At 36.7% G+C, this 72089-nt stretch overlaps 3 protein-coding genes and 3 long non-coding RNA genes across 23 annotated transcripts in view; 1 reads left to right on the forward strand and 5 right to left on the reverse strand.

Annotated features, from left to right (window-relative positions):
- Positions 1 to 3907: 3907 nt before the first annotated feature.
- Positions 3908 to 14193, reverse strand: LOC127874008 (uncharacterized). Its single transcript, XR_008046494.1, has 4 exons — positions 14037 to 14193; positions 8370 to 8538; positions 4481 to 4550; positions 3908 to 4132 (listed from the first exon to the last, which is right to left on the reverse strand). It is a non-coding gene; the product is annotated as an uncharacterized LOC127874008 (long non-coding RNA).
- Positions 14194 to 19197: 5004 nt separating this feature from the next.
- On the reverse strand, positions 19198 to 23433 carry LOC127874533 (uncharacterized). 5 transcript variants are annotated; one of them, XM_052418906.1, is made up of 2 exons: positions 22455 to 23433; positions 19198 to 22058 (listed from the first exon to the last, which is right to left on the reverse strand). In XM_052418906.1, the coding sequence occupies exons 1-2, from the start codon at positions 23416 to 23418 to the stop codon at positions 21190 to 21192; spliced, it is 1833 nt and encodes a 610-aa protein (XP_052274866.1). In that variant the 5' UTR covers positions 23419 to 23433; the 3' UTR covers positions 19198 to 21189. The 5 variants fall into 5 exon arrangements, with proteins under 5 accessions (XP_052274866.1, XP_052274865.1, XP_052274863.1 ...); XM_052418905.1 differs by having other exon boundaries at positions 19198 to 22346; XM_052418903.1 differs by having other exon boundaries at positions 22167 to 23433.
- A 9714-nt stretch (positions 23434 to 33147) lies between these two features.
- Positions 33148 to 42101, forward strand: LOC127873951 (uncharacterized). 2 transcript variants are annotated; one of them, XR_008046454.1, is made up of 6 exons: positions 33148 to 33493; positions 35362 to 35595; positions 35943 to 36048; positions 36831 to 37063; positions 37794 to 37907; positions 39552 to 42101. It is a non-coding gene; the product is annotated as an uncharacterized LOC127873951 (long non-coding RNA). The 2 variants fall into 2 exon arrangements; XR_008046453.1 differs by having other exon boundaries at positions 35500 to 35595.
- Positions 42102 to 45601: 3500 nt separating this feature from the next.
- On the reverse strand, positions 45602 to 65115 carry LOC127873554 (uncharacterized). 2 transcript variants are annotated; one of them, XR_008046238.1, is made up of 5 exons: positions 65047 to 65115; positions 50498 to 50645; positions 48835 to 49023; positions 47711 to 47786; positions 45602 to 45697 (listed from the first exon to the last, which is right to left on the reverse strand). It is a non-coding gene; the product is annotated as an uncharacterized LOC127873554 (long non-coding RNA). The 2 variants fall into 2 exon arrangements; XR_008046239.1 differs by lacking the exon at positions 65047 to 65115 and adding an exon at positions 64444 to 65012.
- Positions 55436 to 64437, reverse strand: LOC127873552 (uncharacterized). Its single transcript, XM_052417430.1, has 2 exons — positions 61825 to 64437; positions 55436 to 61707 (listed from the first exon to the last, which is right to left on the reverse strand). Exons 1-2 carry the CDS (start codon positions 63355 to 63357, stop codon positions 60709 to 60711), a joined length of 2532 nt encoding a protein of 843 aa, XP_052273390.1. The 5' UTR covers positions 63358 to 64437; the 3' UTR covers positions 55436 to 60708.
- Positions 65116 to 69384: 4269 nt separating the features above from the next.
- Positions 69385 to 72089, reverse strand: part of LOC127873555 (E3 ubiquitin-protein ligase MIB1-like) — a 123131-nt gene continuing 120426 nt past the window's right edge. For all 12 annotated transcript variants that reach the window (XR_008046250.1, XR_008046245.1, XR_008046249.1 and 9 more), the window contains one exon: positions 69385 to 72089. This exon is cut by the window's right edge. The gene's annotated coding sequence lies outside the window, so the exon portion shown is untranslated.

Raw genomic sequence — 72089 nt, forward strand, 5'->3', positions numbered from 1 at the left:
AAAATTAGCATTCTCTTCAATTTTTTTCAAAGAATACTATCAGAATAGCAAACAGTTTGGATCCTGATGAGACGCCACATTCTGTGGCTTCTCATCTGGATCGAAACTGTTTGCAAAGGCCTTCAAAATTCGGTTCCATCGCTGAAAGAGTAAAGGTCTGGAAAAAAATCAACAGACAACTGTGAAACATTCATATGCATAAAATGTTGATTTTCTTTTCATTGTGACCAAACATGAGTATGAAGAATTACCCTCTCCTCAATAATATTATTGTAATATGAATGATTTATTTGTTTTGGTGGATAAATGTCAGATGGCATTTAAGTATTAAAACTACTTTACATTTTGAAATTCTACTTACATTTTATTTAAAAGCATTAAAGGTTTGTAAACAGCACATGCCAAATTTAAAACAAGACTATTGCAGGCAATATATGTCCCCTACCGGCTCCACCATTGTCAGAAATATTATTTTATTTTGTTTATATTTTTGGCGTAGGAACAAAATGAAATGACGTGCATAACGTACTTATTGCCATCTCTCCAGGTTTCAAGTTTCATGAAAAAATATTAAGAACTTTAAAAGTTATCGCAGGATCCAGAAAAGTGTGACAGACTCGCAGACTCACGGACTCACGGACACACAGAGCGCAAACCCTCCTGTGAAACCGGTAGGGGACAATAATACAGACAGGGGTCTCCAATTGAATAAAGTTATATGAAATATTAGTTATTTTGCAATAGACTTCCAGTAACAATTATGCATTTAAGGTTTGTACACATCAAAAGCAAAATTGTATACAGAATACAGAAAGGGATCTTCCATGGAATACAGTAATGTGAACTAGTAGTAGTAGTAGTAGTAGTAGTAGCAGTAGTAGAAGAGTAGTAGTAGTAGTAGTAGTAAGTTAGTGTATTAAGTGTAGTAGTAGGTAGTAGTAGTAGTAGTAGTAGTATAGTAGTAGTAGTAGTAGTAGTAGTAGTAGTAGTAGTCGTAGTAGTAGTATTAGATAGATAGTATGTAGTAGGTGGTGGTGGTGGTGGTGCAGCAGCATGTCGTCGCCGTGTCGTCGTCGTCGTAGACGTCGTCGTAGTCGTGTCGTAGTCGTCGTCGTCGTCGTCTCGTCGTAGTCGTCGTCGCGGCGTCGTCCCGTCGTCGTCGTCGTCGTCGTCGTCGTCGTCGTCGTCGTCGTGTCGTCGTCGTCGTCGTCGTCGTCGTAGTCGTCGTTAGTCGTCGTCGTCGTCGTCGTCGTCGTCGTCGTCGTCGTCCGTCGCCGTCGTCGTCGCCGCCTCGTCGTCGTCGTCGTCGTCGTCTCCGTCGTTCTTCGCGTCTAGTGAGTAGTAGTCGTAGTAGTAGTAGCAGCAGCAGCAGCAGCAACAGCAGCAGCAGTAGCAGTAGTAGTAGTAGTAGTAGTAGTAGTAGTAGTAGTAGTATGCATTACAAAAATGCAGTTAGCCTTACATTTGGTAAAATTTAAATATATTACAAGGGAGGCAAATCTGTAACAATAAATTTAAACTTATTGCATTTGTTTCCCCTGTAGTGTATTACCTCCCCTGTCCTGCTTATATTTATATTAATCAACAATATTAAACATTAACACAATATTTAATATACGAAATATACAAAAAATCTCATATTCTGATAATATTTTTACTGATCCACTGTTTTTTACTAAAAGGATGATGTTTCATTGGACTGATAATTATAGATTTAGGATTACAGACCAGTTGCTTCAGTAATATTGTTCAGAGTGTGCCCTGTTGGCCGCGTATGCATTCTTGAATTATCATTCAAAAAACCACTTTACTATTTTGAGTCACCGTGACCTTGACCTTTGACCTAGTGACCTCAAAATCAATAGGGGTCATCTGCGAGTCATGATCAATGTACCTATGAAGTTTCATGATCCTAGGCCCAAGCGTTCTTGAGTTATCGTATGACAACCACCTGGTGGACGGACAGACCGACCGACCGACCGACAGACCGACATGAGCAAAGCAATATACCCCCTCTTCTTCGAAGGGGGGCATAAAAAGTGGAAATTGTCGTGCCTGATTAACAATATTGTTATGCACTAACCACTGTAGTACCGTATAAGGAATTTATAACTAACGCTTGTGCATGCATATTAATGACCATGAAATCCAATAATTACTAAATCAGCTTATTGGAAGGCTCCACCTTCCCCCTAGCCCGTGGTAACATATTCGTATGAGATTGTTTTAAAACGGAAAATAAACATGTACACTATTAGGCACAGGTAATAAGTGCAATGGAGAATTTTCTATCACTGTAATATTTTTGTAGTTTCTAAACTAGAAAAGATATTTCAATTACAAAAAACGGAAAGCATAACATTAACAAGAGCAACGCATAACGGGTGCCACGCTCGGCTGTGAAAGCTTGTCAGAATTTTTTTTATTTTTTTTTAGAGGTCACAGTGACCTTGACATTTGACCTAGTGACCAAAAAACGGGTGTGGCGTGTAAAAATCATCAAGGTGCATCTACATATGAAGTTTCAAAGTTGTAGGTGGAAGCACTTTGATGTTAGAGGAAAATGTCAAGGTTTTAGCACGGCGGACGCCGAGCTGGCTATGACAATACCTCGGGTTTTCTCCGAAAACTGCTGAGCTAAAAATGATCATTGAATATAGAGAATAATAGGTTAGCGTTGAATACAGAGAAGTTTATGTTGCGAGGCTTAGAACGCCGGGAGCGCGAGCCTTGGCGAGTGCTTTCGGTGTTCAAGCCGAGCAACATAAACGTCTCTGTATTCAACGCTAATCCTAGTATTCTATTTATCGCATTTGATTTTTTTCAACGTGACATTTAACATAACTAGATCTAATAACCTTAGCCTAACACTTATTTTAATGAATTCTTAAAAATCGCTTAAAATCTAACGAATGTAACCATGCGTAGTGATATCAATGTATTTGTTCTGGTACGCAAAATAGTCTTTAAAAAATTCACACACAAACTGTAAAACTAGTAAAAATATCACCATATGCCTCGATTCAATTTTACGCAGCATGCGAATTGTAACACATTACGACCGTGAAAAGAAGATTTTACTTGAATATAATTCATTATATTTTAGAAAGAAAATGATCAAAATCCAATATGGCGGCGATTGCTCCTGACAAAATGATGTCGATGTCAACATAGATTCTACATGTACACTTTCGACGAGTATATATGTCTTTAAAAGTCCATAGTTAAAATTGTAGACATATAAATATAGTAAAATAAAAAGGATTGTTTCAATACGGTGCATGAAATATTAAAGGTGTTTGATATATTGACACATACGTTCAAACACAATAATATATTTGACTATTCAAATGCTTTATATTAACCGCGCAGTTAAGTAAATGTATGTGTTATAAACCAATTGATAACCGGACTCGTACGTATTTTGTATAGATAAAAAAGGCAAGATTGAAAGTCCATATTGTACACTCAAAGATTATTGTCCATATTCACTCGCTTGAAATAAAAATAATTTAATGACTTCATAAATGTACGTAACAATAACATCCTGGCAGGCATCCATGTTCGTTTAGATCTACATAATGCAATTTTCATATTTCATATTTTATATCATATATAATTTGTTTCGTTGGTGTCTTGCTGTTTTCTTTTTTATAGTATGAATTTATTGAATAAATGGCATCCAACGCTCTACATGGGTGTTGCGACCTGGTTGGTTGTATCGCAAATTCGCAATCGTAGATTATGCGAACTAGAATTCCACACGACCCGCGACTCAAAGAAAAGTAAAGCGTGACACAATCAACTCATGCTATACAAATCGGAACATCACAGTTATGTTGTATTCCTTATTTATTCAATACGTTAAAATGTTATAATAATAAAATATTCATATTGGTATGAAAAGTGTTTCTTAATGCAAATCAATTAATTGTGACTGCAATGCTTTTTTATAATATTACTAACAAAATTTAAACAACGTGATTAAGTATTACAGTTAAGAAGATAACAATATCGTTAACAACATAAATCAAACCTTTGGCATGGTAACAAGCAAGTGTCCTGTGATAAGGGATCTTTGACAAGAGCTTGGATCAGCGTTCACCTCCTGTTCTAAACACAACTGGAAGGTCTGTAATAAAAATGCATTTATTAACTCATTTTCCAATATTTTATTTAAAATAAGTTTTTGAAATATAAAACTACATCAATTGTATATGAATGTATATACCCATCAAGTACATATACAAGAAATAATCTGTATGTAACATGCTTGTATGCGTGTTTGTTGTATTAAACTTTTGAAAAAAAAATTCAAATCCAAACTTAATATACAGAAACAAAAAAAATAAAAATGACTATTATTTACAAATATTTACAGTAAATCCGTTTTTCTTTCAATTGGAAACGATTTGGTCGGCTTGCTATACATTTCTGACAATTATAATAGATATGTCCTTATTTTCAGTGTATCAATCACCTTTCCCTTTGTTGTTATCCGTATATAATTCGACTGTACATCAACATCTATCATACTAGTATCTAAATACCTAGAACAGAAAAATAAACATATAAGTAAACAGTGACGGCTCAAGAACTTCATATCACCTGAAGTGAACTCCGTCTTTTTTTAGGACAGATACTATAAGTGATGATTTATAAACTCTTCCAAATTTAACAAAAGAAGCGACAGAGTGGAGGTTTTGTCGCTGCTTTTCTGATGATGGCAGGAATCTGTTTGACAAAAACCGTCATTTGGTCAGAGAACACAAGGATGTTTATTGTGAAGGAATCTTTATCCTTGAAGGCTTTACTAGCTTATTTGTTCAATATACTTAATGAATAATTCATTCATCATGTGGACAAAAGAAGGTCGAATGGGGAATTGGGAGTTTATAGCTGAGAACCAAAGACCTCCAAACCTCCCGAATCGGTTTGCACAATTTAAGGAACATAAATGCTAGTAGTTTTCACCTTTCTGTACTTAAGTAATACATTAGCTGGAGACATTGTCTCATAAAATAATGTGGCTTTCTTATTTTGAAACAAAATTAAAATTGAAATAGTGCATGAAATAGAATACTTAAAACTCGGATAATGCGTTTTTGTGTGACTGCGTTATGCTTATATTATTATTGGTTTTGTGGACACTAGTTAAACAATGTTATAGCTACTTATAAGTTCATATTAATTTATATATATAACGCAATTATTATACCCACGTTGGATATCCACGCTAAACCATTCAAAGTATTTGTCTATAAAAAGTATATGTAAGGCATAAAATGTTTGGATGATGCTCAAAAATGCATTTACTCAACGAGATATTAAAGGCTGGGCACAGGACTTATTGCTATTACATTAAAACGAAATGAAAATAATATTCATTTAGACGAAACGCGAAATATAAAAGGCATATGTATTCAATCATCACGTGTTGGGAAGTATTAGGAACATGCACTATAGGCGATCCCGTGTTTCGTCATGTTATAAGTAATAATAAGGCAAAAACGGTTTGTTTATTTATATGTATAAGACGTTTTTGATAATATTTAAGTGCTAATAAATATGCTTAATTCGGTGCAGCTATAGTGATAACAGGCTAATTATAGCCTTCAACACTCAGAGTTTGGAATCCCATGCAAAATACAGAACACATTTTGACACTGGTACCCAAATAATACATTTCAAAAACAAATATATGAGAACTTTTTAGAATATATGTGCTTTCAGATTGTATTTACAAAATACATGTGATAAATGAATATAGTTTGCGCGCGTTTATGGGAAATACAAATGTAGAATACAGTTTAATTCCTGAAGAAATAGTCGCATGTTAAATGTCGCTTATCTTAAGTAAAGAATGATTCATTTTGGTTTAATATACACTTATACGATTGAAATAGCAAACCATTTAACGTTGTTGAAATATAACTAAATACGTTATACTACAGATTCTATAAATATAAAGTACGAAACATCGTGTTAGTGTACATAAAATGGGAATAACATCATTTATATATTTATGAATTATACTATTTTTTGATGTTCAATACATTAACAAAGCCGTACAGAAAACAAGTGCAGTCGCAGAACCATTAAAGAAACGATACTTTTTTATGAATACAATACTGAATATTTATAATGAAGCGTGGAAATATATGTGTCTCTCTGTGTGCATTTGTGAGCTTGTATGAAATTCAACCTCTTTTTTCATTGGCTAAAAGAAAAGTCGCATGCGACATAGATAAGAAGTGAACTCACGTACGTGCTGCATATTTATCAAGTCCCATTTTAGGATGTTGCAATACAAACCAATTTAATTAGATGAAAGAAAGTAATATCCCAACCGAAATTCAGTTTGGTGTACCACATATAATACGGAAAACGTGTCACGTTTATAAAGTCAATACCACTGCACATGGCTTAAGTTTTAAAAAACAGGTTACAGTATTATGTTAAGTTCTGTAATTTAACATCCTGAGACACACACATTTATTTAAAACAAAAACAGTTAAAGGCCATAATCTATCTTGTAATACTTATAATTGAAATTACTGTGAGAATCGATGCGTTAATATATGTGTTCCTAAATAAACAAGGGTTGAAGGGAGAGCTATGAAATGCATTAGCTCCCTTTTTAAATCAAACAATAGAGAAGTCAAATGCGGCACTGGGGAAATAGCTTTGATAATAAGACCTCCGGACCTGCGCAAAGGAACCCTGCAGATCTTCAAAAAAATAGTAGTAGTAGTAGTAGTAGTAGGAGTAGGAGTAGTAGTATTAGAAGAAGTAGTATTAGTAGTAGTAGTAGTAGTAGTAGTAGTAGTAGTAGCAGTAGTAGTAGTAGCAGTAACAATAGAAGTAGGAGTAGAAGTAGTACTACTTTAGCCAAAGTCAAGTATCGCAAGTGGAAACATTTGTTGTGGCGGTTTCTAAGTATCTCGGGTTCCGTCTGGCGGATTTTAGTGGGACCGCATCCGTTCTGAAGGAAATTGAAGTAGGAACTTGAGGAGTTGAAGTACGCATCCGTTCTTGGGGGTCTAACATCCGTTCTGAAGGAAATAAAAGTAAATATACTTAAAAAATATGGAAAACAACTACGGGATAGATTTACTTTGAATAGAAGCACATGTATAAACTATATAGGCAAAGAAGGCCTAATATTTAAAAAAAGGTCCTACGCGAGATTTTTTTCGAGTGAGTTGTTTTTATGCGCAATAAAACGAAGGTTTAAACGGTTCCTTCTTTACGTATAGAGAGTGTGCATGTAAAAGTAAGTACAGGATTTAGCTCCCTTGCGGTCTTATAAGTGGTGCGGGTAATTTAAAACTATTAGGACTAGAGTATAACAGATGCATTATTAAACCAAATTATTTACCTAATGGTAGTTTGACACTGCGCAGTTAACGTTGTCCCATCTCAGCCATTAGACGTTCGTAATCGTAGCAAGGATCAACAACGTACAGTTGGTACCGGTCACGGGATACCTTGTAGTAGTTGGGTTCAGAGTTCATGATAACCTTAGGTGCCGTAAAGAACTTGAACTGGGGTACATATTTGTAAGAGCAGAACATACCATTCTTAATGGATTCAATCACTTTGTAATTGATATGATCGGTTTTGGATCGGCAGATATCGAACCAAATCTTCTCTGTTGTTCACAAACTTCACGTCCTGGGATTTTCCGTTCTCAAAACGGACAGCATTACGGGTGGTGGTCAGGTACCCGGACAAAGAAGAACCAACACTGGGTATCTATGAAAGAGATCATGAGAACACTCCCCCAAAAATGATCGAACCCGCAAACTCCCGATTGCTAGGCGGATACCACATTCATTACATTATTTTGGATCAATTCATAATAACTAAACTTAAAAACTGCGTTCGTTGTTATTTGATGTTCCATCCCACCTGCCCCATGTCTCCAATGACACGTTGACATCTCCTCATCGATGACTTCATACAAAATCATTAGTGCTTCGCGAGGGTTTATAAAACAGTTTATTCATAACATTTTAGTGGTAGTAGTGGTAGTAGTAGTGGTAGTAGTAGTAGTAGTTATAGTAGTAGTAGTAGTAGTAGTAGTAGTAGTAGTAGTAGTAGTAGTAGTAGTAGTAGTAGTAGTAATAGTAGTAGTAGTAGTAGTAGTAGTAGTAGTGGTGGTATTAGTGGTCAAATCAAATCAAATCAAATCAAATCAAAGTAGTAAGAGTAGTAGTAGTAGTAAGAGTAGTAGTAAGAGTAGTAGGTAGTATTACTGGTAGAAGTAGTGGTAGTAGTAGTAGCAGAAGTAGCAGTAGTGGTAGTGGTAGGGCAGAATTTATATTTTCCTGACAGAAATACATATGCCTTTCCATTAAAATCACCGTGGGGGTTCCAGCGGATTTCATTCGCCGTCCACTCTGCACAATAGCCTGCTCGGTCCTTGAAGGTCGTAACCGGGGTTGCAAGCAAACATTGCATAGGATCCGATATGGTAGTTATCATCTTAACGTTTACCATTAGACGGAGGATTCAATGCGTCGCATCTTAGCTCTTCAATACAAATAGAAACATTGCCCGAGTCGTTTATTGAACTGAAACCACTAGGGGCCCTGTATGTGAATTCGAAATACATATTGTACCAGTGTAAAAACAAGAGCACCGCCTTGCGGGTGCAGACCGCTCATCTATTTTCTTTTTAAAGATGAAGGGACTCTCATTTTCAATCACAAAGGAGGGAGGGGTGGAGTGAAGAGGGGTGTATAGTGTGGGGGTGTGGAATTTATTACATTATCTTCCAAAAATGCGAAAAAAAAACGAAAAAAAAAATTCGGGGGGGGGGGGTGGGGGGGGAGTGGGGGGGGGATTCTTGGGTGCGATGGTTGAACGTTATTTCAAACATAAAATAATAAAAATAAATATTTGTGTTTTTTAACCGTTTCAAAAAAAATAAAAAATTGGGAGGGGGTGGGATGGGGGGGGGGGGGTATAGTGTGCGGGTGTGGTGGTAATTTGTGAGATGATCTTAAAAAAAAAAAATTAGCGGGGGGGATTCGGGTGGGGGGAGGGGGGGTGGATTCTTTGGTGCGATGGTTGGACGGTATTTCAAACATAAAATAATAAAAATAAATATTTGTGTTTGTTCACCTTTTCAAAAAAAAATTTGGGGGTGTGGTGGGGGGGGGGTATAGTGTGAGGGTGTGGTGGTCATTTGTGAGATGATCTTTAAAAAAAAAAAATTGGGGGGGGAGGGAGGGGGGGGGAGGGCACACGGGATGGTTTGGGTGGAGTCTATTGTGGTATGTCAGGTAAGAGTAGTTTTGTCAAAGTATCAATCAAATCTAATCATAAATAAAGAAGTTATGGCAATTTTAGCAAAATTTAATAATTTGACCTTGAGAGTCAAGGTCATTCAAAGGTCAAGGTAAAATTCAACTTGCCATGTACAGTTACCTCATGATATCATGAAAGTATTTGAAGTTTGAAAGCAATAGCCTTGATACTTAAGAAGTAAAGTGGATCGAAACACAAAATTTAGCCATATATTCAAAGTTACTAAGTCAAAAAAGGGCCATAATTCCGTAAAAATGACAACCAGAGTTATGCAACTTGTCCTTTTACTGTACCCTTATGATAGTTTGCGAGTGTTCCAAGTATGAAAGCAATATCTATGATACTTTAGGGGTAAAGTGGACCAAAACACAAAACTTAACCAAATTTTCAATTTTCTAAGTATAAAGGGCCCATAATTCCGTCCAAATGCCAGTCAGAGTTACATAACTTTTCCTGCACAGTCCCCTTATGATAGTTAATAAGTGTTGCAAGTATGAAAGCAATAGCTTTGATACTGTAGGAATAAAGTGGTCCTAAACACAAAACTTAACCAATATTTTCAATTTTCTAAGTATGAAAAGGGCACATAATTCTGTCAAAATGCCAGTCAGAGTTACATTACTTTGCCTGCACAGTCCCCTTATGATAGTTAGTAAGTGTTGCAAGTATGAAAGCAATAGCTTTGATACTTAAGGAATAAAATGGACCTAAACACAAAACTTAACCAAAATTTTCAATTTTCTAAGTATAAAAAGGGCACATAATTCTGTCAAAATGCACGCCAGAGTTATCTAACTTTGCCTGCCCAGTCCCCTCGTGATAGTAAGTAAGTGTACCAAGTTTGAATGCAATAGCATTGATACTTTCTGAGAAAAGTGGACCTAAACGCAAAACTTAACCGGACGCCGACGCCAACGCCGACGCAGACGCTGACGCCGACGCCAAGGTGATGACAATAGCTCATAATTTTTTTTCAAAAAATAGATGAGCTAAAAATCATCTTGTCGAGACAAATTTAGCATGTTTTTTACACGTTCGTTATTTATACAGTGTGCATACGAATTGTACTTTGATACCACGTTATGCTCTATGATATAATTTATAAATGCGGAGAGAAGTGTAACTTTAAAAAAATATCCGCATTATATTGGCCTTACTTGAATACAACATACAATTAATCGTGTGTTTGGGTCTATGAGAAAAACGGATCGGGCAAGCAAATCAGATTCCTAAGACCACTATTAACTCTTAATCTTTGTCAGTTTGAAGCGGTTACAGAATAAATTAAATCTTATGATCGAGCGCTAAGGATAATTTCAAAACAACTTGTACATATTATCAGGGCATGTATCTTAAAACCATCTCTTAGATCTACACGTTAATATATGTATTAAAACTTATTCAAATAAACTTGTTAACATATTTTCATTTTTTGTAAATTTCATTAAAAAAATTTACTAACACATATTTAGAAATTAACCATTTATTTCATCCAATGAATGACTCGATTGCAATCATGTAATCATTAATACAATTAACTTAGCGCACATTATTACTGGCCTTTGATTGGTAGTTCTTAACAATCTCTTCTAAGAAGCTGTAGTTAAAAGAGCTACCATATTTGGAACACTACGTTATACAATTTCTCAATTTCCATGTGCCTAAGCAATCAAATTATAGGATATATTCTACGTTAGTCCGCCCCTTCAAAACAAAAAGATTGTAAAGGTCATACATGTCACATTTAAAGGGCACAAGGTAATGTGACTCCCCGATATACCAACTCTCATGAGATTAACTAGATAAAGCAGCCACCTTATTTAATCAATCAACTAAAAAAAATCATTATGAAAACTATATTTATATTATGTTATGTGGTAATCTGTAAAATAATTTACATTAAATACTCAATTTGTCTTAACATAATGACTTATGCACAATCCGTTTAAACTTAAAATATACTAATTAATCAAATGCGGAAACCTTAATGATTAGTCAATTTAAATAATCTTTTAGCTTTTAGTCGTGCACGTGTTCTTCATTTTAGCAACATATTGATACTACATTTTAATTGTTACGAGCTAATAACTCAATCATCACTTAAACATGTTGCTAGATCATGATATGAAAGGTTCATGGTTATTACAGACTTAAGAGTGTTTCAGAAGTCTGCACCTGCTGGCTTGAAACATGTTTACTACTTGTTCCCTTTGTTTCCATGGGTTGTTGGGCTAGTTTTTGGACGATTTCTTTTGCAGTCGATAACATTACCAAGTACAAAATGGAAACTGCAATTCAGATAGGAAAGCACACTTACAGCTTAATTAAGAGTGCCGCTCGTAACACATCTGTACTTAAAGTGGCATAACGACTTCATGACTATCTTTAAGTACCTTTCACCGCTTTTCCTGAAACTAAAGCTAGTGTTCTGAAAATCGGCCCTTGATAACGTCATTCGCTAATCACATGAGCTGTGTTACTTTGATTCTGGGTCAATATCTTTTGTCTTGATTTTAATAAGCTAAAGATAAGCTAAAATTGCGACGTTATTTCGTTATTGTCTTTTTCGTAATTAAATAATTCATAATAATTGTTTGGGTAAATTAATTTCGTAATATAGTTCGTGTTCGTTAATGAATTTTTCAAAACCATAACATGTTTGAAAATAACCTTAGTTGGTGTTCGGAATTAATACGCATCTGCATAACTGTCTTAAACTTGATCTGCCTGTTAAATCGTCCACAGTCGCTACCACATTTTCCAATCCCTAATGGAAACATAATTAACCAAAAGAATGTATTTTATTCTTTTGTCCAAGTCGGGTAAAACAAAAAAATAAATATTGGCCATTTGAATGTGAAGCATGTGAAAATCAGAACTGCACTGGGCTCAGACTACTACTACTCTTGCTATTACTTCTTCTGCTGCTGCTCCTACACTTACAGCAACAAAAGCAGCAGCAGCAACAACAACAACAAAATCAATAACAACTACTACTACTGCTACTGTTACTGCCACTGCTGCTACTGCTGCTGCTGAAACTGCAACTGCTCCTGCTTCTACTACTATTTCTACTACTACCACTACTACTATTTCTACTACTACTACTACTACTACTACTACTACTTCTACTACTACTACTACTACAACTACTACTTCTACTACTACTACTACTATTACTACTACTACTACTACTACTACTACTACTACTAATACTACTTCTACTACTACTACCACTACTACTACTACTACTACTACTACTACTACTACTACTACTACTACTTCTAATACTACCACTACTACTACTTTTACTACTACTACTACTACTACTACTACTACTACTACTACTACTACTACTACTACTATTACTACCACTGCTACTGCTGCTACTGCTTCTGCTGCTGCTGCTGCTGCTACTACTTCTACTACCCTGTCCTCTGGACACATTTCTAGATCTATTTGCGTTTTAATCAGTGCTGCTGCTACTGTGACATGTAATCTTGGTGTATGCGTTAAAGTGTTTTTTGTGTTTTAGTCAGTATCGCTTTTATGCCCTTATTCCAGATGCAGATTGTGTGCATCTTATTGTTTAAGGGTCTATGACCCTTTGAGGGTTCCCAAAAGTTGTTTTCTTAAATCAGAAATTGAGAATTTCATGTAAGTCTAAGTTTGAATGTTCAATATCACTATCTATCTATCTTCAGATATTGTTGAACTCCCCTTTTGGGTATTTTTTACAGATCGCGCTGTCAGTGCAAGAAAAAGATTTATACAATATTGTTCAATAAAAGTATTGACAGTGAGTGGTCAAGAAATTGCATCTGATTTGTAATAAGCAAAACAGCTCAGTTGGTTTAGGTGCTGTCTGGTATTATTTACTCTTATTACACCTAAGTACTGAGTTTGACCCCTACTTCAGGTTTTATTTTTTTCAAACATTATTATAATTCATTTTTATCTAATTAAACTCAATGCTTTTTATTAATTTCGGTTTATTGATCGAATATGTATTAGTATAACCCAATAATATTATTTAAAAAAAAAAAAATTAAAATAGGAATCTATATTTTCGTTTCCATAGACCCTTTAAAGATTATTTAACATTGACATTCTATTCAATATTAGTAAAATTGCACTTAATTACATAAGGTTGTTTGTTTCAAGACAATATTTTGAGAGAAATGAATGTATGATTTGTGTGCTTTTTGGAACGCGTATTAACACACTAACCTTGGTTAATACTGATACACCCCAGGTGTGACAGTAACACTTACCTTTTCTCATGGACTGTGAAGTTGTTCGTACTGGTGACATTATGTGACTATATAAATCAATTGGCATATTTTCTCAAGTGAATGTATATAATCTAAACATCACCAGAACTTTCATCTAGTTGTTAGCCATCCATGGTATAGAATTTCGTTTCTTTGTAGTACATTCCAATATTTTACAATTTCTGCCAGCTTACATGTACCTATTTACCTATTTACTTCAAGCACAGGAGTTTGAAATTCTATCAATATAGCTAATCTAATGGCTAAATAAAAAAAATTATACCCCTATATAGTATAAAGACTACAGGAATGCAACGCAGCAGACCCCGGACCCGCCCATTTTCCAGTAAACAAGGGAAATTACTGGAAAAAACAGGGTACCGTACATCGACTCATGGTATAATAATCAAAAGGCCGTTGAAAGAAACTAGGAACACTGCTTACCGTAAACTACCTTTCTCATAATTCACAATTATTCAACACTTTCCGCTCATCGTCGGATCCATTGCGTGTTGTTGTTGTTTTTTAGGCTAGATTGCACTCTACCGGTACGCAGTTGTTTACCACTATCGACAAAGCGGGGGTTTGGGGGCGGTAGCTCCCGATACTAAGGGAATATATAGGATAAAAATGATTATTATGTATTGCGTTAGGTGTTAGGTATTGGGCGCTTAGCAACGATACAATTATACGCTTTTCCATTCTTTTTTACGTATTCTTTCCAATTTTGGGCATAAATACCTCATAATAAACACAAGGTAGTATAAATATGCATGAAATATAACCATTTATAACTAATTTAATCCGTTTACACACAATAGAAACGCAAATATTCATATATATAGCGAGAAATTGAGTGCTTTTCGGTCTTCACATGAAGTGCTTTTCGGTCGGTATATTGCCGATATTTATCCAATTTTTGGCATTAATACCTCATAATAAACACAAGGTAGTATAAATATGCATGAAATATAACCATTTATAACTAATTTAATCCGTTTACACACAATAGAAACGCAAATATTCATATATATAGCGAGAAATTGAGTGCTTTTCGGTCTTCACATGAAGTGCTTTTCGGTCGGTATATTGCCGATATTTATCCAATTTTGGGCATTAATACCTCATAATAACACTATTTTATTTTACGGATCATTTCGGTTTAGAGGACTGAGACAGTCATGTTAAATATCGAATATAATATATATTTTTTATAAACAACTGGTAGCAAGTTATAAATATATCGGCAATGTACCAACCGAAAAGCACTTCATGGTGTTTATCATCTTATACGTAAATTGATGTATATGTTTTAAGTATTTCTAATTGACGTGAAACTTTTTATTTTTATATTTATATCTTTTACTCTAACGTTACTACCTTCTTTGCATATGTATATGTAACATTGTTGTATATATATTTGTTTCATTTTTTTTAATTCTAACTTTCTATCTTTTATTCTAATTTTACTACCTTCTTTTCATATGTCTATGTAACATAGTTGTATCTTTTTTTATTTTGTTTAATCTATCTTTTATTCTAACTTTACTACCTTCTTTGCATATGTATATGTAACATAGTTGTATATATAGTTTATCAATTTTTTATTCTATGTTTTTATATTATGTACCACTTATTAGTTATTATGTACCATATATTTATAAACACATTGCGTCCCATATGCCGGTGTATGTCCTGGATTTTTTTTTACATATCATTACTTTCTATAATCATAATCTGATTTGAAATTGAGGGTAACATAATCATTTACAGACAAGCTTATCTTAAGCTGTGCAGTTTTATTTCATTACAAACAGCTGCAAATATTTAATTTCTTGTTTATACAAATGGGACTATTTCCGTTTTTTTTTATTTCTTGCATAAATATTTGGGATTATTTCGGCCTTTTTTTCAAAATTTGGCTCTTACAAGAGGTGGCCTCCACGTGGCAAGAGCTGGGCAACATATTCATTATGTTGGCAAACTACCTCATGTATATATGAATCGTGTTCTGGGAATAAAAAGGGGCTTAATGCATGTTCGTAAAATGTCATCCCAGATTAGCCTACGCAGTCCGCACAGGCTAATCAGGGACGACACTTTCCGCTTTTATGGTATTTTTAGTTTCAAGGAAGTCACTCCTCACCGAAAATCAAGTTTGGGCGAAAAGTGTCGTCCCTGATTAGCAGTACGGACTGCACAGGCTAATCTGGGACGACACTGTACGCACATGCATTAAGCCCATTTTTCTCAGAACGCGCCTCATATATATAGTGCTTTATTTTTAAACTTAAATCAATATTAAACGAAGTCATCATTGACTATATTAAATAAAGAGAGAAATTGAGTGCTTGTGCTTTATCTTTAAACTTAAATCAATATTTAACGAAGTCATAATTGACTAAATAAATATGTACATCTTTTCAATCCATTATAAACGGCACTTTTAGCTTAGTTTCGTGTATATATAGAGAAATTGAGTGCTTTTCGGTGATTCTGTGCTGTCGCGGGAGTGCTTTTCGGTGGCCACAAAATAGTAATGAGCTTTATATTTAAACTTAAATCATTATTTAATGAAGTCATTATTGACTAAATAAATATGTACATCTTTTCAATCCATTATAAACGGCACTTATAGCTTAGTTTCGTGTATATATAGAGAAATTGAGTGCTTTTCGGTGATTCTGTGCTGTCGCGGGAGTGCTTTTCGGTGGCCACAAAATAGTAATAAGCTTTATATTTAAACTTAAATTATTATTTAATGAAGTCATTATTGACTAAATAAATATGTACATCTTTTCAATCCATTATAAACGGCACTTATAGCTTAGTTTCTTGTATATATAGAGAAATTGAGTGCTTTTCGGTGATTCTGTGCTGTCGCGGGAGTGCTTTTCGGTGGCCACAAAATAGTAATGAGCTTTATATTTAAACTTAAATCATTATTTAATGAAGTCATTATTGACTAAATAAATATGTACATCTTTTCAATCCATTATAAACGGCACTTATAGCTTAGTTTCGTGTATATATAGAGAAATTGAGTGCTTTTCGGTGATTCTCTGCTGTCGCGGGAGTGCTTTTCGGTCTTCACGTGAAGTGCTTTTCGGTCGGTTTATTGCCGATATTTATCCCATTTTGGGCATTAATACCTCATAATAAACACAAGGTAGTATAAATATGCATGAAATATAAACATTTATAACTAATATAAACCGTTTACACACAATAGAAACGCAAATATTCATATATATAGCGAGAAAAATTGTGCTTTTCGGTCTTCACATGAAATGCATTCGGTCGGTATATTGCCGATATATATCCAATTTTGGACATTAATACCTCATAATAAACACAAGGTAGTATAAATATGCATGAAATATAACCATTTATAATTAATTTAAACCGTTTACACACAATAGAAACGCAAATATTCATATATATATATATATATATATATATATATATATATATATATATATATATATATATATATATATATATATATATATATATATATAGCGAGAAATTGAGTGCTTTTCGGTCTTCACATGAAGTGCATTCGGTCGGTATATTGCCGATATTTATCCAATTTTGGACATTAATACCTCATAATAAACACAAGGTAGTATACATATGCATTAAATATAACCATTTATAACTAATTTAAACCGTTTACACACAATAGAAACGCAAATATTCATATATATAGCGAAAAATTGAGTGCTTTTCGGTCTTCACATGAAGTGCATTCGGTCGGTATATTGCCGATATTTATCAAATTGGAGTGTAGGACATTAGTCCTCTCGGACATTAGCCCCTAGGACAATAGCCCCTAGGACAAAAGCCCCCTAGGACATTAGCCCCCTAGGACATTTGCCCCTAAGGACAAAAGCCCCTGAGGACGTTAGCTCGGTAAATTCATTTTTTAGGCATTTAATATTATCTTTTTTTAAATGAAATGCAATTAAAAGGTAGAAAATGATTTAAATATCAAGATGACATTATAAGATGTTAAGTAACAAACAGAGCACTTAGTGTATGTATATAAAACCATGTTTTACTTTCAATATGCAATTTTCATTGTATCTTGTAGTAAAAGAAGAAACAAAAATATGAACATCTTTCAAAGTGAAAAAAATACTTCATAGTTAATTTATAAACCAACAATAGTAATAGTAAAATAGTAAAGAAATTGTTAAAAAACACTAAAATTTACGTGTGTTGTACAACCTATATATTGAAAAATATTTGTATGAGACTTCAACATATAAATAATTGTATGTATTTACTTATGAAATATAACAAATGGAATAAAAGTACTTACTTTAAAAAAAGTTTAAAACACTTGAGGGCTAATGTCCGAGCGTTCACTTTTTTGAAGGGGATAATGTCCTAGGGGCTTATGTCCTAGGGGCTAATGTCCTAGGGGCTAATGTCCGTACCCCATCAAATTTTGGACATTAATACCTCATAATAAACACAAGGTAGTATAAATATGCATGAAATATAACCATTTATAACTAATTTAAACCGTTTACACACAATAGGAACGCAAATATTATATATATAGCGAGAAATTGAGTGCTTTTCGGTCGGTAATTGCCGATATTTACCATTTTGGGCACAATGTAGTATAAACATACAATCATATAACCATTTACAGGCACGGATTTACCGGGGGGGGCACGAGGGGCACGTGCCCCCCCCCCCCAGCGGCTTAAGACAATTTTTTTTTATTTGTGTGTGTTTGTGAAACCAACTTGGCCAGATGTTCTGATTTCCCCGATTTCCGACAAAGGAAGTGCCTCCCCTTCCTGCTTTTTATCTTAACAACCTTACCGTCTACTATCCACAGGGGGCACCTTTTAGACGTTAACACTCAATTATCACCGTAGCAAAACTCTTTACGGCCGTAGATTTAAAGCGTCTAGATAACAGTGAGCGTCTGTCATTTACAATCAATAAGCGTCTGGTTGATCTTGAACGTTGTTTTGAAGGCAAGTACACCAATTAACAGTGTATTGTCATAACCCACCCGATCCTGTTTTATTAGCTACTACTAGTAGAAACTTATTAGACTTTTTAGACTACTACTACTAATAATAAAAGATGCCTTTCCTACCGCGGTAAAATTTTAGTACTACTGCCAACACTAATAAAAGATGCTGTCGCTAAACGGTGCTTGTTCATTTGGCGGACAATGGTGTGCCACGTGTGAGGAATTATGCCGTTATTGCATAGCTGATTGTATTTCCTGCCTTTAAAATGCTCGAACGAATATGAACTCTGGATGTTGGGTTTCAATAAATTATAGCAGATTACACGATTTAAGCACAATTTTGTGGTGTTTATTTCGGTTAGCTCTCAGTGGGTTTCTTCTACGATTACACAACCGCTAGCAATGACACTATACTAGACAACTCACATGGTCGTCGACTGGAAACCTTGTCAGGATGGCAGACGTCGTCCTCGGCAGTCCACACTTCGAGGGAAACACTCGTCTGCTGTCGTCGTCGTCGGCTGCACACCACCGATCCTCCTGGGAATACCTACCCCACGCACAGGCTAAACCTCCAGGGCAATACAGGGCAAGTCACAGGCTAATACTTACGTCACAGGCTAATACACTTATCCTCCTGGAAATGCTTACATCAGGGCATCTATCCTCCTGGTAATACTCACCTCAGGGAACACGTCTGCACACGTCCGCGGACACGGTAGCCAGAGAGCATGGTCATCCCATCAGGCATCTGCGTCCATCCCATTGGCTCCACATCATGCAGCATGGTCCCGTCACATGAGCGACGCAAGCCGGGTACCACTCTGCAGGGGGGCGTGGCACTGGCACTACACTCCCCTCACTTTTCTCTTTTTGGGACGACCCCATACTCACAAAGGAATCGTCCCACCGAATGTCATAGTCAGTCCGCCACAGACGTCCCGTCGCACCCGAGCAAGTATATTGACTATCTCTCGGACCCCAATGCCCCTTTCGTAAGCAAGGAGGGCGCCTTCGCCATGCCACGTACTCTAAAGCCACTGCGCCCAAGCCGTCCCATGCACTCCAAGGAAGTATATTGACTATCTCTCGGACCCCAATGCCCCTTTCGTAAGCAAGGAGGGCGCCTTTGCCACGCGATGTACGCCTAGACGCAGCGACTTAGCGGAACTATGACAGTGCCCAGACTCCCCAAAGTCGGGACAACCTAATTGTTTCAAAACTACAAGCACGCCACAACGTGCGCAGAATGGGGGCCTCAACCCTAGATAGACCACAACTAATTTTAACCCATTGGCCGGTTTTCGTACGACCACCAAGAATATTTAAATATGCATGCATACAGATTATTGTGATTTTGTTATAGACATATTAACATCTAATATTATTATTATGTTCCCGGACAAGAATATCTAAAGTACTTATGCAAACAGTGTTATTTTGATTTATAGTGTACTGCAGTGGGCGACTCGTGCATAGACGAAATCAGGAATATTACAAAAACAAGAAAGAAGGGACTCTGGGATAAATGGGCTCGCCCTGCCAGTTCATCTACAAAGTGGAGCAATTAACAGCCTTCGGCTGCAAACAGCTACAGCATTGAAATTAGCCATTACAGCGGCCTGGATAGACAGCAAAACACGCTACAGAAAAGAAACACTGACATAATATACTGGAGACTGGGGGGTGCAGGGTTACGCACAACTATGTTGATCGCCATGGCGGTGGCTGTAAATAACAAGAATTATTACTAATATTAAAATAACAATAACACCACAGGGAGTGGTATGCAACAGTTTCCCACGGCACTGACATGCTCACAAGTCCGGATTTTCAGAGAACTACCAATGATAGTGGGCTGAAAGAGCTCACCGTTAGACTACACTAGATGCAACTTATTACTGCCTGAATCTCTCGCCCTGCCGCCAACTACCCGCCAGTATTTAGCGAGGCTACGCGTACCTATTTACGACCTTAAGCGTGTTACACTTGGGTGAAAACACACCCTCGGTCCAGGCACGAAAAGAGAAATAATATAAATGTTAATATATAAATAATGTATTTTTTAATATCTAATAACAAAATTATAATGATCTTTATTTATTCTCTATTTATTTCCGGGTGGCAATACCAACTTCAGCATATCCACTCCCAATCAGGGAAACATGAATAAATAGATATACTAAACAATTAGACAAGAAAAAATGATAAAAGTACACGAATGATGTACACAAAGAGGGGAAGCCGAGGTATGAGTGTCAGTTCTACAACCACCGCCCTACAGTGGCCAACGTGCACCTACATCCTACCAGCCAAATTTTGCATTACAGAAAATATCTGAATTATATAAAAAAAAAAGAAGGTATATTAAACAAGAAAAATGAAAAGAACCTACCAGTGAGTTCTACTCACAGGAGACCGTACACAAATAAAAAGAACCAAAAGAGTAATGGACTGGTGGGCGAGGCCAATAAAGGGCTAATGGAATCTACACTTCACTGACACTAAGTGGAGCAAAACACAACTAAAATAAAACAAGAAAAACAGAGAGAGAAGACTATTAAAGGTACCCACCCCCACCCTTTAAATAGATAATTACTTCAGGCCCCCACGCTCGCTTACACACTTACTTAATTTCCACCGCTGGGACCGCTCCCAACGGCGACAACTTGAGGGTCGCCACCCTTCAGAGCCACGCCTGAAAGGTCCCCGAGATCCATCCTCCGAGATCTTCTGGCGTACACTCGCGACGACTCCGTAACCGCACGCACTGCTCTGGCGGTTTACCGAGGGGTCGCCGTGACTAAACTGGTTCCTCTGGGTGTTACCAGAGGGAAACCGGCGACTGGACGACTCACTTCGATTTACTCCCATAACTGGGCAATCCCTGCTCGGCCTAGGTGCAATGCCAGCAGGATTCCCATAGCCGGACGATTCAAACCTGGAAGATCCCTGATGGGCTATGGAAGTGGGAAAGTTGGGCAATCCATGTTGGACTATGCCAACAGGATTCCCATGGCTCGACGACTCTACGAATCTGGAAGGTCCCTGTGGGTTTATGCCGACAGGTCTCTTGGGCAACCCTGTAAGGACTGTGCCGACAGGGTTCCCGTAGCTAGACGATTCTTTTGACGTTCTCTGAAAACTGGACAACTCCTGCGGGACTATGCCGGCAGGTCTCTTGGGCAACTCTGTAAGGACTATGCCGACAGAGTTCCCGTAGCTAGACGATTCTTCTGACGTATTCCGAAAACTGGACAACTCCTGCGGGACTATGCCGACAGGTCTCTTGGGCAACTCTGTAAGGACTATGCCGACAGAGTTCCCGTAGCTAGACGATTCTTCTGACGTACTCTGAAAACTGGACAACTCCTGCGGGACTATGCCGGCAGAGTTCCCGTAGCTAGACGATTCTTCTGACGTTCTCTGAAAACTGGACAACTCCTGCGGGACTATGCCGGCAGGTCTCTTGGGCAACTCTGTAAGGACTATGCCGACAGAGTTCCCGTAGCTAGACGATTCTTCTGACGTATTCCGAAAACTGGACAACTCCTGCGGGACTATGCCGACAGGTCTCTTGGGCAACTCTGTAAGGACTATGCCGACAGAGTTCCCGTAGCTAGACGATTCTTCTGACGTACTCTGAAAACTGGACAACTCCTGCGGGACTATGCCGGCAGAGTTCCCGTAGCTAGACGATTCTTCTGACGTTCTCTGAAAACTGGACAACTCCTGCGGGACTATGCCGGCAGGTCTCTTGGGCAACTCTGTAAGGACTATGCCGACAGAGTTCCCGTAGCTAGACGATTCTTCTGACGTACTCTGAAAACTGGACAACTCCTGCGGGACTATGCCGACAGGTCTCTTGGGCAACCCCGTTAGGACTATGCCGACGGAGTTCCCGTAGCTAGACGACTCTTCTGTGCTCTCAAAACTGGACAATCCCTGCTGGTCAGGATCCGGCTTGCCACTGTTGTCTCCCTTGGCTGCTGCTGCTTCGTCACTGACGTCCTCAGTCTCACCATTGCCCCCTCCAGTGCTTACGTCGGTGCACACCCCAATGTCACGGACGACTTCGCGCACTGTTGGCGGTGCCAACGGAACTGCATAACCGACGCCGCCAGTCTCACCGTTGCCCTTTACAGTGCTCATGTCGGTGCACACCCCAATGTGACGGACATCTTCTGTAGGTAGCGCCAACGGAACCGCATTATCGAAGCCGCCGGTCTCACCGTTGCCCCTTACAGTGCTCATGTCGGTGCACACCCCAATGTGACGGACATCTTCGCGAACTGTAGGTAGCACTAACGGAACCGCGTATTCGACGCCTTCGGTTAACACGTCTTCATCATCGCCGACGACGCCAGTCTCACCGTTGCCCCTTACAGTGCTCATGTCGGTGCACACCCCAATGTGACGGACAACTTCGCGAAATGTAGGTAGCTGCAACGGAACCGCATCATCGACGCCTTCGGTTAACACGTCTTCACCATCGCCGACGCCGCCAGTCTCACCGTTGCCCCTTACAGTGCTCATGTCGGTGCACACCCCAATGTGACGGACAACTTCGCGAAATGTAGGTAGCTGCAACGGAACCGCATCATCGGCGCCTTCAGTCTCATCGTTTTCTCCTTCAGTGCTCTCGTCGGTGCACACCCCAATGTCACCGACGACGTCGTGCACTGTCTGCAGCGCACGGACGGCTTCTTCCAGCCACCTTACATGGAGCTCCACCCAGCAAGCCGTGATCTCCGCCTCCAAGTTGGATATCTGGGCGGCCAGCTCGGCCTTTACCTTTTCCTGGGCCTCGCGGAGTCTACTCATTTCAATTACTATTCACTAAATTAAAATTAATGCCTAAATAAAAATGACAAAAATTAAATTCCGTCACAAAAATTAAAAGTAATGCCTAAATAAAAATGACAATCTGCCTACACAATTAAAACTAAATTACCCAATAATTACCGATTAAATCACCAAAATCACCATAGCCATTACACCTGATTAAAATCAAAACAATACCCGACCCGCACTCTTTTAGACAGACTTTCTCATAAACCCCGATTTCTCAAGACGCAAACAATGTAAACATTCAGTAGTGCGTTCAGTTACAGCGAACGTTCGCTATAGTTCGCGAACGGTCGCGAACGTTCGCTACTGAACGCTCGGTTCGCCGCGAACGTTCGCGAACCGAAGCGAACCCTCTTGGGAGGTAGTTCGCTATAGATCGCTAGCGAAACCAAGATGGCGGACAAATAAATATGTTGTATTTGTTCAGTGTAACTTCGATATTGTTTCCTTTTTTTTTATAGTACAAAAATGAATTGAACAATAAACAAAGTGTATATGAGGTTATGGGGATTCCGATAATGACGTCGCGTTTGCGCATCCTCAAATTTTGGCCGTCAACACTGCGGCCATTCTGCTTTTGTTTGCGTTTGATGATCCGCATCGTGATAAGATTTCAATCATATTCGAAACCCTTTTAAGAACAACAAAATACTCAGAAATTGAAATTCTTTCAGATTAAATAGAATCCAATGAATGAACACAAATAAGGACGAAAACAAACAACAAATTGATTGATTTTATGTAATCAACATAAAGAAACTATTTGAACCTATATGTCCGTAAAAACTGACCTTGTTGGAGATTAACTAAATCCTCTTGATACATGTAAATGTTTTTATTTAATTGTTCACACCAATTTTGACACTCCTTATTTCAGCATGTTTAACCACCCATTTAATAACTGCCCCTTCATCACAAACCGATTATCTCGATATGATCGGATACTGTCCAGACAATAACTAAGAAAACAGGGTGCCATAAACCCAGGGACCTATATTTGTATGACTCAGTATGGGGTCTTTAACCACATGTGTCTGGTCATTAAACACAATTTATGATACCTCCGTGTCATCTCTTGGCATATTAAGCCAAACACTTAACAGTTGCTTTAATAAAACATTTGAACATATTTAAAAAATAGGCGTACATTTGTCCGAAATGGATTAACAGGAACAATTAAGTATGTATATTAACCAGTTTAAACATAACACTAAAGTGTTTTATAATGAAATACATTTAAAATATTGTAGAAATTTACTGCTACACAATTATCGTATTTAACGGGTACCTGCAAACGTAAACTCCGATGTTATAACGTGTAAAGATCGTGCGTTTTTGCAGTGTTCGAAACATCATCGTGAAAACAAGCAATCGCGTTTGATCATAATACGGATATAAAATACTTGGGTAAAATAAATGTATAGATTATGGTATAATAAAATGCCAGATTTGTATCCCTCATTATCACTACAATAAGTTTTCAATATAGATGTGCATTCAAAGACAGTTCAATTCGCAAAATATGCAGGTGTTTTTTTCCATTTGAATGCTAAAATTTATTAACATTTTCATTAAATGTAAACGAAACGAAAATTCATTCAATGTAAAAGAAAATAACAACTACATTTGAAGATTGTAATGTATTGCGCTATTTTAGGGCTTTGTTTTATAACTGATTCAATGTACCTCTTACACTAAATTTCGATCGCTAATGAAAAATAACACTATCGCATCCACACCACTTATAATTATAATCAAATTATTATAGGTTTTATTATTTTTGAAATATCTGTTAGATAAGTACTTTCCGTGTTATTAGCGATTTCCGCCATCAACACCGCAATCAATTTTCTGGGAGCCGCCATCTTGAAACGTTCGCGCCGAACTTATCGTTCAATAAGACCGAATCGCAAACGAACCATCATTGGCGAACGTTCGCTGTAACTGAACGCACTACTGTAGTGCGTTCAGTTACAGCGAACGTTCGCTATAGTTCGCGAACGTTCGCTACTGAACGCTCGGTTCGCCGCGAACGTTCGCGAACCGAAGCGAACCCTCTTGGGAGGTAGTTCGCTATAGTTCGCTAGCGAAACCAAGATGGCGGACAAATAAATATGTTGTATTTGTTCAGTGTAACTTCGATATTGTTTCCTTTTTTTGTAGTACAAAAATGAATTGAACAATAAACAAAGTGTATATGAGGTTTTGGGGATTCCGATAATGACGTCGCGTTTGCGCATCCTCAAATTTTGGCCGTCAACACTGCGGCTATTCTGCTTTTGTTTGCGTTTGATGATCCGCATCGTGATAAGATTTCAATCATATTCGCGACCCTTTTTAAGAACAACAAAACACTAAGAAATTGAAATTCTTTCAGATTAAATAGAATCCAATGAATGAACACAAATAAGGACGAAAACAAACAACAAATTGATTGATTTTATGTAATCAACATAAAGAAACAATTTGTCCGTAAAAACTTACCTTGTTGCAGATTAACTAAATCCTCTTGATACATGTAAATGTTTTTATTTAATTGTTCACACCAATTTTGACACTCCTTATTTCAGCATGTTTAACCACCCATTGTTTAATTGCCCCTTCATCACAAACCGATTATCTCGATATGATCGGATACTGTCCAGACAATTACTAAGAAAACAGGGTGTCATAAACCCAGGGACCTATATTTGTATGACTCGGTATGGTACCGTTGTAAAGAAGATCCTCTACAGATTCTAACCATATCAAAATATTTTATGGCAGGGTCGTAGTCGGCCTGTAAATCGCGGACAAAGTCGGCCTGTTTTAACGTTTTTTTTTACACACGCAAATGCCGAAAAGAAAACCCGGATCCGATATAAATGGTTATAACTTCATTATTATTCGTCCGATATTAATTATAATGGTACCGTTGTAAAGAAGATCCTCTACAGATTCTAACCATATCAAAATATTTTATGGCAGGGTCGTAGTCGGCCTGTAAATCGCGGACAAAGTCGGCCTGTTTTAACGTTTTTTTTTACACACGCAAATGCCGAAAAGAAAACCCGGATCCGATATAAATGGTTATAACTTCATTATTATTCGTCCGATATTAATTATAATGGTACCGTTGTAAAGAAGATCCTCTACAGATTCTAACCATATCAAAATATTTTATGGCAGGGTCGTAGTCGGCCTGTAAATCGCGGACAAAGTCGGCCTGTTTTAACGTTTTTTTTTACACACGCAAATGCCGAAAAGAAAACCCGGAACCGATATAAATGGTTATAACTTCATTATTATTCGTCCGATATTAATTATAATGGTACCGTTGTAAAGAAGATCCTCTACAAATTCTAACCATATCAAAATATTTTATGGCAGGGTCGTAGTCGGCCTGTAAATCGCGGACAAAGTCGGCCTGTTTTAACGTTTTTTTTTACACACGCAAATGCCGAGAAGAAAACCCGGAACCGATATAAATGGTTATGACTTCATTATTATTCGTCCGATATTAATTATAATGGTACCGTTGTAAAGAAGATCCTCTACAGATTCTAACCATATCAAAATATTGTATGGCAGGGTCGTAGTCGGCCTGTAAATCGCGGACAAAGTCGGCCTGTTTTAACGGTTTTTTTTACACACGCAAATGCCGAGAAGAAAACCCGGAACCGATATAAATGGTTATAAATGCATTATTATTCGTCCGATATTAATTATAATGGTACCGTTGTAAAGAAGATCCTCTACAGATTCTAACCATATCAAAATATTGTATGGCAGGGTCGTAGTCGGCCTGTAAATCGCGGACAAAGTCGGCCTGTTTTAACGGTTTTTTTACACACGCAAATGCCGTAAAGAAAACCCGGAACCGATATAAATGGTTATAAATGCATTATTATTCGTCCGATATTAATTATAATGGTACCGTTGTAAAGAAGATCCTCTACATTTTCTAACCATATGAAAATATTTTATGGCAGGATCGTAGTCGGCCTGTAAATCGCGGACAAAGTCGGCCTGTTTTAACGGTTTTTTTTTACACACGCTAATGCCGTAAAGAAAACCAGGAACCGATATAAATGGTTATAAATGCATTATTATTCGTCCGATATTAATTGTAATGGTACCGTTGTAAAGAAGATCCTCTACAGTTTCTAATAATGTTAAAATATTTTATGGCAGGGACAGTGTTAACCTGTAAATCGCTGTGCGGTAAAAGTTGACCGAAAAATACCGTGTTTTTTTTAACACAGAACAATGTCTTGAGGAAAACACGGAAAAGCTAAAAGGGGTTATAAAAGCATCCTTTTCCCAACCGACCATACATTTTTGGTACCGTTGTTACGGTATTGTTCCACTGTTTCTAAATATGTAAAAAATATTGTGAGAAAGCATAATATGAAATAAGGCGAAGCATCAAAGCGAAAATGGTTATAAATGCATTATTATTCGTCCGATATTAATTATAATGGTACCGTTGTAAAGAAGATACTCCACAGTTATTAACCATGTCAAAATAATTTATGGCAGGGTCAGAGTCCGCCTGTAAATCCCGGTCAAAGTCAGCCTGTTTTAACGGTTTTTTTTTACACACGGAAATGCCTTAAGGAAAACCCGGAGAAGGTAAACGGGGTTATAAAACAGTATTATTGACTCGATATTAATTATAATGGTATTGTAGTACAGGAGAACCTCCACAGTTTCTAACCATCTAAAAATATTTTAAGGCAGGTTCAGATTCAGCCTGTAAATCGCGGTCAAAGTCGGCCTATTTTAACGTTTTGTACACGCGCAAATGCCTATAGGACTACCCGGAAAAGGTGATAAAATCATCACTTTCCCAACCGACCATACATTATTTGATACCATTGTAATGTAAACAATGGACCTATTCCTACGGCCGTGTTAATACCAATATGAAAAGATGCCATATCAATCCACAACCCCTGGGTAGGTAGATGGGCACCTTAGACCACTAAGTCACGGTAACTATGTCTGTTACTGCTACTTTTGACATTGATATTACCAGTTAAATGTCAATTTCGTGACATGGTTCATGCAATACCCTGAAATTTTCCGGGGACACAGTAACAACAACTGCCAATTAAGGATACAATGGTCGCGATCACAGGTTAGTGCCACCCTTGTATATCTGCTCTTGGCATGTTGTTCTTACTTACTGTCAATCGAAGATTTGGGTCTTGGGTAGATATACAGCTTGTTGTCAAACCGTTCCGATCCGAATACTTAAATAAGAAGTTTTTTGTTAAGAAAAAAATCATAACTGCAATACAAGTCTAGCTTTGATCACGATATAAATCATATAAACATTTTATGAATCGGTGTTGATATAAAGTGTGTTAATTGACCTTGTGCTCGAATTGTTGTGTTTGATTTTATTTACTTACAATGCCTTTAGTAGTGGGACATAGCCAGACAAAGTACTTGTCTGATTATTTGTGTAAGGGATCGTACACAGTGTTCTCGTATTCTGGATATAAAACGCTCCAGTTTATGTACGAGAGGGACGTTTTTGAAGTTGCGCCTTTCTTTTCGGTAAGTACCGTGCACAGTACATATATATATATATATATATATTATGATATGATTATATATTGTATATATGGGTAGATTGCTCACTATGTATTGTTCACGATGTCTATACATAGTTATTTACGGGTGCATACAATCACCGCAAAGTACAGAAAAGCATCGAATAGCACCGAAAAGCACCGAAAATACACTCAATTTCTCGCTATATATATGCAATATATCGTTTCTAGTGTGTGTTAACGGGTTTAATTAGTTAATTAATGGTTATATGATTGTATGTCTATACTACAAAATTGGATAAATATCGGCAATATACCGACCGAAATGCTTTTCCTGTGAAGACCGAAAAGCACTCAATTTCTCGCTATATATATATATATATAGAGTTCCTATAAACGGATTTAAATTAAATAAAAGTTAAGAAAAACATGTGTGGAAAAATACCAAATAAGCCAGATACTTCATTCTGATTTCGTCAATACTGTACAGATCTTAAATTTACGGATCATTGTAATTTCCTGCAACGATATCTATTCATACGACACACGAACACTAACACGGATCTTAATTAAGCAGACAAATGCTTCTGCTATTCACAAATTCACACGAGCCGCACTTTTATAAAGGATAATAACTGAATATACACTTATTGACAGAGATCAACGCAAATGTATATTATGTAACCTAAATGACATCGAGGATGAATTTCACTTTGTTCTTAAATGTCCTTATTATAATGATGTTAGGAATGCATTAATTCCGAAATATTATAGAATCCGACCGAATATGTTCATGTTTATTAAACTACTTAATAGCACAAACAAAACTGTATTAAGAAAGCTAGCCATGTATTGTTTAACATGCTTTAAAATAAGAGAAAATGTCATATATATGTAGTGTTAAATAGAAGTACATTTTTCACAAAAAAAAAATAAGGTCAGAAATATGTAACTGTATCTATATTTTTGTAAACCTATATGCATAACATTGTGTGACCACTGTGTATTAAACCCATCCATGTACCATTCTCACGAAATATGTTCACGAAATATATTTCGTGTTTATTTAGATTATTTATTCTTTAAAATTATGTGTGTTTTTGGGTGTACTTCAACGCATGCTGTTATTTATATGTATGTTAATAACGATGAGCTTCACATGCTTAAGTCAAAAATAAACTATTCTGTTATATTTGCAAAGGCAGCAGCATCATACTAAAACAATCCCAGAAAAATAATGAATATCAACCGACATGACCGACAGAAATGATTCGATGCACGATGTGAATCAAAATTTAGTTTAAGTAATACGACACAAAGAAACTTTTTTAGTTTACGGATCATTTCGGCTTAGAGGACTAAGACAGTCATGTAAAATATCAAATAAAATATATAGTTATAATCAACTGGTAGCAAGTTATAAATATATCGGCAATGTACCAACCGAAAAGCACTTCATGCTGTTTATCATCTTATACGTAAATTGATGTAAATGTTTTAAGTTTTTCTAATTGACGTGAAACTCTTAAATAGAAATTGCAGCATTATTATTTCATATTATGCTTTCTCACAATTTTTTTTACATATTTAGAAACAGTGGAAGAAAACCATAACAACGGTACCAAAAATGTATGGTCGGTTAGAAAAAGGATGCTTTTATAGCCCCTTTTAGCTTTTACGTGTTTTCCTCAAGACATTGTTTTGTGAACAAAAACAAAACGGTATTTTTCGGTCAATTTTGACCGCGATTTACAGGTTGGCACTGACCCTGCCATAAAATATTTTAACATGGTTAGAAACTGTGGAGGTTCTTCTTTGCAACGATACCATTATAATTAATATCGAATTAATAATAATGTTTTTATAATTCCCTTTTTCCTTTTCAGGGTTTTCTTTACGGCATTTGCGTGTGTAAAAAACCCCCGTTAAAACAGGCCGACTTTGTCCGCGATTTACAGGCCGACTCTGACCCTGCCATAAACTATTTTATATATTATTAGAAACTGTAGAGGAACTTCTTTACAACGGTACCATTACAATTAATATCGGACGAATAATAATGCATTTATAACCATTTATATCGGTTCCTGGTTTTCTTTACGGCATTTGCGTGTGTAAAAAAACCGTTAAAACAGGCCGACTTTGTCCGCGATTTACAGGCCGACTACGATCCTGCCATAAAATATTTTCATATGGTTAGAAAATGTAGAGGATCTTCTTTACAACGGTACCATTATAATATCGGACGAATAATAATGCATTTATAACCATTTATATCGGTTCCGGGTTTTCTTTACGGCATTTGCGTGTGTAAAAAAACCCGTTAAAACAGGCCGACTTTGTCCGCGATTTACAGGCAGACTACGACCCTGCCATAAAATATTTTGATATGGTTAGAATCTGTAGAGGATCTTCTTTACAACGGTACCATTATAATTAATATCGGACGGATAATAATGAAGTTATAACCATTTATATCGGTTCCGGGTTTTCTTTACGGCATTTGCGTGTGTAAAAAAAACCGTTAAAACAGGCCGACTTTGTCCGCGATTTACAGGCCGACTACGACCCTGCCATAAAATATTTTGATATGGTAAGAATCTGTAGAGGATCTTCTTTACAACGGTACCATTATAATTAATATCGGACGAATAATAATGAAGTTATAACCATTTATATCGGTTCCGGGTTTTCTTCTCGGCATTTGCGTGTGTAAAAAAACCCGTTAAAACAGGCCGACTTTGTCCGCGATTTACAGGCCGACTACGACCCTGCCATAAAATATTTTGATATGGTTAGAATCTGTAGAGGATCTTCTTTACAACGGTACCATTATAATTAATATCGGACGAATAATAATGAAGTTATAACCATTTATATCGGTTCCGGGTTTTCTTCTCGGCATTTGCGTGTGTAAAAAAAAACGTTAAAACAGGCCGACTTTGTCCGCGATTTGCAGGCCGACTACGACCCTGCCATAAAATATTTTGATATGGTTAGAATCTGTAGAGGATCTTCTTTACAACGGTACCATTATAATTAATATCGGACGAATAATAATGAAGTTATAACCATTTATATCGGTTCCGGGTTTTCTTTTCGGCATTTGCGTGTGTAAAAAAAACCGTTAAAACAGGCCGACTTTGTCCGCGATTTACAGGCAGACTACGACCCTGCCATAAAATATTTTGATATGGTTAGAATCTGTAGAGGATCTTCTTTACAACGGTACCATTATAATTAATATCGGACGAATAATAATGAAGTTATAACCATTTATATCGGTTCCGGGTTTTCTTCTCGGCATTTGCGCGTGTAAAAAAAAACGTTAAAACAGGCCGACTTTGTCCGCGATTTGCAGGCCGACTACGACCCTGCCATAAAATATTTTGATATGGTTAGAATCTGTAGAGGATCTTCTTTACAACGGTACCATTATAATTAATATCGGACGAATAATAATGAAGTTATAACCATTTATATCGGTTCCGGGTTTTCTTTTCGGCATTTGCGTGTGTAAAAAAAAACGTTAAAACAGGCCAACTTTGTCCGCGATTTGCAGGCCGACTACGACCCTGCCATAAAATATTTTGATATGGTTAGAATTTGTAGAGGATCTTCTTTACAACGGTACGATTATAATTAATATCGGACGAATAATAATGAAGTTATAACCATTTATATCGGTTCCGGGTTTTCTTTTCGGCATTTGCGTGTGTAAAAAAAAACGTTAAAACAGGCCGACTTTGTCCGCGATTTACAGGCCGACTACGACCCTGCCATAAAATATTTTGATATGGTTAGAATCTGTAGAGGATCTTCTTTACAACGGTACCATTATAATTAATATCGGACGAATAATAATGAAGTTATAACCATTTATATCGGTTCCGGGTTTTCTTTTCGGCATTTGCGTGTGTAAAAAAAAACGTTAAAACAGGCCAACTTTGTCCGCGATTTACAGGCCGACTACGACTCTGCCATAAAATATTTTGATATGGTTAGAATCTGTAGAGGATCTTCTTTACAACGGTACCATTATAATTAATATCGGACGAATAATAATGAAGTTATAACCATTTATATCGGTTCCGGGTTTTACCATAAAGATTTCCGGATAGTTCCGGGTTTTATACCTCGCCGGCGCTTATACAGTCAATCGTCTGATAATGCTGACGTACCGGCGTTCGCGGAAGAAACGTGTCTGTGTTATTTTAATTATAGAATACAAATAATTATGGGATAATAAAGTGATCAGCCTAAATTAACTAAACATCATGCCAATGATCCGGAAGCTTCTATTAAAACTGTGTACAGGGGGAAAAGCCGGCGAACAGTAGGCCTACATGTCACCGAGAAGTGGGGCAGTAGGCAAAAGCTTGGAACGCAATCACAAGAACTTGCAGAAGTTCAGATTGAGAATGAGAAACCAGAAACAAACTTAATTGCTAACTGTACTACAAAAAGCAGTTCAGTATCAGACGTAGATACTTCGGTTACATTTGGTAAGTAAACAACAACCTAATTGGTGCATTGATTGAGATTAATTCCAGCCTCCGTCCGGCTCTAGTCACATGTCAGCTGTCCTTGGTTTATGGGTGTGTGTGATCATATATATCTATTCACAAAGTAATGTTTCCAAAACCAATGATACAGTATTAAGGAAAGTTTAAAAATCTGAAGTTAATTATTATTCCAGACTGATATTTGGATCATTTTTTAGCTCAGCGTTTTTCGGAGAAAACCAGAGTTATTGTCATAGCCAGCTCGTCGTCCGCCGTCTGACGTCCGCCGTCCGCGTCGTGCTAAAACCTTAACATTTGCTCTAAAATCAAAGTGATTCCACCTACAACTTTGAAACTTCATATGTAGATGCACCTTGATGAGATCTACGTGCCACACCCATTTTGGGGGTCACTAGGTCAAAGGTCAAGGTCACTGTAACCTTTTTAAAAAAAAAATAATCTGACAAGCCTTCATTTATTCAAAACTGCACCCGTAGCCTAGTGTGGCACCCGTTATGCATTGCTCTTGTTTTTAATTCCCAGCATTGTCGCACAACTTCTGACATTACCTTATAAGATCACACAGCTAGTATAAATATATCCTCCAATTACCTTCAGTCAAGCGGTTAAGGAAACAAAAAAATAATTTCTGAAATAATTCAAACATTGCCGCAATAAACGATGTACCTCAAACAATTTATTTCATTCCCATTAAATCCATGTAAAAATTGTTTATTTACAGCGTGTTAAACTACGCAAAGGCGATAGTTCCATGCACATCCGCAAATAATATACACTACACGCGTTGTCTACCTTGAGTCAAAAGGTTACATTAAAAAAGCTATAGTACTCGATTGCAATAGACATGATGTCAATTAAACTTAGAAAATTCGATTCACTGAACAAATTTAGAGAAACTGAAAGATTAATTTAACTTTTTTATAACTTCTATTTACCATTTAACAAGTTTCTGTTTTATCGGTAGATCTTCTGTTAAGCAACATATACACACAAAAAGTGCTCAAGAATTGGAAAAAACAAAAACGTTCGCAATTTGTTCAAATAAAATGTTGGCATATATGTTACTATTAAAAAATTTGATAAAAATATCAAATCGAGACAGTGTATACCCACTGAACATGTGGATAAGGGATGTCACCTATTTTTGTGATGTACCTGCAAAGATTTTTCCATGCAACATTTTCTGGGAATTGTGAAAAAGTAAAAGAATTTTCTTTAAAATAAAACAAATACATGAAATTATGTGTTTACACAAGCGCAGTGGTCTGCAATTTCTGTGCAAGTTTATTGATGAGTAGCAAAAACATGAACGGAATCGGCATACAATTAGAATATTACAGTTGAAGTAAGATTTGTAAATGTAATTAAACTTTTTTTTCCTTATTTTAGTTGTGTCTGTAGTTTATATTTTCAAGCGTAGTAATGTTAGTAAAACAAAATACTCGGAACGCATGCATGTGACGTCATCATGAGAGCCGCAATCTTAATGTAAACAAAGTGATATAAATTAGGTCATGCTCAAAATAAGGGAATCGTACGATACATACTCATGATATTAATTAAAGTGGGAAAGTACCCCATACCACGGGTGTGTGGAAATGTATTAAAAAAAAACACACACTACAATTATGTTTCAGAATTTTGCGACTCATTGAAAAAAAAAATTGAAAAGTTCGCAACTCAAAAAAAAAAGTTAGTGGGCCAGGGTCCTCACAAAATCATGGAAAAAAACTTGGAATATCTGAGAATACAATAATTGAGGTCTACTTATTTGTCTATAATCAATAATATTTACTGTCAACTCGAAACTCCTCAAAATATAAAAGAAAGATATGTATGCGTTGCAGATGAAAATATAAGATACGATACTGAAAAGGCCAAACGTCTTGAAGAATGGAAAAGTATATCTCCAGAAATTATGTCTGCTTATGTACAAATGCAGACACCCAATAAGCGACAATGTGCTGATTGTTGTCTCTCCACAGATGAACTGTACAGGTGTTGTGATTGCTGTTCATGGGAGACTACGTGCCTCACATGCTTGCGGTTGAGGCATAAACATCCTCATCTGCATTTGTAAGGTACAATGTTAACAAATACAAGAGAAAGCATTTATCATATCATTGAATTTGAACATAAATCATCTAAGACAGTGTACTTTTTTTTCTTAAAGTGGTATGACTTCATGTATTTAAAAAATCTTTGAATGTGTTTAGAGATATTCAAAGTACCATTTTAGAAAATTATCATTACATGAGCTTCATACAAATACGTGTATTACAAATGTGGTTTTTTTCAATACATGGTTTCAAAACCAACCAGTTCCAACTGCCATCAAACTCAAAAGCTGTTGTTATCTTGAACTTTAAAACTGCCAGGTGTTTTTAAATGCTTATTGAGCACTTGTCTTAAATGCCCTTTTTTACAGAACATGGCTTACCTTTCTTTCATTGATGATGATGAGGCTTGGAAATTGAATGACCATTCCTGTAGCACTACTTACCTGAAAAAACTCGTGGTCGTGGATGATAAAGGTAATTTTGTAATCCTATCATGTCTCACCCTCATCATTGTTCTTATCTTATAATTTCTCATGCTGACAATTGTTCTTATCTTGTCTCATGCTGATAATTGCTTTTATCTTATCATGTCTCTTGGTGATATTGTTATTATCTTATCATGTCTCATGCTGATAATTGTTCAGAAATTGTCTCACACTGATCATTGTTCTTATCATGTCTAATGCTGATAATTGTTCATATTTTATATCTCATGCTGCTAATTGTTCTGATCTTGTCTCAAACTGATCATTGTTCTTATCTTATCCTGGTTCATGCTGATAATTGTAATTATCTTATCATGTCTCATGCAGATCATTGTTATTATCTTATCATGTCTCACGCTTATCATTGTTCTTATCTTATCATGTCTCATGCTGATAATTGTTCTGATCTTGTCATGTCTCACACTGATCATTGCATTGTTCTTATCCTATAATGTAACTTGGTACGAAAGATTTGTTGCAGGTTGTTTTGCTGTCCTGTTACTTTTTGTTAAACAGTAGTCAACTTATATTGGAATCTAGCTACATTCTCGCCAATATTAATATATGCACCCTGTATCAAACTGGGTCATTAAAAGCCAAGTAACTAATTATTACAACTGGAAATGCCCAGCATGGTTACAACTAAGTTGCAAGTTAAAGTGAGTTATATGATCCCAATAAATCATGGTTTTGCCAATTTGCAATTACTAAAACACTTTTTATAGTTAACAACCATAAGTATTTTTTAAAAACCTTGTAATCTTTTTTAAGGTCGACAGCATTTGAAGACCCTGCAATTTTGCAAGTGTGAAGTTGAAGCTGTACGCTTGATTAGGTTCAACCTGTGGCCATCTTCAACCAAATTTCCAAACGTGGCATTTCACTTTGACTTCATGCGCTGGTTATGTGGTCTTCTTCTTGAAAGCTCGGTGTCATTTAAAAGTTTCTGCTCCGCATTAGACGCGTGGACATCAAAGCACATGAAGACATATATTCATCACCCTGTATGTTTGTACATGATTTTTGTTTGAATTGCTTTTGAAGTAACACAAAAGTATTATATTTTTATATGTAGTTAATACATAAAATAAAGCTTGTTTACAAAATAATTTAAGTATAAATATTTGATTTACTGATTCATGTGAATGATTTGCTATACTAGTATCAGAAAAGCAGGAGGTGGAGCCTTCCATTTTTGTGCCCCTCTCTGTTAAATATGTACCATCCCCCTTCCATTTTTATGCTCTACTTTTTAAAAGTATGTCTCACCATTGTACACAAATAATTACAGAAAGACCCTATGTGTTATAGTGGCTATTAACAATTTTATAGATTAACATACATTATTATTTGATATGAAAATTATCAAATTCAATTTGATTAAGAGCAGACAGCATGGAATTATGCTGAATGGATGGATGATTGAATATAAGTATGTAAGTGGAAACACCATACTGAAGTCGCTAACACAGAACAAAGTTTAACATCTGGAAAAGTTTTACAAAAAAGTTCACACTGCACCGACAATATTCCACATTGGGGGCATATGTCAGATCCTATGACAAGCCTTATTTTTAATTGCAATGTGTAATTGCCTTATGTGTATGCTTTAGTTTACCTTTAAACGTTTATTTTAAGTTCTTACAGCTTGCTTTAACTGTTGGTTTTGTCTCTATATTTTATCATGTTTAATAAATTTTGAATAAATGGGATAAATCACGGTTATATTTTTAGGTCAAAGATTTGTACAAAGTGCTTGTAGGAGGAACAGCCGATGAATTTCGACATTTTATCTACCAAATGGAAAACATCCACGATGATGGATCCAAATGTCCAGCTTGTTATGAGGTAATGTTAAAAATAGTGATTGTAACAGAAAATTATCCCACCATTTTACAATTACAGTATTTAAAATAAATATTAATCAATGAATTGATACTTTGCTTTTTAGCTCACCTGATTGCTCAGGTGAGCTTTTGTGACCGTTCTTTGTCCGACGTCTGTCCGTCCCTCCGTCCGTTCACATTTGTTCATAAACACTCTAGAGGCCACATTTATTGTCCGATATTCATTAAACTTGGTCAGAAGCTTTGTCCCAATGAAATCTCGGTCGAGTTTGAAACTGGGTTGTGCCGGGTCAAAAACTAGGGCACTAGGTCAAAAAAGAAAAAAACTTGTAAACACAGTAGAAGTAACATTTCATGCCCAATCTTCATGTAACTTTGTTTGTCTTAATGATATGATGGTTGAGTTCAAAAGTGGTTCCAGTCCGTTGAAAAACATGACCGCCAGTGGGCGGAGCAGTTTTCCTTATTTGGCTATAGAGAAACCTTGTAAACACTCTAGAAGTCACAATTTTTGCCCAATCATCATGAAAGTTGGTCAAAACATTGGTTTTATTGATATCTCGGACGAGTTAGATAATGGTCCAGATCGGTGAAAAAACATGGCTGCCAGTGGGCAGGACATTTTTCTCTATATGTATATAGTGAAAACATGTGAACACTCTAGAAGTCACATTTTTGGCCCAATTTTCATGAAATTTGGTCAGAACATATGTTTCCTTGATATGAGAGTTGAGTTTGAAAATGGTTCCGGTCAGTTGAATAACATGACTGCCGGGAGGTGGGGGGGCAGTTTTCTTATATTTATCTATTTAAAAAAGCTTGTGAAAACTATAAGTCACATTTTTTGCCCAATCATCATGAAACTTGTTGAAAAGATTGGTTATCCCTTTCCCGCTTAGAAGCAAAGTGAAAAAGGCAATGTGCAAACAGCATAAAACCAGAAAAGCTTGAGAGTAACTCGCAGCCTGTTCATGTTTTATGCTGTTTGCTGCTCATCAGTATCTATGGTTTAGATATGAAGTCTTAAAATCTTTAATCTAGTAAGAAAGGTCTTCAATGAAATATTATTTTATAAGGAACTACAAATGCGTGAAAATACGTATCTAAGTGGTAAAGGGTTATATATATATATATCTCAGACGAGTTCGCAAATGATCCCAATCAGTAAAAAAACATGGCTGCCAGGGAGGGGGGCAGTTTTCCTTATGTTACTAGAGAGAAACCTTGTGATCGAACACTATAGAAGTCACAATTTTGCCTAATCATTGTGAAACTTATTCAATACATTGGTTTTATTGATTTCTCGCATAACCAACAGAGGCTTGCTAGCTGACTTTGTAAATAATACAATTCCTAAGATAAAGGGTTATATTGTCAGTCTTGTAACATGATGTGAAACAAAGAGGACATAATGAAAAGAAAAACGCTAACTTTTACTTACTGATGGAGACAAAACTCCATGTGCTAGTATTTACCACTGATTTGAATTAATCTTTTAAAGAAAGGATAGATAGCAGTTTACTGTTCCCTCAACGAAGTCGTTAGAAGTGTTGACTGTCAATTTCTCATGAAAGGTGTTTTCTTTTTTGAAAATGGATGCTAGTTTTCTGTGACAATTTAAACTTCTGGGTATTTTCTTATTCAGGATCCTCCCTCCCTGATAAGCTTGCTAGAGCAGAGGATATAGAAAAAAAAAGCAAGGAGGCTCTTCAAGAAATTTTGGAACCTTTTGCAGGTAAGAAAACATGGACAAATGCAGATTTTCTACAAGTGTTTGTGTCATTATATAAAAATACCATCCCATATTTGTTTTGCAGTTTCCAGTGTTTAATTAAATGATGCACATGTCAATACCAGTTGTGAGATGAACACCTTTAATTGCTGGCTTGACAGAATTCGACTGATTGCCATCTCAGAAAATATTGTCCCAATATTAAAAAAAACAAAATGTTTGTGCATAACAATATAGAATTGAAAGACTTTATGTTAAATCAGAAGAAACAAAACTATAAATGTCCCGATAACAAAATGAACCATTTAAATAATGTAGATGAATTTAAAATAATTATTGTTTTTCTCTGTGTAAGTTTTCTCCCCACAAATTTTGTTAGTGGAGCCCAAATTAGGTCATCCCGCTAGGAAATTTCGCAGCGAGTAAAGTCGAGATATATATAGAGCGAATATAACTATGAAATAAACGCCAGTATCTTTCTTGCTGGGGGGGGGGACTTATTGTTTGCGCTCCGTGTGTCAGTCTGTCTGCGTGTGTCAGTCTGTCTGTCAGTCCGTCACACTTTTCTGGATCCTGCGATAACTTCAAAGTTCTTCATATTTTTTTATGAAACTTGAAACGTGGACAGATGGCTTATATGGAGATTATGCACGTCAATTCATTTTGTTCCTATGTCAAAAATTGTGGTTGCTATGGCAACAAATGTAAAAAAAAAATTAAAAAAAATTACTGACTGGTGGAGTTTTACCGGTAGGGGACCATATTGCTTGGCAATCTCTTGTTCCATATATACTGAAGTTGTTATCCCCCGCCATAGGCAGAGGGATATTGTTTTGGCATTTTCCGTCCGTCCGTCCGGAGCCATATCTTGGAAGTGCTTTATCGGATTTCATTGAAACTTGGTATGTGTATAAATATGGATAAGAGGATGATGCACGCCAAATGGAATTGTACACAATCTGTTAATAACGGAGTTATGGCCCTTTGTATCTTGAAAAAATGCTTTTTTGTGTGTCCGGAGCCATATTTTGGAAGTGCTTTGGCCGATATCATTGAAACTTGGTATGAGTATATATATATATATATATATATTATATATATATGGATAAGAGGATGATGCATGTCAAATGGTGATGATGATGCATGTACACCATCTGTTAATAAAGGAGTTATTGCCCTTTTTATCTTGGAAAAAAATGCTTTTTTGATTGTCAAATATAACACTTGTGTCCAGAAGCATATTGGCTGGGGGATATCAATTCAACGAATTTGCTCGTTATAAACTCACATTTCAATGACAATTTATGATATCTGTTTTCCAGCTGTATACTGTATCATATGTAAATCATGATTGTGTTGGTATGCTTGTTCCTTTTTGTTTTTAAATGCCCCATGCTACAAAACAAATTGAATTGTTCATGCTTATATACTTTTGCCTCAAGTATTCTCATAAGGTCATTTGAAATGATGAAACAGTTGCTATTTTACGAGAACAATGATCAGAATAGATCATCTATAATTTTGTTGTGTAAAGAGGATCGATAATTGGTTAATTCTAACTTGTACTAATACTCATACCAATATTAAAACATACATTATTCCAAAGGATAAACCATTCTAGAATTTACAGAGAAAACTATTCCTTATAGATTCATCTATAATTTCTTTGCGTATAGGTGGTCGTATACAGAAATAATTAAACTAACAATCATGTTCAGGTTGCTATTATCATAAATATATATATAAACTGACAATCATGTTCAGATTACTATTATCACAGATACATGCATATATATAACAATTTTAAAAGCAATTGATATATATGTCTCAAAAGCTATGTCCTTTTTACGTCCCAGTCTATACTTGGGGACATATTATATTTGCCCTGTCTGTTTGTTGGTTTGTTTGCGTCAAACTTTAACATTGGCCATAACTTTTGCAATATTGAAGATAGCAACTTGATATTTGGCATGCATGTGTATCTCATGGAGCTGCACATTTTGAGTGGTGATAGGTCAAGGTCATCCTTCAAGGTCAAAGGTCAAATATATGGGTGGGACCTAGTGTTTCACAAACATATCTTGTTTAGTATAGACTTCAACATATCTTGGACAATACAATTTAAGAGCAATTAAGAGGTTGATGGTTCCACCCCTTTGCTTTTCTGTTGCTGAAATGGTGTTAGTACATACACCAATCAATTGTTATTACACCGATTTACCCTGTTAATTTTTTTTTGTGTGTATGGTGTCGCTTTGCTTCAGCTTGTTTTTGTGATACTGTAGATGTTGTTGAGTACTGAAAGGTAATTAGTAAGGTATGTAAAACTTAGCTTAACACTTATGGACAATGTTTTTGCATAGTTTAAATTGTATGTATGTTGAGTCATGTTATTAATTGCTTGCAATAATTTTATATTGTGAATCAATGTATGAAAAATAAACCTGAATGAAATGAAAATCATTTAAATAAAAGTTGTGTTCTTTTTGATATAGTTATGCACGGACCTATACAAACAGTCCCTGAGTTATGTCACAGGTTAGGGATAGAGTGCAACCAATATATAGGACACCTTATACACTTATAACTTAGTAACGGTACTCAAAAGGGATTTTGTGCTGAGCATGCAATATATACATGGAATATTTCACGAAGGTATAATGGTGTACTTTGAGTGAGTTGATATGCAAAACACGACTGTGCAGGTTTGATCCTTAATTCAACTGAGCGTAAACAACAAAACAAATATATATGACGTATATATTGCGTATCACTCTAGTTCTGCACGAGAAAGTCATGTAAGGGGAATACCGTGCTACCAGATGTTCATGTCCGTTATTGCGTATCACTCTAGTTCTGCACGTGTAGTCATTTAGCGGTGATACCCTTCTAACAGATATTCATGTCCGTTATTGCGTTTCACTCTAGTTCTGCACGGGAAAGTCATGTAGCGATGATACCCTACTAGAAGATGTTCATGTCCATTATTGCGTATCACTCTAGTTCTGCACGGGAAAGTCATGTAGCGCGGATACCCTACTACCAGATGTTTATGTCCGTTATTGCGTATCATTCTAGTCAGGCCGGGTTTCCATGTTTCCGTGTCCGTGCTCGGCGTTCGCGTTTCGTGTCCGCGTTCCGTATACGGACACGGAGTATCTAGTCCATGCATCCGCTTATTATTTTAGCCTTTCCGTGTAAAACCCCATTCCAAACGAGGTGGTACTTGGATTAAGATGTCGTTATTAGAAGAGCACACATTTTTTGTGATGACTGCAGTACAGCATGTTAGTAGACGGATTGCAGACATTGGTACTGGATAGATGTACGTGCCATCATAAGAAACCGTCGAACAAATTTATTAATTCAGATTCTAAAAACCTTATAATTATATTGATAAACATTACTGATTTATTCGTATTAGACAGACTTCAAAACTTATATGTGAAACTTATATATATAGGCAAAAAAAGAACATAAATAGCGACTTATTTTAGCGTTATATCTTGTTTGGAATATAAACTGTGTCTGTTGAAAAGCGATTATAGAGTGTACAATATGCAGACGATATATATTCGCAAATTACTATTCTCACTTACCTGAAACGCCATCAATTTACATTTCGTTGGCTATGCTTTTCCAGATGTTTTAATGCAATGTCTTCGTCTTTGAATTCTTTCATACGTTTGTTGTATATTTACTAAGTTTATTATTTTTTCACTAATATCTATGCTTGAAAGTCGACCTTTCATGTTGACTGCCGTCCGTGTACTGAGTCCAATAGATTTCAACCAGTTCGTTTTTTCGCGGACACGGACACGGAACGCGGAGACATGTAAACCCGGCCTTATGCACGTGAAGTCAAGTAGCGGAGATACCCTTTTAACAGATGTCCATGTCCGCTATTGTGTATCACTCTAGTTCTGCACGAGAAGTCATGAATCGGGGATACCCTACTACCAGATGTTCAGATCCGTTATAAGAGTACCATTCTAATTTTGTATTGGAAAGCCATGTAGCGAGGATACCGATGTTCGTGTTCGTAATTGCGTATCATAATAGGTCTGTTTGGGAAAGTCATGTTGCGGGGATACCCGAGTGCTCTATATAAATGCCCATAAAAATATTTCACAATGGTTTTTGACAATTTACTTTGACAATAAATTTCAAAAGGTCAGACGTGCACGGCCTTGTAACGAGTAATACGCGACAACTCTTGATTTATTCAATTTAAACAAACACACGTGAACACACAGTTAAGGCATTATCTTCTATGTTTAACTGCATAAAGAAACTTTCTATTATTAAATATTAAATAAAGGCTTTAGCACTCGTGCATCTGTTGTAATGTTTTAGAAAATGCAGTTTTGTGTTCACGCTTATTCTACAATAGCGTGATAAATCAGTGTAATATAACCTTTATATATGAAATTTTGATTTCTTACGCTTTTTGTGCAAACCGATGACTTGTATTGGGTTTATATTGTAGACCACTCTCTTATCAAACATAAAAATAGTGTTTTTTTGTATTAATTTGTTATAATATTTCCTATTTTGGGTGCTAATAATATTGATATTTACATACTAAATTCGGGTAAAATAAATTCGGATATTGCTTGATAAGAGTTATATAAATACCGTCTTATGTTAAACTTGCGCAAGATATAAGTTACAATGAACGAAATTGTCTATCAAATGGGTGAAGTAGTTGTGTATGTTAACTGTAATGTGGAAATAATGAAGCAGCTTCATGATTTGTAATCAAAGCACCGAAAGGCTTAAAATATGTCGCCTTAAATGGTCATGTTTGGCTTTAATTAAAAGGTCACGAATTGGACAGAAACCGGGCGGATATTAACAAAACACATTTCACAATGTCAAGATTCAAGCATGTCAAAGTACTTCATCAATAACTCTTTATACAAGTATACAATTTATACTACTAAATGCTTACATTTGTTATCAATCACTGATTTTTTTAACGATTTAAGGATCACATTGTCAAGACACAAAGAAATGCCAATATTCTCCCTCTGTTCAGAAGTACAGCGTTATAGTAAGGCACACATATAGTCGTGTTATCCATTATTATAGTTCAGAGAAAAAGCCTGGTGTAGGGCGCCCCTGGTGTAGTACCCCAGAGGGGGTAATCACGTGACAAACAAGATGGCGGCGTCCATGACGAGGCAGGTATTTTTCGTCTTTTAACACCCTTTATTACTTGTTTTATTTTTTTATTCCGCTCACTTTTCCAGCCATATTAGGAAGACAGTTAATCGCTTATATTTCATAGTAATATTCGCTCTACATCTCGACTTTACTCGGTGCGAAATTTCTTAGCGGGATGACATAATTAGGGCTGCGCTAGTAAAATTTGCGGGGAGTAAAGTCGAGATATAAAGCGAATTTAAATACGAAATAAACGCTAATCACTATTTTACTGATATGTCTGGAAAGTGAGCGTCATTTAAACAATAAACAGAAGTAATAAGGGTATAAAAAGGCAAAAAATAACTGTCTCGGCATGGACGTCACCATCTTGACTATCACGTGATACCCTCATCCTGTCAAAAATGGCCTCATAAATGTGATATAAGTTAAAACCTTAAATGAGTCACCATTACCATTTTAATAATTAACATGGAGCGAAATCCTTCAGACGAGATATCATGTTGATAAAGTCGTTCATAGCCCTCTGTTTGGCGTTGTTGGAACATCACTATTGTTTCATTATTCAATGCAATTAGAATTAGCAATATTCCTGTAATTCAATTTAATAAATAACGCGTTTTTTATTGTTAGTTAACTGTCAAATGATGTAAATGTCATATTTACTTCCATTTTAATGCCCAAATTTCTAAAGCTAATATACTTAAATTATACCGTGGCCATGAAATCAAACCGATACACTGGCTTTTGCATCTAAGGAAGTTTGATAAATTATATTTAACAACAATAATTAAAACATTTTTTTTTAATTTATTTATTTTGTTTAGCATACATATCATTGCAACATTAGCATGGCTTTTCTTTAATCGCTCCACCAGCCGCCAGAAACACTGAAAGAGACATTTAAAGTCAAGTAAATTATAGCACATGGAACTTATTTAAACAAACAATCAATGAACTGAAAAAATTCATTTAATCTCAACCAGTGTGATGATATTAAATTTAATTGAATTAATAAAATTCTATGCGATGGCTCCGTACATACAAAATTCCTCAATTACCATCAATTAAGAGGCCATAAATCTAAAGTTGATCCCAACAAAACTTGAAAGTGTACAGAATCATATTAAACATTAATTTTAAAGGGACTCTGGTAATTAATAACATATATTATACAATAAAAACGTGTCATGCTTATTCATATTTGTACAATTAACCAAATAAAACTAAAACACACAATTGTTAAAAAAATAATAAACAAAATGGTTGCTTCATGCGACATCCTCATCTCGATATCATCATAGTGGTCAATTGCGCCAATTTATTTTACAATCACATAATGCTTGACAAAGTTGTGGTCCAAACACAACTTTACTTTAACCATGTCTTTAGAGGCAACAAGGTTCACCCACTTCTTCGTGACCATGACCTAGCCATGTCATCAATGACAATTTGCATCAATATCCATAAGATTATAGATAGTCATATACCAGCTTAAATACATGGTAATCTCTATGTCCGTAAGAACTTTCTTTTAAAATACTAGTATTCTGTGACAAAACAAGAACTGACTCCAGAGGATGACACATGCCCCCGCTGGGTTTTTGACATTTGGGATAGGGACCTTGGTCAAACACACGACAGACCAGCTGCACCTCTTAATGCAAAATCCATAAAGAGACCTGAGCCACGCGTGTCACTTCGTCTTCTGTGCTACACATTTGTACCAAGTTATTTTAAAAGCAATTCATTGATAACAAAGATGTTGACCCAACACGCCTTTAAATGCCGATGATGAAATATGATCTTGAAAGTATAAGTGTGACCTTGACCTTTGACCTGGGGAACTGGGTCTTGCGCATGACACTTCGTCATATTGTGCTATACGTTTGTGCCATGTTATTTTAAAATCCATCCACTAATGACAAAAATATGGACAGGACACGCCTATCAATGTACTTAAAATAATACCTTAAAAGGTTAATTGTGACCTTGATTTTTGAGATAAGGATGGTCTTAAGCCCGACATTCCCTCTTACTGTGCTACATATTTATGCCAAGGTATTTTAAAAACCATCAACTAATGACAAACATATGGACTGGACACATCTATAAATGCACAATCATGAAATATACCGGTAAGCTTGAAAGTCTAAGTGTGACCTTGACATTTTAGCTAGGGACCTAGGTCTTTCAAGCGTCACTTCCTCATACTGTGCTTTACATATGTGCCATGTCATTTTAAAATCCATTAATGACAAAGATATCGACCAAACAGGCCAATCAATGTAGAATCTTAAAATATGACCTTAAAAAGCTAAGTGTGACCTTGAACTTTGAGACAGGGACCAGGGCCTTGCACGTGACACTTCCTCTTACTATGCTACACATTTGTGCTAGGTTATTTAAAAATCCATCCATAAGTTGTAAAGATATAAACGAGACACACAATTGTGGACAGACGTACTGACCAACATACGATTAAAACAAGAGCACCACATAACGGGTGCCAACGCTCGGCTGTGGGTGCAATTTTGAATAAATGAAAGTTTGTCAGAATATTTTTTTTTGTCGTCACAGTGACCTTGACCTTTGACCTAGTGACCCAAAAATGGGTGTGGCGTGTAGAACTCATCAAGATGCATCTACATATGAAGTTTCAAAGTTGTAGGTGGAAACACTTTGATGTTAGAGCAAAATGTCAAGGTTTCAGCACGACGCGGACGGCGGACGAAGAGCTTGCTATGACAATACCTCGGGTTTTCTCCAAAAACAGCCGAGCTAAAAATTATGTGCCAGCCTTTAGGCATAAAAATTCATCTCTTTTCTTAATGCATGTCATACACAATATTTCTCCTATATAAAAGTACAACCATGCCACTCCTTTTATCACAAGCCAATACCTGTAGGGTGTAGTACACCAGGACTTGATCTTGTGTATTTTATCAGCACCTGGACCTTATAGTGTCTGGTCAGTTACTGTAAATTAATTAATGTATAAATATTATAATTTAACAATACTTAGTATTCATTCGTAAAATGAACCCTGATATGTATATATAGGAAAGGGGTCATTTCATAATGACAATTCTTGCGTGCAGTGGAACATTAAAGTTCTAGTAAAACCTTCTTGAATAAAATGTGCACGAGAAAACCTGTATGAGCAAGTGCACTTTAGTTAATGTCTTTAAATGGCACTATTTTCAGAAAAGAAATTCTACCAGGACCATGTTGTGAATTATTTTTTTTATTTTTTTAAAGAGTCCATCAATAAAGGATTGCTTTTTATAAAATGTATAGCCATTACACGTAAAATTAGGAAATTTATGGTATTTTTAAAATGTATTCCTACATATAAAAGGAGGGGGGACATCATTATTTGTCCTGTTTGTGCAGCAATTGCAATTTAATCACAAAGTAGCCTCATATCACAGATGAAAAATGTTTGTGAAACATGCATGCCATCCTAAATGCATATTTACAGTACAATAGTACGTTCATATGCTACCATACAATAAAAGATCCTGAATAGAAATTTCTTGGCAAAAAACATGAAAATACAATTATCATATTATGTGTTCCCAGGACAGATGAGAAATTACTTCATGAAATAGAAAGGTTAGAATGTGAGCTTGACCTTGTGTTCTGTTAGTTACAGGCAACTTAGGTTGAGAGTGTCAAGAGGTACTTAAGTATATTTCTCAGACACTATTTTCATACAACAAAACCATATACCGGGTAAAGATGTGACCTTGACCTTTGGAGTATCAACACCAAAATGGATAGAAGTCTTCGTCTTGGCATAAAGAACTGAAAAAATCACTTGAACAAGGTTGCTAATAAAGAAAATTAATAATATGGCCTAGTGACATGGACCTTCAAGATATTAACGCCAAAATCAATAGCTGTCTTCCTCTAGTGGTAAGCAACAACTAATCCAAATTAGTTGAGGAAGAGTCACAGACAGAACTTAAGATATCCCTTCAACAAGGCTGTCACATAAAGGAAGTATGTATGTGACCTTTACCTTAGAGGAATCAAAGCCAAATTCAATAGGGGTCTTCCTCTAGTGGTGAGCAGCATGTCATGTGATTGATGACAATTGTTCAGGGTTATATCCGAAATTTAAGTTCAGTGTTGTTTCTCTCATCGGTCTAGAGGGTTGATGTCACATTTGCTTCAAAATCTGCACTTAGATGCCAAGACGTCCCTAAACCTGTAATGCAGGAACGTTGACTCGCATGAGCAGCAATACTTAAGGTAAAGTAGTAGTTATAACAATCTACATGTCCAACTACATGTAGCAACAATTTCCTTGTATAGATATAGTACAATTAAATAATCTTCAAAACATAATCATACAGTTGTTTTTTTACCGGTATTTGAAATGTAAAACATCAAACTTTATTATATTTCTCTGTCTTCATTGTTAATCATATTTATACATATCAAGACATGATATATAGTCTCAGTATAGCCCCTAGGGACTGTTCTTGAAGTATGGGTATATATGTGTCTTGTTCTGAGAAAACTGGGCTTAATGCATGTGCGTAATGTGTTGTCCCAGATTAGCACGTGCAATCCGCACAGGCTAATCAGGGACAAAACTTTCTGCTTTTATGACATTTTTCGTTTAAATGAAGTCTCTTTTTAGCAAAAATCCAATATAAGTGGAAAGTGTCGTCCCTGATAAGCCTGTACGGACTGCACAGGCTAATCTGGGTCGACACTTTACGCACATGCATTATGCCCAGTTTTCTCAGAACACTACTCATATGTATAAAAGTTTTAAAGTTTTCTTCTTTCCGACTGTATGCATTTTCGTTGAGAAGAAATAAGAAAAGCTTCTAAGACATGGCAGAAAACATACGCAAAGATGAAAAACTATGGTTCTATAAAATTCTCCCAATGGTTACATTAGTAGGATAATACAATTGCCATCTGCAGATGGCAAGCTCCACTTTTCTCACAGTTAAATAGTCTAGTTGAAGCCTTTAGTATCTAAGTAGCATGCTCCTGATAAATCAGTGTCCACAGAGAAACTCAACATTCCATGTTGAAACAGGGGCTGACCTATAGCAAAATTGAATGCCTTGTAACATTGAACATGCACTAATTTAAAACAATTTTTTTTTGAAAGTTTTTTAAAATGACCAAAGCGCAAAAAGGTTATTAAAGCATGACAAACATTTCTAAGGCATGAAAGGGTTTTAACATTAAATTTCGGGTTATGTGACAGTGACCCTAAATTAAAATATAAATATAAATGGTGACACCCCTGGTGGAAGCCGGATCAGTATCAATTCATTTGCCCATTTGAAGTCTTAGTGCAAAAAATAGGTCAATGTCAAGATCAACTGAATTTGAGTGATGTGGGTCTTTGAAAAGGTTTAAAGATAAAATCCATGCAACTGTGAAAGCTTTGTAGCAAGCAGTATTGGTGTCATATGAAATGCACCATTTTGGTATACCAAGAATTTGATAATTCTTAATTAAAGTGCAAAAGTAGGTAATTTTAAAGATCCAAATATGGTCAGTTGATTTAGGAGTGTTGAAAGTGTTCATAGATACAGGGCATTTTCACCTAATAAAACAGCGGCTGATTGCAGGCTACTTCACAATTTCACAAACAATAATTTCAACTCCAGAAACAAACCCATGAACCAGTTTTCACAATGTGGAATACTTACAAGTCTTCATTGCAGAAAAGAACAAGTCGGCATTCACTGGGGGCCAGGGGGGGGGGGTCCTGCCCTGCCATGGGGGTAATTGAGTGTCCCTCGGTATGCCGCAAATTGCACCTCCAATATTGTTTGATCCATCCTTAGGCAGTCCTACCTGCATAAAGATAATTACGAGTTTTAAATTTTGTGTTAAGATAGTTAACTATCAAATGATTATACATAAAATGCACTCTTGGCAGAACATTGGTAGCAGTATGAGAGAAAGAATATGGACTGTTGCGGGGCCAGACCAACATGTGGGCAAACATTGTTTTAAGTTTATTATGTGTTCTTGAATTTTTAAATGGTGAAAAATAGAGTAAGTTTAAGGAAACGCAAACTTTCAAAATAAGTTTATGAGGTCCTTCCACATCTGAGGTAAGGAAAGATCAAGAGCAAAATAGGAGGGTGCTGTTTTTATGTTGCCCCCTTTAAGAAGTCATAACTTCATAAATTGTGCAGTGAATGAACTGGGTCTTATTAAATGACAAAATGGTTTTCCTTTTTGGAAATGCACAGAACATGCAATGTTTTTAAATAAGAGTGCCTGAAAGGCCCAAAGTTGCTCACCTGAAATAACAAGATATAATTGGGACAAATCTTCTGACCAAGTTTCATGAAGATCAGAAAATAAATGTGGCCTCTAGAGTGTTATCAAGGTTTTACTATAGCCATATAAGGAAAAATGCCCCGCCCCCTGGCAGCCAAGTTTTTCAACCAACCAGCATCATTTTTGTAATTCTTCTAAGATATTATCGGGATGAATCTTCTGACCAAGTTCAGACTTCTGACTATATAAAATGTGGCCTCTAGAGTGTAAACAAGATTTTACTATAGCCATATAAGGAAAAATGCCCCGCCCCTTGGCAGCCCTGTTTTTCAAGCAATTGTAACCATTTTCGAACTCATCCAAGATATTATTGAGACCAATTTTCTGACCAAATGTCATGAAGATTGGACAATAAATGTGGCCTCTAGAGTGTTAACAAGGCAAATGCTGACGCCGCACAACGGACGACGCACTACAGACAAAAGGCGATCACAAAAGCTCACCATGAGCACATTGTGCTCAGGTGAGCTAAAAAAAAGCTGAATCGTGACCTACACCCTAACTACCTGTAGCCGATAGAGTACTCAAACAGTGTCAATAACAGAGAAGTGAATGAACCAAACACAGCTCTCGTTGGACAACCTTACAATTGGACGATTATTCTGCCTTGGGCTTGGCCTTAAATTATGTACATACTCGTATTTACTTCAAATCATCATTTCTTAAATAGTTGCAGTTCTGGTGCTTCACATGAAACCATTGTGTAATTAAATCAATAAAATTATTATTCTCTCGTATTTCTGTTTAATTTTCCCCCGCTATAGGCGGAGGGATATTGTTTTGGCCTTGTCCGTCCGTCCATCCTTCCATCTTTTGGTCCGTCCGTCTTTCCATCTGTCCGTCACTTTTGTGTCTGGAGCCATATCTTGGAAGTGCTTTGGCAGATTTCCTTGAAACTTGGTATGAGTATATATATGATACACGCTAAATGGCAATGTACAACATCTGTTAATAACAGAGTTATGGTCCTTTGTATCTTAAAAAAATGCTTTTGTAGTGTCAAATAAAACACTTTTGTGTCCTTAAGCATATTGGCGGTGGATATCAATTCAACGAATTTGCTTGTTTGAACAGGAATGCTATGAAGTCAATGTTTATTTACACATGTTTGTACGATGGTCAATTGTGGACCAAGTCTGAGGTTAGGTATCCCTGTAAACTGGTTAAAACTGGTTTAAACCGGCAGTGCGTACATGACCCTTTGACATTTCCAAGGCGGTGACCCAAGCTTCTAAAAACATTGAGTTTTCAATGTTGTCTTGTTTTGTGTCTTTTCTTATATCTAATTAGTACATTCACTACATGTATATTGCTGGACCAAGGTTGGGATCTCTCAAATCTGTTTAACCTCCCAGTGCTTTATATTGACCTTTCCAAGGTCAGACCGTGTTCCCAGACAGTGATTTATTTGCTCAAAATTACCACTGATATTCCCATGACCTAGTTTTTTTATCTGGCATGGCCCATGTTCGAACATGGCCATAAGATCATCTAGATACAACTTCTGACCAAGTTTGGTGAAGCTCGGATGGAAACTACTCGAATTAGAGAGCGGACTCCATGCTAAATGTTTAAAACACACTAAGTGACCCCGTGACCTTGTTTTTGACCCGGCATGACCCATATTCAAACTTGACCTAGACATCATCTTGATACAACATCTGACCAAGTTTGGTGAACATCGGATGAAAACAACTTGAATTGGAGAGCGGACACTAATAACGGACGGATCGAAAGACAGACAGACCGACCAACCGACAAGCTCACTCCTATATACCCCCCTAAACTTTGTTTTTGGGGGTATAATAAAAGCAAAAAAATCACTGCCAGATTTAGTCACATTTTGTGTTTTATGTTTTAATGTTCTGTTTTTTATTTTTCTGTTAGGCAAATGGTCATTTGCCTTAAATAAGGGATTTTTTGTTGATAATAAGGTGTTCTCTCCTGATAATGTTTTGGGAGTTTCTTAATAATTTAATTTTATATCAGTGAATTTTCCCCCAATTTTTTACAGCCGAACACAGGCTGTTTCCCCTAGCAAAATACAAGTTTCCTAAAACGGATTTCTCCCCTAGCATTTAGATGTTTTCATTAAATTCATTCCAAATACCCACTTTTTTATAATCACAAACGCTTTATTCAATCAGCTTTTGGATGCGAATATATGATGGTTCACCATATAAATGAAATTCATATTGATCTATACCTTATTAATATCTTTTCTGTTGATTATCAGCTAAAAATTTTCCTTTTGAGAGCCACAGGTTGTTTTGAAAATAAAACAAGAACTTCACAGTTGCAGACATATTCTCCGCCAACAGGGCCTTGGCATCGAATAATTTGATTCAGGACAAAACAACCCAATACAGGTCATTACAATTCAGTGCAAGTCATTATAAAAAGTGTTGGAATCGGATCTAAAACTCATATTTCAGAACTCCAGATAAGGGTCGTATTTTCGTAATTACGAATTATTTTCAAGTCCGTTACGTATTTATTTTAAAATCTTGGCGTACCATTAAGAATTACAAGTTCAAGTTACGAATATTATTTTTACATCGGTTCGTATCAATTTTTATTGAGTTCTTTTTGCGTAATAAAGATCTTTTAGGTGCTTATATTGAATGGTTATCGGGTTTGTTTTGCAAAGCTATTTTTTCCAATAAAAGCGGCGTGCACAGTCTATCTGTCAAAAAACAATGGCAGCGCCCAGAGAGAGTCCTAAAAACTGCAAAGCGTGCAAAAACACGCTTTTAACATATTGTTTGCAAAGTTAGCTGAAGTTGAATGTTAAGAAAGACATTATAGAAAAGATCTTAAACGATGCTGTATGTTCAGTTGCCGACACAGTCGGAAAAGCTATAAAAAAAACGCGACAAGACGGGTGATAACTTAAACAAACAAGAGGGCCTGAAAGGCCCAAAGTCGCTCACCTGAGATAACAAGATATTATTGGGACAAATCTCCTGACCAAGTTTCATGAAGATCGGAAAGTAAATGTGGCCTCTAGAGAGTTAACAAGATTTTACTATAGCCATATATAGCCATAAGGAAAAATGCCCCGCCCCTTGGCATCCATGTTTTTCAAGCAAACGTTGCCATTTTCAAACTCATCCAAGATATCATTGAAACCAATCTTCTGATTAAATTTCATGAAGATTGGACAATAAATGTGGCCTCTAGAGTTTTAACAAGGCTTTACTATTGCCATTTAAGGAAAAATGCCCCGCCCCTTGGCGGCCATGTTTTTCAACCAACCGGCATCATTTTCGAACTCGTCCAAGATATTATTGGGATGAATCTTCTGACCAAGTTTCATGAAGATTGGACAATAAATGTGGCCTCTAGAAAGTTAACAAGATTTTACTTTAGCCATATATTGCCATATAAGGAAAAATGCCCCGCCCCTTGGCAGCCATGTTTTTCAAGCAAACATTACCATTTTCAAACTCATCGAAGATATCATTGGGCCAATCTTCTGACCAAATTTCATGAAGATTGGACAATAAATGTGGCCTCTAAAGATTTAACAAGGCAAATGTTGACGCCGCACAACGCACAACGGACAAAAAGCGATCACAAAAGCTCATTGTGCTCAGGTGAGCTAAAAATTGTACAATGTATAGACATTCGCCCTTTGTGACCTTGACCTTGGAGGTAGGGACCTGGCTTTATATCGCGACACATCTTCTAATGATGGGAAAAATTTGTACCAAGTTTAATTAAATTTGCTTAAACAAGAGGGCCTGAAAGGCCCAAAGTCGCTCACCTGAGATTCAAAGGAACTGACCTGTTCTGTGCAGCCCAAGATGTCATTAGAACAAAATGTTCTTACCAACTTTCATGACTAGTGAACACCCTGGCTGCCTCGTTTTTCAACAGACCAGAACCATTTTCATACACATCCAAGATATCATTTAAACAAATATATGGACAAAATTTCATGAAGATTCATAAGTCCATATAAGGAAAAATGCCCCACCCACTGGTGACCATGTTTTTCAAGCAACTGGAACCATTTTTGAACTTGTCCAGAATATCATTGGGACAAAACTTCTGACAAATTTTTATGATGATCGTACAATAAATATGGCTTCTAGAGTGTTAACAATGTTTAACTATAGCTATATAAGGAAAAATGCCAGGCCCCCTTGGCGGCCATGTTTTTCCACCAACCGGAACCATTTTCAAACTCATCCAAGATATCATTGGGACAAATCATTTGACCAAGTTTCATGATGATCGGACAATAAATGTGGCCTCTAGAGTGTTAACAAGGTTTTTCTACAGCATGATATATACCGTAAATTTGCGGCCATAAGTCGACCTAAAAACGCTCCCAAAATTGACTTTAAAAGTCAACTCGACTTATGGATGAGGTACTAAAAAAAACATATTTCTGTGCCGTTTTTTTTTCAAAGTAATAAATCTCCGAAGCGGAGGAATGATGACTGTTTACGGTAAGGCCGACTCGTCTATTACTTAAATGTCCGCCGATAACAAAATACTGCATGTTTACATTGGTTTTTAATTCATTAATCTTCGTAATAATAAGTCCAAATAAAAACATGTAAAAATAACTTCAAAAATATTAACATTTGTGACGTACGGTAAAGTGGCGAAATTTATACATAGCAATTTGTCTATTGATACATCGTCCGTTGTCTGCTAAGAACAATAGAAAATCGACTGCTGACACTTGTACCCATTTAAAGTTAATCCGTTTAAATACAAACTGTCAACAGGTGCAGGTGTCTTTATGCCACCAATTATCGCTTCTCAGCCTTTTGACTAAGATCAAAGTGTAAAGTGTAGTGTTGGCATCCTTTTGATCATTTGTCTTTATCGCGTAACGCCTTAAATAGTTATCCGTTAATGATATGCACAACGGTTCTTCTACAAACTACTTCTGACCAATCAAAAATAATTACTCTATCGTTAGATACGCCTTTAACCAATCGCTATTGTTCAACTTCACATGGTATATTTTTTGATTGGATGAAGGTGTGGTTTAATCGTTGATTTATTCACAACTGTCCCACAATTTATGCATAATCGTTTCGTAAATAAATAGATCTTATTTGAGTGAAGATTTCATTCATTGTTTGATTATAATAATATAACGCACTCACCCTGGATTATTCAAAAGTGTAATTGGACATATTAAAAACACAATTGCTTTCGATTAGCGGCTTAGTATTATTAGATAAGACGTTTTTCCAGAATGCAGAAAATATTCCTCGGGTATCTCGTGATTTACGAATATGTATATAACAGCCGAATAGCAAGCGATGCGAGTGTTGGTAAATTCACGTGTTTCATGCAAAATGGCGAAAGCGTTTTTGATTATTTGAGAGCAAGTTACAATTATTTTGACCATATAATGAATTTCTGCGTTCAAGATTTTAACGAATTTTCACATCAATAGCACTAATATTTGAATACAAAAATATCTGCTCATAATACACGCTGAAAGTTATTACGTTAAATGGGAAACTAATTTTGATTTGTGAAATATATATATTAAGTTCGAAATAATCAATGATATGTTATTATGATTTTGAACAATAAAATATATTTTTCGTGATAATAAATAATTGAAACGTTGAATGTTTCGTTTTAAATATATTCTTATTATTAATATCCCAAAAAATGTCAACTGCCAGTGCAAAAGCCCTCAGAACCATGACTAAAACGTCACTTAAACATGTCTGAGATATTGAGGAAATTTACCCCCCGACTTATGGCAGAGTCAAGGCAAAAAACCAAGTTTTTCTAGCCACATTATACCCCTCGACTTATGGCCGAGGTAGACTTATGGCCGCGAATGTACGGTAGCCATATTAGGAAAAATGCCCCGCCCCCTGGTGGCCATATTTTTTAAGCAACCGAAACCATTTTCGAACTCATCCAAGATATCATTAGGACAAATCTTCTGAACAAGTTTCATGAAGATCGGAAAATAAATGTGGCCTCTAGAATGTTAACAAGGTTTTACTATAGCCATATAAGGACAAATGCCCCGCCCCCCTTGCGGCCATGTTTTTCAACCAATCTGCATCATTTTTGAACTCGTCCAAGCTATTATTGGGATGAATCTTCTGACCAAGTTTCATGAAGATCTGACAATAAATGTGGCCTCTAGAGTGTTAACAAGATTTTACTATAGCCATATTAGGAAAAATGCCCCGCCCCTTGGCAACCATGTTTTTCAAGCCAACTTAACGATTTTTGAACACATTCAAGATATCATTGCGACCAATCTTCTGACCAAATTTCATTAAGAATGGACAATAAATGTGGCTTCTATAGTGTTTACAAGGTTTTACTATAGCCATATATGGCCATATAAGGAAAAATGCCCCTTGGCAGCCTGCCATGTTTTTCAGGCAAACGTAAGTCAACCATTTTCAAACTCATCCAAGATATCATACAGACCAATCTTCTGACCAAATTTCATGAAGATTGGACAATAAATGTGGCCTCTAGAGTGTTAACAAGGTTTTACCATAGCCATATAAGGAAAACTGCCCCGCCCCCTGGCGGCCATGTTTTTTCACCGATCTGGACCATTTTCGAACTCGTCCGAGATATCAATGCAACCAATGTTTTGATCAAGTTTCATGATGATTGGGCAAAAATTGTGACTTCTAGAGTGTTCATAAGGTTTCTCTATAGCCATATTAGAAATACTGCCCTGCCCCCTGGCAGCCATGTTTTTTTTTTAATGGGCCGGAACCATTTTTGAACTCAACCAACATATCATTTAGACAAACATTTTGACAAAGTTACATGAAGATTGGGCATCAAATGTGACTTCTACAGTGTTCACAAGGTTTTTCTTTTTTTTTGACCTAGTGACCTAGTTTTTGACCCAGCAAGACCCAGTTTAAAACTCAGTCGAGGTATCAATGGGACAAATGTTCTGACCAAATTTCATGAAGATCAGACAATAAATGTGGCCTCTAGAGTGTTCACAAGGCAAAATGTTGATGATGGACGACGCACGACGGACAAAAGCTAAAAATAACAAAATTATGCTCTTGACATAAATAAGTGTAGAACATTATGGACATTTGACATATAAGTGTGACCTTTACCTTGGAGGCAGGAAACCCTTTAAGCAAGACACATTGAATAATGGTGCCGAATGTTTGTGCCAAGTTAAATGAAATTCACCTAATAAATGACAACATCATGTTCTGGACACGAACTGGATGGAAACATTGTACCATATAAAGACGCTTTACCTAAGTGTGACCTTCACCTTGGAGGTAGTGTCTGGTTGTTTAGCGCGATACACCATCTAACAATGGGGAACATTCGCAGCAAGTTTAATGAAATTGGCTTAATATTAATAAATGAAGTTATGCTATGGACATGAACTGGATGGAAACATTTGACCGCATAGACATTTGACCTATAAGTGTAACCTTGACCTTGGATGTGGCCAGGGACCTGGTAATTAAGGGTAACACATAATCTAATGATGGGGAACATTTGTAGCAAGTTTAATAAAACTGGTTTTATAAATGATGAAGTTATGCTCCGGACACAATTGGAACGGACGGATGGCTGCGATTCACATATCCTTGTTGGTGGGGGATATAAAAAGCAGTGTATTATGGGACTGCATGGGTTTTTCACCAAAATTTGTGAAGATGCCCTAGCCTGGTCATTTTGTGAAAAGGCTGTGGGTCATTTAATCGAAAATGTGAAATATTAGAAACAATATAAACACAGTTGTGAAATAGTTACTCACAGCTATTGACACTCCGTATGCACCCATACAAGCTCAGAGCATTCATAAAGAACTAGTAATGTAGCCAGATAGGGAACGACTCGCCCCATATAAACTCGCCCCTTATTATATAAGGATTCGCCCCACATATATAACTACTCGCCCAAGCATAACTTATATGGTAGGATTTTTTGTGATTTGTTAATAGCCTAGTTTCTTTGATTAAATTTGTTTGTGTTTATGCTTTATTTTGATTTTATTGTGTTTACAGTAGAGTAGGTAAAAACGAAACATTAAAATAGTGGGGTATGGAAAAATATCTAAAGATTTGGCAAATTAGAAGTTTGATGAAATTTGTTAAAATGCTTTTCTTAAAAAACAAAGGACGAAAGGCTAGAGGACGAAACATGAAACAAGAGAAACATTGACAAATGAATATATCGATACGATACTCTGGTAAAGAAATCCCGGTCTTAAAGTACAATTGTTGCTAACCATACTAGGGTACTACCACCAGCAGTTTTCATTTCAGTTTGGTTTGAGTAAAAAGTATTGTGTAGATCGACCTAGCGAAAGTAGGTCAGTCGAAAATAATAACGCCTTAAATCCAAAATAGACGTCTATAGCACAATCAGATTCCTTGAAACAATATTTCAGTGAAAGCAATCGTTATTGTCTTCAGTCGCTAAATAAACATGCAGATACGCCAAAACTTAATCGTGATGATTGAAGTGATTTCTTTACTCTATTCCTTAGAGTTTGCTAGAAACTAAGTATTTAGAACTGTAAACTATTAACTAGTAACAATGAACGTAACAGAGTAAACTGAGTGATCCCGCAAATAAGGTTAATAAAAGAACTGTTAGTAATCAACGTCTAATCTCAATGAATTCCTGCCAGAAAGAGAGAGATTCCCGGATTAATGTGCTGCAATATTACACACCCATAATAATCGCTCACGGTTACATTCTACCAAACCCATAAATCACAACACTCCTCCCCACTTTAACTAAAAAGTTTCCAGCCAGAGGTGGGGTAGGGTGACTAATAGCCTTTTCATAGTTTGTTGAGCAACAAAGCCCTAACAAATGTCATGAATCTTTCCAGGAAACATATTTTCATTAGTGAACAAAGAAGCCCAACAAATTCTTGCTCCCTCCAATGCACCAATGCTATTTGTTGGACAATGAAGCCCATACAAATGCTCCTGCATTAGCTGAATAATTTTCCTCTCATTGAGCAAAGAAGCCCTAAAACAGAGAAAATTAACAGCATTAGATATTGTGCCTACACAAAGTGCATCTGTACTTGTCTATGTCCAGTGCGTCAGTCGGTGAAACATTCACACAAGAACCATGATACCAGGTGACCCGATGAAGGAATGACATGATGGAGTTCAATAACCGTCGCTTTAGGGATCTCCGGAATAACCAATTCCTAATCACCTGAGCCCTCCTTCGACTTGAACGCGTACACCAGTCTAAAACATTCGTTGTTGATCCAGAAAACTTCACCTTTGGACTTGCAATCAACAACTGCCCTCCATCTTCCTCTTGAGCCTTTTCCAACTCTTCTTAGGAGAAACCCCAGCACTGCGACTTGCCACTGTCTGTTACATCTGACACAAACACAGTACATGCTCCAGCGTCTTCACAAACGAGTGAACCACTTAAAATAGGGTCCATTTTTCAAAGGACCCTCCACTTTGACAGTATACACTCTGTTGTAATCCAGTTGTCCGGGACAAGTAAGCCCTCTATTCCAACTGGTATCACCATGACCTAGAGTATGGCAGACCAAACAAGAAAGCCCTTTTGTCTGACCAGACTACGTTGATGGTCCCGTTGCCTGTTTCCCACCAGGATCCCAGACAAAGATGACATCCATGGATAATGGACATCTACTGCCATCAGAGAGTAAAGGAAACCCACCTGATGCATCCTTGGACTCCGGGAGTAAAGGAAACCCTCCAGAGGTACGGTCCAACTCAGGGAGTAAGGTAAACCCACCTGAGTGCAGCCTATCGCCACTTTGAATGTTCCCTGACAGCGTATACCAACAATCCTCCACAATGGGTAGTGGAAAGGTATCCTTCACAGTCACATTGTTCAACGCACAACGGTCAATACACCAGCGGTCTGTACCCTCGCGCTTCCTTATCAGAACTGGTTCTGACACCCATTCACTTGTCGACTCTGTTACAACACCAGCATCTAGTATTCTTTCCAGGTGCTCTTCTTCCCCAGCCAAGCAAGCAGGAGTCCTTCGAATCCTGGGCTTAACTGGTTTGGCACTTCCTGTGTAAATTGAGTGTTCAATGTCAGAGAAATTTCCAAGGTAATGCTCATCTTGGGTACAATCATCCTGAAAATCACAATGTTCGTCATTCATACCAACAATTGACTGTAAATACTCTTCCTTTAAAGTGATAGCTATCTCCACATTTTCGCTGTCAAACTGGTAACGACGCAATTCACCTTCACTGATTGTAGAACATATTACATCAGTAGCCTGTTCACAACTATAACCATCTTTCTTTGAAAGCTTCTGTTTGACATCCAGAACTGGAGTTAAAATCTCAGGAACTAAATTCACTTGAGGAGAGCAATAAGCCACTTCTTCGAGAGATTCTTCCTTATTATTGTCCACCAGAACTTCAATAGAAATCTCAGGGCCCGAATGCACTTGAGGAGAGCAATAAGCCCCTTCCTCAAGACATTTTTCCTTATTATTTCTAATCAACACTGGAGAAGAGAAACCCACATCCGGAACTGGATAAGAGAACTCAGGAACCGAATGCACTTGAGGAGGACTATAAGCCCCTACCTCAAGACATCCTTCCTTATGATTGCCAATCACCTCTGGAGAAGGGCCACACACATCCGGAACTGGATTAGAAAACTCAGGAACCAAATGCACTTGAGGAGGACTATAAGCCCCTACCTCAAGACATTCTTCCGTATTCTTGCTCGACACTAGAGAAACCCTACAAACAGAGAATACGCTGGTGTGTTGACCCTTTACTTTCTTGGGCGGACTGGTTCGACCAATGTCAAATGCTCTTCTTGAGTTTAAAGGACTCTGGCCTTTTCCTGACTCTCGCCCCTTCTTTATCTTATCGTCTTGTTGCGTTTGACAATCCTTCCGAAAATGGCCAACCTCACCGCATTTGTAACACCTTTTGTCTGACCCAGATCGACTTGGCTGCGAACATGTCAGCACTGTTGATGTTAAACATTCGACCATCCTCTCCAGTCGTTGTAACCTGTCTTCTTCCCCTGACACTGCCGTCACTGCATACGAATCGGACATTCCGGTACCATCCACCGCCTGTGTAACATATTGATGATGTCGTACAAGGTCAATGGCCTTTTTCATCGAATGAGGACGCCCAAAGCAAGCATGCTTCCCTGCCTCCTTGTCCACACAGCCCTGGCAAAACTTTGAAATGGCCTCCTGCATGTTATGCTTTTCTGGCAGTTTTCGGAAAGCTGGTATTGCCAAGGTCAGCACTCTGTCAGCCCAATCCTCCAAGGACTCTCCGGCATTCTGTGTGGCCTGCTGGAACTTGACTCTAGCAGTTTCCGACAGCTCTTTGGCACCAAAACGAGCCTCCATTTTCCTCATGATTTCGGAAAAGGAAAACATATCACCCATCTGTGTCGTGATAGTGAAGAAATCCAGTGCCTTTCCTTTAAGACACCAATTTAGGTAGTCTCTACACTCACTATCAGTCCATGAGTTAACACTTCTGTAGCTGTCAAACTTCTGTTTGAAAGAAAGCCAATAAGACTTTCCATCATACCTTAAGTTCTTGGGGAGCTTATCTGGATTTCCCCTTTTCTCTTCTCTTCCCCTCAGTGTCCGATACTTTTCATCGGAGTCCGAGTCACTATCGGAGTAAAAAAACTTGGACCTGCGATGGTGACCACTATGATGATCATGGCGCCGTCTGTAGTGATCCCTGTCACTCTCTCTGTCCCGCGACCCATGTCGACGTCTTCCACCGGATGACCTCCTCCGGTAGTCTTCTGGCGAGCGATCATGCAAACTACTCCGCTTCCTGTAATGGTATTCATGTTTACCATCGCGACTTCTAGATGGAGACTGGTAAGACCTTCTTGGGGAGTAGCTCCTGTCCCGCGAGAAGTGACGCCTTTCTAGACTATCGCGGCCCTCCTCTCTAGCTCTTGAACGGCGGTTGCAACTTTTTCTATCCCTGGCAACTGAACTCCTTAGTTTAGTAGTTTCCTCTTTCTTAGGATATCCAACTGCTGCTGGATCCATCGGGAATGGATGGGACAAAGTGAAGCCCGCAATCCTTTCCTCATCGTCTGCCTCGTCTTCACTCAACATATTCATGTCAAGATAACCATGTTTCTGCTGTTTCTGGACAATGTTCCATGCCTGCCTTTCAGACACACCCGGCAAAGACATCAATCCTTTCACATCAGCATATTTTACGCGTACTGACATGTTAGAATAACCCGGTATTAAATTAGATTTATAATACACTCATCAATCCCACTCAATACCCATTTAATCCTTCTAATTATAACACCCTTAACCGTTATTCTAGATTTTAACTCAAATGACACAAACAGTAAACAATATCTATGGCCCACTATACAAAGGTACACAGTATTTATGACCCTCATAGCCCACCATACAAAATAACCCAGTACACCATTAACATGTACACATAAAATATGACACTATGGCCCACCATAGATTCCCCAATATTACACTATTGGTACCACATAGAATTGTTTACATGAGTTTAGACACTAACAGCCCACCATAGAAACCAGTGCAAATGTCAACAACAAGGGTTAACAATTGGAACAAGTCAACAGATGTACCTGAAAACTTTGAATTTCAATAACCATGCAATTAAATTAAATTGTGAGTAAGCATGCACGTTAAAACTTAGAGCACGATTAATCACGCCAACAAAACCAGTCATGCGGGTTTGACTTACCCCAAACCCACAACTACTTAACAAGGGCGTTTAGACCCTTCCTGTGCATTAATGTACCAAATGCACAGAAAACCCTGATTGCAAAACCGCAAACAGAACAGGTAAACAATAAACAGTCTTACCTACCACAGCGCCTGAAAATCAAATCAATTAGCACAACAAGCTGTTGCGCTTTAATGAAATGAACGTCACTGTCCCTTTTCAGTCCGTCAATGACAAGTTCAGATGCCATCAAACGAACAATTCCAATATTACACTCAAAATGTTTTAATTAATGAGAAATAATATTAACCGCACCCGTAAAATTAAGGATTTGACTTTGCTATGAAAAATACCCCAAATTTACTGTATGCTAACCCACTGTAAGTATTCACTTAATAACCCTCTTTCTCCCCAATCAATGTGTTTAAGTCTTGACACCCCCCAAAATTAGGAATCACCTGACCCGTAACTTGTGCAAATTCCACACCCTTACCCGTCAGTAACCTGTGATCCCAATTTTATCCAATCCAAGAGCCTTAAACCCACACTGAATGGTTCAATCTATACCTTACAGTGAAACCCAAACAAACTTTGCAAACCTTTCTGTTGAGATGCTGCCATCTCCAATCTCTGCCAGATTCTGCCTGCGTCCCCAGGATGTTGTCAAGTTATTGGACAAAGAAGCCCACAATAACAAGTACACAACTATCGAGCAAGGAAGCCCTGAACACAGTCACAGATGTCGAGCAAAGAAGCCCTGAACACCAGCACTTTCACAGATTGCAAAGTTCGTTTGCCGGCTAAATACACTAGCCGCAAGATCCTGAACTCAATGAGAAATGTCCTAACTTTTGAAAATTAACACGAATTTTTTCGTGGAATTTGTTGTTCTTTTTCCTCGTCGCCAATGAAGTGATTTCTTTACTCTATTCCTTAGAGTTTGCTAGAAACTAAGTATTTAGAACTGTAAACTATTAACTAGTAACAATGAACGTAACAGAGTAAACTGAGTGATCCCGCAAATAAGGTTAATAAAAGAACTGTTAGTAATCAACGTCTAATCTCAATGAATTCCTGCCAGAAAGAGAGAGATTCCCGGATTAATGTGCTGCAATATTACACACCCATAATAATCGCTCACGGTTACATTCTACCAAACCCATAAATCACAACATGATATAGAAATTTAGAACGTAGCCTACCGTCGGTACTGCAACAGAACTGGATGCCTCCATCTTTGTTGCCGTAAAGAGTGCTTTTGATTGATTGGTCGAAATAATTCAGGCCAACCGCGATCTTTTATTAGTGTTGGCAGTAGCTAATAAATTTAACCGCGGTAGGAAAGGCATCTTTTATTATTAGTAGTAGTAGTCTAAAAAGTCTAATAAGTTTCTACTAGTAGTAGCTAATAAAACAGGATCGGGTGCATAACCATGGGGACGTTATATATGGAGACGTTTCTTGCGGTATATAATACAGCGTTTCACAGCATTGTCTTCATCACAATGAAGCGAAAGGTAACAACGCTGGATCGATTTTTTGGTGTATCCAAAAAACCAAAAAACACAGAGACAGACTCGGAGCTACTCCTATAAATATGAGGTCGATTTACGTCTAATTATTTGGACTAACTCGGAGCCAAAGTTAATGAGCTTCAGCCTTAAGTTAAGGTGGGAATTTATTAAAAAAAATATTTTGGTATTATAATCCGTTAATTGTGTTGAGTTTATTCAGTTTGTTAAATTTTTAACTCTAAAATATTGCAATGAAAGAACAAAAAGATTGGGTTTAAATTTATTAACAACTTTCTTTACACTGATAGTATGATAAATAAGACAATTTCAATAAAATATTAAATATGCATGTTCTGCTCTATATAAGCATTGTAGAAATTAATTAAATGACAGTAATTGAACTTTATTGAAGAATGAAAGTCGCCCGGACTCACTGACTGATGCAAATGGAATTCTGAGCGCCATCACATCATTCCCATTTATTATTGCCCTGGTGATTGCTCTGCGTTGCTTGGCGTACATCAAGTCTCTCAGCATTGTTCTTCAGGGTAAACTTTTGTTCACTTTATAGTTTAAAGTAGCCAAAGCTGTCGGCGTGGACCCTTCATTCCCAAGGCGATCCCAGCAGACACTCGAGAAACATAATACAAGAGGGTTTTAACCATTCCATTCCTGGACCACCTGCTGCAGCAGTTTAGTGAGCGTTTCACAACGCTTCATGAGAGGGCTTCTTCTGCACTCCTCCTTATTCCATCAGTAAGACAGGACCTGGACAACACCAGTCTGGAGTACTACTTAGATGACCTCCCTTCACCAGGAACACTTCAGGCAGACATTGAGTGCTGGAGGTGTAAGTGGGTAAATGATCCCAACCCCCCTTCAATATTAAGTACTGCATTAAAAGCATGCAATAGACCGATTTTCCCAAACATTTATACAATATTAAAAATTGCAGCAACATTTCCAGTGACAAGCTGTGAATGCGAAAGGACCATTTCAACGTTAGGGAATGTAAAAACAAGCTGTCGTTCAACAATGGGGGAAGAAAGACTCACTGGGCTGTCTCATGTCAGTGCACAGGGGCATTGATGTGAATGTTAGTGACATTGTCAAGCAATTTGCAAGACAAAATCCAAGAAAAATGAAACTGCCTTGTATTTTGGAGTCTGATTTAAGCAATGAAGACAATGACTTGTGTTAAGTTATAGAGAGTGATAGCTTGTTCATTTTCCTGATAACAGTTTGAAAATTGTGATTTGTTTGTTTGTTTGTATTTGTTTCTTGTTGAACAATTGAATGCCAATCACAATTGGAAAAAAAAAATTAACATTATTTATACACAGCATTATCTTTTACTTCTTTATGTTGAAAGCACCATTATGAAGTAATGGGGGGGGGGCATGCCCCCGGACTTCCCTAGATATGCGCAACAACTCTTGTGCCCCCCCCCCCCCAACTGGGTCCTCTCTGGATCCGGCCCTGATTTATTACTAATTAAACTCGTTAACACACACTAGAAACGATATATTGCATATATATATATGTAGAGAGAGAGAAATTGAGTGCTTTTTGGTGCTTTTCGGTGATTGTATGGACCGCTGAAGATTTCATTCATAAATCGGGTCTGATCGTAGTTAAGTAGGTCACGCGAGTTGTTTATCATGTTTTTTCTTAAAATTTAACCCAGCATTTGTGAATATACAAGATATGTACATTTCCAGAAAGGAAATTCATTTTTGCATTGAATGAGACCGAGTTTATGGAAATCGCTGCACAATTGATGAAGTTATGGGTGTTCAAAGCGATGCATCATGTTTTCGGGTGATCTTGAGTTGGATACCTTGTTATATGTATATTAGATAGTGAATTTTGTTTTCAGAAAAGTTGATTTTTCGTTATATTTTGATTATTTATCATTCAAAATGATGTTTTTTTTAACAATTAATATCATAGCCACACGCTTACCACTTGTTGCCTCTAGCATTGTAATTTCTCATTTCGACGACGACATACGTCACACAACAAAGGCAAATGAAAAAAGAAACATCGATGCCAGATGGAAAACGCTTTAATAACAAGAAACCGTCGGAGAAGGGTGATGCTCCCAAAAGTTTTTTTTGTCACAATATTGCACTATATATTCAGATAAAAGGAAACGTCTTGAGGGGCATAACTTGGGACAAAATAATACGGTGGATGGTTTAGCAACTTAAAAATTTCAAAGGGCCATAACTCTCTAAATAAATCATCTAACCAGAACCCACAAATAACATGCGCATCTCCTCAAGGTAGTTAAGCTTCCCATAAAGCTTCATTGAATTCCAGTCATTAGTTGCTGAGAAATAGCCCGGACAAGAATTGCACTATATGTACAGTTAATGGAAAATTTCAAAGGGCCATAACTCTGTGAAAAATCATCCGACCAGAACCCGCTGATAATATGCACATCTCGTCTTGGTAGTGAAGCTTTCCATAAAGTTTCATTGAATTCCGGTCATTAGTTGCTGAGAAATAGCCTGGACAAGAATTGCACTATATGTACAGTTAATGGAAAATTTCAAAGGGCCATAACTCTGTGAAAAACCATCTGTCCAGAACCCGCTGATAATATGCACATCTCCTCTTGGTAGTGAAGCTTCCCATAAAGTTTCATTGAATTCCGGTCATTAGTTTCTGAGGATAGCCCGGACAAAAATTGTGCACGGACGGACACACAGACGGACAGACGAAGCGGCGACTATATGCTCCCCCCAAAATAAATTTTGGGGGAGCATAAAAATAACATAGTAATGCAATAAACAATACCCCATTGTTATACAGAGTATCGACCATAAAATTAACAATGATCTATTCAAATTGAAAATAGGGCCGAAAAAGCCGGATACTTGGGCCAAATGAGCCTGAAATTGGGGCCAAATAAGCCTGAATTAACCGAGGTCGAAAAAGCATTGAAGATTGCCTACAAATCAAATCAAGGCAGCACACATGTTGCTCAGAGAAGAGTCGCATGTATTATAATGAATAGTATTAAACAAGTGTTCTGCGGTCGGAGACCTATGCCCCCCAAACGTGACCTTGACCTTTTACCTAGTAACCTGAAAACCAATAGGGGTCATCCGCCAGTCATGATCAATGTACCTATGAAGTTTCATGATCCTAGGCCAAAGCATTCTTGAGTTATCATCCGGAAACCATTTGGTGGACGGACCGACCGACATGTGCAAAACAATATACCCCCTCTTATTTGAAGGGGGGCATAAAAATTAACATAATATCTTATAATATAAAACATGCGACTCTACTTTGTGACATGACGTATGATTGCACAAGTGTTTGAATAATATCTGCGTAGTAAACAATACATTAAGATTCGCAGTCAGTCCAACATACCGTATTAATTGATCATTTCGACATTTATGGGGTCCTTCGGCTTGTATGGTTTCATTTTGTGAGCACCAGAAGTGTGCCCTAGAATATACTGAAGACCCTGTATTCCCTAGTAAATCGGCCACTCGAAAGGCTAACACACCCTAGTTTCCACTTAATACTATTATTCTCATATCTCTTCGTAATGTTTCTGTATTTCAATATTTCTATATTTATAAATGTGTTAATATCTAGTATGAACGTTTTTTATCAGTAGCCGAGTTGGAGTTTGACCAATTTCTACATCCGAGGACATTGTAGGCCTGACAAAATTGTCCTTTTCCCTTTCCCACTCAGAAAATGGCTAAGTGCAAACAGCATAAAACCAGAACAGCCTGCCAGTAACTAGCAGTCTGTTCAGGTTTTATGCTGTTTGCTGCTCATTAGTATCGAAGGGTTAGAAATGAAACCTTTACAACTAGAATCTAGTAAGAAAGGTCTTTAATTAAATCAAACTCTAGGGAACTACAAATGCGTCAAACTATGTTTCTAAGTGGTAAAGGGTTGAGGCTAGGAACGCTTTTTTAGACGCTGCATTAAACTTCCTCATGCTGTTCTTTAATGAGTATACACATGACAAAATAAGTAACATAATTGTGCTTTACACATTCTGGAAAGAGCGATCTTTATTTGATAATTGATCTAATTTAAAACACACGAGATGGCTTTATATTTTTTTAAATTATTGTTCGTCTTCGCACAATCATTCCACTTGTGGAGAGTATAAGCATTATATATTAATTATAAATAGACAGGGATGAACTGCAAGTATATACGTTAACATTTCAAGACATTCTTTAATATACAACAATTACATCTGAACAAAGTTACAGACCATTGTGAAGAAATATGATAGGTGATTATAAGTTATTTGTAAAATAACAACAACAAAAACAGATACAAGGTACATTTTTTCATAAGAATAATAATTATATTTTAATATTTCAACTCAATTAAGTGTTTAGAAAGCAATAAATACATGCGTAATACCTAATAATGATAGACAACAATATACATTTTATTTAACAAAATAACACGCAAAATCACAGACGTCCGTGCATGCAAGTATGTGAAGTGAGTCAGAAAGGATAATTTGTTCATGATTATTCTGATTTGTCAAACAGAAATTCAGAAAACAAGATGTGTTTGTCCCCCCATATATTTGACCTTGAAGGACCTTTCACCACTCAAAATGTGCAGCTCAATGAGATACACATGCATGCCAAATTTGAAGATGCTATCTTCAATATCGCAAAAGTTATGACAAAAGTTAAAGTTTGACTCAAACCAACAAAGCAACAGACAGGGCAAAAACAACATAAAATGTCTCAAGGGCACCAAACTGCCAACTGCACAGGCTAATCTGGGAGGACACTTTATGCACATGCACATTTTCCCAAAATGTGGTTCTTATATTTGTGCTGGTTGTTAAATAAAAGTTTAAAGCCCCATTAATACTCAAAATCAACGAAAATTGTGTACAATATTTCGTGAAATAAAGTTAAACAATTAAAAATCAGTATTCCATATGGCAATTGCTAAAATGTCAACGCCAGATATGGCCTGGTAAAATAGATGTTTGTAGATACAAAATGATCGCTTTTATTATTGTTTCGCATTTTTAATTCCATTTTAATTTCCCACAACGATATCTATTCATATGACACATGAACACTAACATGGTACTATTTAAGTGTTCGTGTGTCGTATCAATAGATATATTCGCAGGAAATTAAAATGGAATTAATTGTGTCACAAATAAATAAAAACGAGCATTTAAATTTGTATCTAAAAAAATCTATGTGATCATACCACATCTTGCGTTGAAATTGTGGCTTTTGCAATAAGGAACACTAATTGTTTAGGTGTTAACTTTATTAAACGAAATACTTTACAAAATGTTTGTTGATTTGGAGCGTTATAGAGGCTTCGATTTGATGTATGACATTAATCGTTATATGAATCATTCTTGAACACAAAACACTCGAAAAAGAAAATTAAATGATAAATGCTAAATATAAACAGATCTCATATTTTTAAAGACAAATATCAATAGTTAACAAAATACAATGAGGTTTCACTGGCATACATGTACAGACAGACTGTAGGGACCTAAAATACCTTAACAAATGCAACATGTTTCCACCTACAAAACTATAAACATGACCACACTTCCATGAGTACTAATCAGTTTCATTATGTACAACTTCATATGAATATACTTTTATCTGAATAATTAAACAGAATTTTTAAAGCACATATTCATATACAGTTAAATTAAATGCTCAAACAACTGTACAATAATGTTATGACACAAAACGCATAAGTGTTATTTCACAAACAGATTGAAAGATTCACATCTAAAACAAAGACAGAATACTAAATGATTTATGCACTATATTCCCACTTATCTGCAGTAAAATAATGCAATCTCTCTTCATGTTTAATTAACACAAGTTTAATTAACAATGTAATGCATGATGCCAATAATAGCATTTAACCATTTCCCCCATAAGAAGTGAAGTCAAAACCAGCATAAAACCAGAACAGCCTGCGAGTAACATGCAGTCTGCTCAGGTTTTATGTTGTTTGCTGCTCATCAGTAATTAAGGGTTGGAAATGAAGCCTTTAACCCTTTCCCACCTAGAAGCAAAGTTAAAATGGCTATGTGCAAACAGCATAAAACCAGAACAGCCTGCGATTAACCCGCAGTCTGTTCAGGTTTTATACTGTTTGCTGCTCGTCAGTATCTAAGGGTTGGAACTGAAACCTTTAAAACTTCAATATAGTAAGAAAGGCCGTTAATTAAATTTAACTTTCTAAGGGACTACAGATGCGTCAAAATAGGTATCTAAGTGGTAAAGGGTTAACACTTGAATGAAGTAAGAAAGGTTTTTAAATAAATGTAACTTTGTAAAGGACTACAAATGCGTCAAAATACATATCTTAGTGTTAAAGGCTTAAAAGAAAAATGTAAAAGAGAAAGGTATTGTTTTCTGAAAGATGTTTTTTAACTTTTGTTAAGGTTAAGTTGACCACATGTATAGATGGTTTGGTTTGTATCAGATAAATCCAAACAAAAAACTAATCGGATTACTTCATATCTCTTTATAAATTCAAATATGATTATTTGTTGTGTTTATAGAAAATGAATTTTTATTGTATGCGTAAATATGTGGATTTCTGGTTAAGGGGAAGAAAAGTACTTTGCATCTGTAATTCCTAATTGTGTTTGTGTTTATATTTGTTTAGCAGTCAACTGACAACATCAACAAACAAAAACGCCTCAAAAATTGATTTTACAG

This window comes from Dreissena polymorpha, chromosome 3, assembly GCF_020536995.1.
Source record: "Dreissena polymorpha isolate Duluth1 chromosome 3, UMN_Dpol_1.0, whole genome shotgun sequence".
Lineage (NCBI taxonomy): Eukaryota > Metazoa > Mollusca > Bivalvia > Myida > Dreissenidae > Dreissena > Dreissena polymorpha.

Excerpts from the sequence above, each read along its gene's own strand:
- LOC127874533 (XM_052418902.1), bottom strand. The coding sequence starts at position 23,418 with ATGAGTAGACTCCGCGAGGCCCAGGAAAAGGTAAAGGCCGAGCTGGCC.
- LOC127873552 (XM_052417430.1), bottom strand. The coding sequence starts at position 63,357 with ATGTCAGTACGCGTAAAATATGCTGATGTGAAAGGATTGATGTCTTTG. Across the intron at positions 61,708-61,824 it reads ATACGGAAGAATGTCTTGAG|GTAGGGGCTTATAGTCCTCC; the intron begins GTAGGGGCTTAT and ends GGATGTCTTGAG.